General features: G+C 45.6%; 1 protein-coding gene across 2 annotated transcripts; it reads right to left on the bottom strand.

Moving 5' to 3' along the window:
- Nucleotides 1-9421: 9421 nt before the first annotated feature.
- SPATA5L1 (spermatogenesis associated 5 like 1) lies at nt 9422-54466 on the bottom strand. Of its 2 annotated transcripts, XM_030189575.1 has the most exons (9): nt 54376-54466; nt 51310-52382; nt 41495-41680; nt 39667-39825; nt 38756-38965; nt 36955-37179; nt 34387-34521; nt 13053-13178; nt 9422-10522 (listed from the first exon to the last, which is right to left on the bottom strand). In XM_030189575.1, the coding sequence occupies exons 2-9, from the start codon at nt 52378-52380 to the stop codon at nt 10319-10321; spliced, it is 2316 nt and encodes a 771-aa protein (XP_030045435.1). In that variant the 5' UTR covers nt 52381-52382; nt 54376-54466; the 3' UTR covers nt 9422-10318. The 2 variants fall into 2 exon arrangements, with proteins under 2 accessions (XP_030045435.1, XP_030045436.1); XM_030189576.1 differs by lacking the exons at nt 34387-34521; nt 36955-37179.
- Nucleotides 54467-62750: the final 8284 nt, after the last annotated feature.

Genomic DNA, 62750 nt, shown 5'->3' with positions numbered 1-62750 from the left:
TGGAGGAGGGAGGTGGCGTCCTCTTCCATTGGTGCCGCCTGGAAAATTGCTGCGCCCAGCCATGCTCAGTGCATCCTGGGATGCGCGGGGCAGGGCTTCACACCATATAAGGGAGTTTCATTTTCCAGGCGGCGCTGATGGAAGAGGAGAGAGGCCACCTCCCTTCTCCAACTGAAGGTATGGTGGGTGGGGAAGAGCCGCTAGACCTCCAGGTGGGGGGAGATTGACCTGCGGCCCACTGGGCCACCAGGGACCTCTGAAGGATGCTGGGGGTAGGGGGCTGGAGACTGCCTGAATCACCAACCTTCCCCCCCCCCCCCCGAACCTGTGTTGGGGGAGTCGGGAAGAACGGTGGTCTGCTGGACCTCCAGCCCCCTGTCACTTGGGGGAGGGGGGGGGGTTGGGTCGTGGTTCCTGCGGGGGCTGTTGCGTTGGGGGGAATGGGGGCCTGCTAGCATGCAAATGCACGCTGGACAGGTCTCACCATTCCTCCCCAATGGTCTGCAAACCCTAGCGCCAGCTCCGAGCTGGCATAGGTTTTGCCGCAGCCGGAGAGACAATCTTTGGCACGCTGGTCACTGATCAGTGGGGATGAATAAGTTTATCATGCATTTGCATGCTACTTGAGCTATGATCCCTGTTTTGCATGCATTTGCATACTAGTTGCGTTCAGAGCCTGCGAGCACATTGTTTCACACGCTCAGGGGCTCTGAGCATGGGGCAGGCGCTAGTATGGCGCTAACAGCCTCTAGCGTCTGCATTTGCTTCTGATCATTGGCCCATAACTGAGAAGCACAGATGGTGGCTGCTTGTCATAGTCTTGCACTGGCCAGTAACTGTCACTCTTAAATTATGCCAGGTCTCCTTCCCAGTGCAATTTCTACAAATGGGTTAGTTTTATGCATACCATGACAGTAATGAACCTCACTCCTGAACCAGGATATGTGGAGTATGATCTCCGTCTCAAATTTACTGTTAACACTCGCTGTAGTACTTTCATTGTGACAAAGAGAGCTTCCCTCTGGAGTTCGTAAGAAGTAATCTATATGGGTCTGTGATTGCTGCTGCTCCAGGAATGAAGCTAGATCTCACATTCAACACTGCAACATTTATTTTATTTCTGTTGAATAATGTAAGAGAGCTCTAGAATAAGAATATGATTACGCCACATGAACCCACCCCAACGTTGTCATCTTTACTGTTGATATGCTGGCTTTTAACCCTGTAGCTCAATTAGGTGAGTAGCTGATTAGCTGCTAATTACTCTGGTTACATAGTAACAGTGACGGCAGCTAAAGACGTGATATATATATTTGATCATGGTCTTTCTTTGGTGTTTCTGGGGCATAGACCATAGAAGTCTGACCTGCCCTGTCTTTAGGATCCAACTACTGGAGTTGCCCTCAAAGCCCACTCCAGCCTATCCAAATCCATCTTGTCATTTGCGAGACAGAGACCATAAAAGTCTGCCTTGCATTGTCCTCGTGTTCCAAATTACTGGAGTTTCTGTCAGAGGCCTTTCCAGCCCATCCTTGCTAGCGCCTGTTTCATTTGTGTCAGAAATGGGCCTTTTTTTTTTTTTACTAGTTACAGTATAAAGATGAACAAACAATATTCTGAACTGTCATTTATAAAGCTAAAATAGAATATACATCCTCCCATCTTCCCTCATTCCTCCCCTTTCACAAACATAATTAACTTTGTATGAACTTGGTGCTGCGGCTACTCTGTGAAATACTAGTAATAAAATAAGGCAAGTGCATTTTTATAATATACCATACCACTTCATTCCACAAAACAAAAGGAGCAAGTTCCCACATGCCATCTGTTTCTTTTGATGTAGGCACAGGAAAAGAAGATGTTAAACACTCCCTAATTTACTTAGGTTCACACAGGATGAATAGCTAAGGAGGGGAAACTTTTAATATGTTTAAAAACTGCAAAAGTGGACCAGCAGCTGTTTCCTTATAAATTAAGTATAGCCTTTTTGGGTGACCTCATGTCGTGGCTCAGAGCTGCAAAACCTTGAATACATAACAGTTGCTGCAATGTGGCCTCTGCTCTGTTGCAGTCTGTAGTTGCATCAAACAGGAAGGGGAGGTAACTATCTTTACAGACATTTAATTATTTAAGAAGGGGTAATCGATACACTTGCTAATTAATCTTTCCTGAAAAGTTATTTTAAGCAAAATATCATTTATCATGTTCTGAAAGCAGTTACTTCAACAAAAATATGCAAGAATCTTTAGATGTGCTTAAATCTTAATAAGCAATGTGAATTAGTAAATCCATTCACTACAATTTACACTACTATGGATGGAGAGGGGGAGGGAGAGAGAGGAGAGCTTAAAGCTGTAAGAAAGCAGACTAAACAGGACCAGTGGAGGGAGGAGGGGGAGAAGAGATGTATGGGACAGGGACCTTACTGTGGTCTTCTTCAGAAACAGTGTCAGAACAGGCAGATCGATTATAATGTTCCTCTGGCTCCTGGACTAGGCTCACGCATGCTAGCTTTGCCTCAGACAGTCGACTCCTTGATGAGTGAGTCCTCCTGCGCGAATGCAAATTGTGACATCATGCGTGGTGGACGGGGAAAGGACTATGCTCAGGGAGGACTCCGGCTGGAGTTCAGGAAGGACGGCATTAGTATGACTGCATGCTACACTGCAAGCAGGGAGGAGCAGCTGACTAGCAGAGCCGAGTGGACAGTAAAACAGAGATAAAAAGGTAGGTGTTCGATTTACCACGGGACTTGGAAATAACCACTGTTTGCACCCTCAGTAAAAAAATCTGGAAATTTTTAGTGTTCCTGTGGTTTTACCATGGATTACCGTGTGTACCCGCTCCCGTGTCATTCTTTAGTCCTGAATCATACTTGGAACTTGCAATGGTTTCTATCTAAACCTGGACTGTAGGAAGGATACCACCATCTTCACCTCTGGAATTTATTGCCACAGAATGTGGTAAAAGCAGTTAGCCAACCCTATTTAAAACCCCGCTAAGCTAGCTTCCTAAAAGAAAAATCCATAAGCCATTATTAAGATGGTCTTGGTCAAATTCACTGCTTTCTTTTAGGCTAAGCAGCATAAAATCTATTGTACTGTTTTGGGATCTTGCCAGGTACTTGTGAACTGGATTGGCCACTGTTGGAAACAGGATATTGGGCTTGATGGACGTTTGGACTGTCCCAGCATGGCAACACTTATATTCTTATGTTCACCTGAGCTTTGGGAGGCATATGGAAGATTCTTGGCTCCTTCAAGGGACAATGCACAAAGTCCCCGTAAAACACCAATTGCTATTTCCACCTCGGGAAAAAATTACCAAAGTGGAAAAGGCGAGTGATGCAAATGAGCTGCTCACAAAAACAGCAAGCAGCTCGACCATTCGCTAAGGTGTGCATGCACAGAACAGACAGTCACTAAGCCTGGCTTTCATACATGCATACAAGCTGTGTGTAAGAATGCAGGGTGTAGCTTTTTATTTTTATTTTTTTTGTAACTGCTGTGGAGAGATGTTGAGCAGTAATCATGTGGAGGGAAGAACATAAAAAGGATTCCCTGATTGGGGGTGTGCTTCAGGAGTAAAGATCTAAGATCTGGGCAGTTACAGCCTTCCTGACCTGCCTGTTCTGTTGTCCCCAGGAGAAAGAGAATCGCAGCTGGATTCTTTTGTGTAGTTTGGCTATGTTTGGATTTCAATTTCCAGTGAGAGCATTGAATGCATGTTGCATGTGTATTGTTTATAAAAGAGAGTACGAGGTGTTGCACACATGTCTGGAACATGGAACTCTCAGGTTGCATTCCTCTGCCCTCCCCTCCCATGCAATGCTACTGCAGGACTACCCTGCTGAGAAGCTGCCTTCAAGCTATGACGGATCCTGACTTCCCGTAAAAATTCAGTGGTAAAATGTGCATTTGTGCATCACTTGTTAACCGCTTTGCATTCAACGGAATGCACATTTAAATACTAATCAGCTCATTTGCATGTGCTTCCTGTTGGCTGCCACTGCAGATGGAAAACAGACCACAGAACCCCTTTATGCACCGTCTGCTGAATACCATGAGCATGAAACCAGCTGGAGCTGGTCAAAAACACCTCTCCGTCCTGGAGTTGCAAAGCTGGCTCCTGGATCAATCAGAGCAGACCACACAAGGTCATGTAGATAGGATGCCCTGCTCTGCAGCATCTCTGTCTGTGTTTGTAGTGGAAGACTAGTTCAGCAATGAAGCTGGATGCAATCTCATTCTCAGGAACATAGTTGTAATGGATGTGCTACTCAGTATGGCACATTCTTGTAGATCCTGGTTAGGGATATTTCTGTTATTAGATGAACTACACCTTTGAGGGGAAGATAGCATTCATCAGAGAAAGGTGTTTTAAGAGCCCATGAACTCTCAGCTAAAGAGACTGACTCTCCTCAGTTTAGCATAGCTTGGCTTAGTTTAGCTCCAGATTCTGGAAGCATGATTATATGCTATACATCGTATCATATGTAAAACACTCTGGATTAAGGGATGAGATCGTCACATGAAGTCCCTCAGGACCAATCAGGTACTGGTGTCCATGTGAAAAAGGCTGTGAGCAATGGCTGAATTGCTGATGGACAAGATACGGGCCAGGATGGACTATAGTATCAGACCAGTTTAGGGCTGTGTGCGTTCAATGTTGCTAACCGAAGACATGGGCTTTGAAAATATCTTGTACAAAGTCCCAGGCCTCATAGTCAGACAAAAGACAATAAGCCCAATCAGTGTCTTTGCACAACATGTCCTTGGCAAAGTCCAATATACAGTGCTTTAGGAATCCATGACAGGATGGTTATGATGCAGCCAGCATTTGGTTCATAGGCCTCAGGTGCTTTATTTATTTAGATTTTGCTCACACCTTTTTCAGTAGTAGCTCAAGGTGAGTTAAATTCAGGTAGACTGGATATTTCTCTGTCCCAGGAGGGCTCACAATCTAAGTTTGTACCTGAGGCAATGGAGGGTTGACTTGCCCAAGGGTAATGCAGGCCTTATCCACACAATACTGTATCACTAGAACCTTGCTAATTAATTTCTGTCCAGGTTAGGGGATTGTTCTGATGCTGCCTCTATGCTTTCTTGGCTGGAATCTGGGATGGGCTAAACTTGAAACTAGGAAGGTGATGGGCAGAAACCACTCTCTATCTTAACAGTAAAGAAGAGGTTTATATAGCAGTTCGAAGGGCAAACAAAAATTGTTCAAATGTTGCAGGCTAGTGGCATATTGAGGATGCATGAGATGTGGAGTTTTAGAAAAAATGTGCTTTGGTTATGGAATTGTGGAAGTAGGGAAGCAGAGTTCACTTCCCTTTTAAGATAATTTAACATGTTTAAGAGTAACCAGGGCTTTTCCTGTTTGTGCTTAAATGTCTTTCTGCTTGTTGGTTTCTATGGAATGGTGTGTGTGTGTTTTTTACTTGTTTCACTTTTTATTTTTCCCAGTTCTCTACCTTCAATTCCAGTCTGCTTTAACCCCAACCCCTCTCCAAGTGAAGAGGCCTAACCCAGAATCTTCTACTGCTTACCAGTTCTTTGTGTGCACTCAGTCGCCTCCTGGAATCCGAACACTGTCCCCTCTGCAAGATGTCAGGGCCGGAGGCAGCACAGTTTATTTGGCCATTTTATTGGTAAAACACAAATATCCTAAGCGAGGTAGTACAGCATTATGAAAAGCCTGCTCTGTCACTGTTGCATGTTATTGCTGTGGTTGCAGATTTCTTCCGCCTGTGCCCCAGCATTGGCAGGGAGAGAGAGATTAAATCTGCCAGTGTTTAACCATGAAGAAGTGGAACCTGTGTAAAGTGCCAGACACAAACTCTGGCCACCTTGTTGGTCAGACTGGATGGACTATGCAGGTTTCTTAGCTGCTGCCGTTTACTAAGTTATTAGAGTTAAGTGCCACATGGGCCTCATTTTACAGTCCTTAGCAAAGAAAAGATTAACTTGGGTGTTGGACAAAGCTAAAGGAAGAGTAGTTGAAATATTCATCATCTGCAAACATTTTTACTTGTCCACTTAACTCCTTTAGGGATATAAAGAGGTTAAGGAAAAAGGTTTCTGAGTTCTTGAGTTTTTAGTTTGGTTATCTGTCCTACAGCAGTGGTGTTCAACCCAGTCCTCAGGGACCACTTGGCTGGTTTTTCAGGATATCTTTGAGCTGTATTAGCATGTTTGTCCTTCTTTGTATACAAAATGTCTGCATTCAATGTCCCTTTCATTTGCTGTGTCCTGATGCCTGCTGATGGAACTGTTACCTGAGATAACAGCAGTTAGGCATTTCTGAATTAAAAAAAAAGGTTTGGACCAGTTCCTGGAGGCCTTAGGCTGCTATTGAGATAGACATGCGGAAAGCTAGTGCTGTCCTTGGGATGGGTAACAGAATCTTGCCACTATTTACGATTGTGCCAGGTACTTGTGACCTGGATTGGTCACTGTTAGAAGCAGAATACTGGGCTAGAGTGATATCAGATCATTAGTCTGCCTAGTATGGCTATTCTTATGATGATAGATAAAGAGAACAAGAGGATATCAAAATAATAAACAAACCAAAACGACCTCTTGTTAAAGAATCTGCAAGGTACTGAATGGTATTAAATTCCTGTGAAGTGCAAAGCAATATAATAATGAGAAAGGGAAAAAGCCTCTGCCCCCACACCTCCACCCAATGTATACATTTATAGGGTAACTGTGTGTCAGTTTTCTACATTGGCATAAATAAAAACCTTATCTCAGTTCTCTTTTTGCTAAAACTTCACAGGAATAACATCAGTGGATCAAAAAATATGAGTTAGAAGTGAAAAACATAACAAATCTTTAGAACCCTGTGAAGGATTCAGTGCGCATTAAATCTGTTAAGTGTATAACTTGTAATAGAGCACAGAAGAAAGGATTTTGAGCAGTGAGGGAGATGGGAAATCATATTTTGGGCCTGGAGGATCTCATGAAAGTTATATGGAGTTAGGCAAGCGTGTAAATCAGTACCAATTCACTGTGTGCTTTTGAGGGCGATTGGTTATACCAGTGCTTACTGTACATAGGTTGCTACAGCAATATACAAAGGGGTGAACATATCCAAACCAAGGTATTCCATGCTTTTCCTATGTCATTTTCCAAGGATTTTAGAATAAATTTTTCACTTGACTGTTGTGGGTAGGATGTATGGCTCCAGAATATAAGGTAACAAAAAGGTGAACGGTTAAGTGGACTATAAATGCCCAAATTAAATTAAATCTAGTTAGATCACAGCCGCAGCTGAGTTCTTGCTCTTAAAGTTATATGTTTGAGATATTTTTAATAGGAAATTTAAGTGAATTGACTCAATATCTGGTATCATTTATCTCAAAGATGGGTTTATCAGTCACAAAAGGTAAATAGATGGGAGTGTCCTTATTTAAAAATGCAGGCACTCAATGGAATATTCATAATTAAAAACAAATGACTACAGGTTTAAAAAGTATGCTTTTTTTAAAATAATTGCTTTTATTTGTTAGACTAATAAAATACATACTTTAAGAATGCAATAGCCTACTAGTGCAGTGAGCTTGAGAACTGGGTTTGATTCCCACTTATGACCTTGGGCAAGTCACTTAACCTTTCATTGCCCAGGTACAAAAACTTAAGACTGTGAGTCCACAAGGGCCTATATTTACTTTCTTCAGTTTTTGTTTTTAAATAAATGTTTTGTAGTGCACAGCCCATACTTGTCCATTTGTAGACTCATTTCTACAATTACTATGGTATGGGTTGCATTACCATATTTGTAATGATATGTCCTGATGGTAATTTTTATGCATTTTAAAACCACTGAGGTTTTGGAGTTAGGTCGCTGGGGAGGGAGTGGGTTCTTTTATGGTTTAGGTGAAAGAGCTGAGGTTGTCATGAAGGAATCATGGGAGCAATCAACCCTACAAGGGTGTACAACAAATGTCTAGGGGTTGGGGGGTCTTGGGAACCAAGGGGGTGGGGTTATATGTAACATTTACCATGAGGTATGTGTGTAATCAGTGTAGTTAAGTACCTTCTTTTGTTGTTGTGTTATAAATATCTATGATTGTTGGCTTATGTGGTTTGCAATAAAAGATAAATTAAACAAAAAAATAAAGCATCAAGACAATTCACAAGAGCAGGAAACTTTAAACTAGAACATCAAGAGCTGAATAAGTTTCCCAAAAGCAGATTCATAGTCACTTCATGTCATCACACAATATAATGTGACTAATAATTATCCAAAAATATGGAGAAAAAAAGACCTTGGTGAACAGCTCCCGCTCCTTACAGATGTATAGAGACAGGACTAACAAGCATCACTGGCCAAAAATATTCCATAGTCCAAAAAAAACTCCACATAGTACAAAATAACAGAGTGAAAACTATGGTCTGACAAAGAGAAGCAATTCATAAGGCTGCAGATAAACAATTAAACAGTCTTATCTTATTCAATCGCCAGAATTTCTCTGCAGACTTCAATCAATACCCGACAGGGAAACCCTGTTTTGCACAGCTGCATCAGGGGAAGGGCTCCTGTAGACCAGCCTCCAACTGATGGACAGAAAGGATTGTTGGATTTGCTGTTCTTATATGTTCCTGTAATCCTTTGTTCCTGGCAGCTGTATGCAGAGATTCTTCAGTATGCAAATAAAAGTTGTTTTATTATCTATATGATAACTGTCTTGAGTGTTATCTGCACAGGTCTCTCAGAAACCTAAAGAAGTGTAATAGCCTTGGAGAGGCAGTATAGACTGCAAGCAGTGAAGAGCTTACAGCGGGCTGCCTCATGACCCGGATTGGGCAGGTAGGATAGGCTGTAGCTGAGAGCTTGTAGTACAGGCTGTCTAGCTGGCAGGCCATAGAGACTGCGAATTAGTCGTGTACAGAATTCACAGTACAGGCAGCTGCCTAGGGGATTGCATCACTACTGAAATAAACCCTGATATTACGTTGCGTCTTTTATTATTATTTTTAATGTTAAAGCTCAATGCCCATTATTTATATTCGGTATTTGTATTTGGCCAAACAATAATTTTTCATTATTCCGATTTGGCCGAATAGTAAAATATGCTATTTGGAACAGCTTAATTTATTTGTTGCATTTGTATACCACATTTTCCCACCTTTTTGCATGCTCAATGTGGCTTAAATGGTACCGTAATCGGCGTTAGCCGATTTCGGTATGAACAAATTTTATTTTTTGTATTTTTTTTGTTACATTTGTACCCCGCGCTTTCCCACTCATGGCAGGCTCAATGCGGCGGGCAATGGAGGGTTAAGTGACTTGCCCAGAGTCACAAGGAGCTGCCTGTGCCGGGAATTGAAGTCAGTTCCTCAGGACCAAAGTCCACCACCCTAACCACTAAGCCACTCCTCCACTACAAATTGCGATTAAAATCAAGGTGATATTATGATAGAGTGAGATACATGTAAGGTAAAGACAATTGTGGAGAGCTTAGAGTGGGAAGAAGAATTAGGATATGTCCGTTATGATCTTTGGTTAAGTTGTGTCACAGATGTCCAGGTTTTTTAATGTTGGGTTGGTGGGGTATGCCCTTCTGAACAGTTCGGTTTTAAGTGCCTTCCGGAAATTCATGTGGTCGAGTGTGGTATTCCCGGTTTTGTTCTCCATTCCTTTCATAATAGTTCCTAACATTCTATCTACTTACTGCTGCTACATACTGAGCAGAGAAGTCCAACATAGTAATCAACAATGATACCTAGATCCTTTTCCTGGGCAAAGTTTCCTAATGTGGAGCCCTGCATCATGTGGCAGTGTATTCCTCTCTGGTCACCTGTGCCCATTTCTTTACATCTTCTGAAATGGGGAGGACCAACACTGATAAATATAAATGAGAAATAAAATAAATATACTCCTGATAACACTGTATTATCAATCCTTTCCCAATTCTTCCTGTGGCCATATTTTATTAACACTTTGCCTTAGCCAGGTCCCTCTGATATTGTCTTTTAAGTGCCCCTCTACATATAATTGTTCTTTTATAATAGTCTCTACCATTTTGCCCAGCAATGACATCAGGCTCTATATATTTCCTGGGTCACCTCTGCAACCCTTTTTAAAAATGAGTGTTACCAGGTAGCAATTAGAATTGAACATATAAAAAAATCCAAACTGCACTAGTTAAACATGATTGTTTACTTAAGGTCAGCACCGTTAGTGAGATCACAAAATGTCCTTCAGGAAGAAACACACTGCAACATCATCAGATTAATATACAAATAAATATCATTGTTCTCAGCAAGGCTTTCAATGAAACATTTTTTTTTTGTTTTCAGTGCAAATATTATATGACAAAATCTCCACTATTACTCATAACTTCTCTTTTAGCAGTTTCTGAGTAGAATTCCTGCCTTTTGAATATCCGTTCATAAGACTCCAGGTCCTGTTGATTTATGGATGGCTTCATGGTTGTCAGCAACCTGTCAAAATGCTCCTGTTGCACGGCAGTGGCCTCAAGTCCATTCTCCTGTAATGCTAATAAAGCTGCCTACAAAAAAGAAGGTCCGAGTTGTCATTTATTTGGTGGATGATGTGCATTTAGGTATGTATAAAACCTTTCAGAAATGGGTTTGAGATTATGCCAGAGCCAAGCATAGCCTAAACAAACTGCTAACTTTCATTTTCTGTCTCCCAGGTATTTTGCGTGAGTGCTTACAGTACTGTTGCAGAACTGAATCAAGTTAAGTCGTCAGGTTACTAACATACCCATAACGAACTTCTATACATTTTATTTTTATAATGTTCACTAAAACACAACTCGAAGATCTTGCCAGTAGTATAAAAAAAACAGAAAACAACATAATCAAGAAAAATTTAACCTGCAAAACATCTTTCCTTTCTTTCATCTTAGCCCACAGTGAGGAGGATCCAAGAACCTATTCTATGGGGTAGGGGGCACAACCAGCCGGGTTTTACTTCCATTGCTTTCCATTGAAAGCAATGGAAGTAAAACCCGGCTGGCTCAATCCGTCCTCCTTTTTCTGGGAGCCTATGGTAAACCCTAGGCACAACATACTAATATGATAAGCATCCCGAACTACAACTAATGAATATTCCCCTGCCTTTTACCATCCAGAAAAAAAAATTTTGATTTTCAGGGTTTGATGAATAGATAATTATGGTATTACTAACAAACATATAATTGGTATACTGTGATTGCACTACTTGACCTCAGCTTTTCACAGGCTGCCTAGGTTGGTTTTTGCAGCTTTCCAATCCAATATCACAATTGAAATATTATTGAAAACCAACATATAAGGTAAAGAGGCCTTTGCTTTTACTTACCACACTGTTGTCACTCACTAATCAGCATAGAATTTTGCTCGCCTTAGCAGATATAATTTTGATACAGTTCAGAAAATTGGGATGAAATTGGATGCAAAGAGTTATTTTTCCTTTTAGTACTGGACTAGCCTACTTTGGGTATCAAGGCTACAAACAGATCCAACATTTATCTTAACCAAGACACCACAAATAAACCACAGTTTAATAGTAATTGATCACTATAAGCAAACACACTTAAGGCCTGAGGTAATAAATGTTTTCCCCCATTGTATGTCTCTGGAGAAACTACAATTTATACTAGCGCCTATGTTACTAAGGTGCGCTATGGGGCGTTACGCATTTTTAAACACGGTAAATGGTTTACACAGGCTAAACCCCTAATGTGCCCAAGAAATTTATAGGCGTGTTGGCGCTTAACACGCCTCTTAATTTTAAGGGCACGTTAGAAATGCCAACGCTTAGTAAACATACCCCTTGGTCTATTAAAAGAGTTCTTGTTGTGAGTTATCTGGTTTGATCCATTACTGGCCATATAAACCCAGTTTTGGTTACAATATGTTCCCTGCTTCTATGTTTTGCTGAACTTATGTACTTTTTCATGGTTGAAATTTTCTTGAAAATGTATGATACATATTCAAGGAAAGATTATGTTTCTTGATCCTGTGCATTTGAAGGAATTGATTTCAGCACAAGAGAAGATGGAAGTTCAAAGGGTGGAGGAGCATTACCTGTTAGATGAAGATGAAAGGAGGCGTACTGCCCCCGATTCTATAAACGGCACCTAAAGTAAGGCACCCAGTTATAGAATAGGCTCAGTTATATGCATAATAATTAAATGGCACAAAACTAGTGAGAAGTACTAATAATTGGCATTAAGCACTAATTCGCAGTTGCGCATATAACTGACTTATGCCCTTATTCTGTAAACTGAGCACCTAACTTCTCTCAGGCGCATTTGCAAAGGGAGTGTTGATATTGATGCCCCCAACATATCAATGCCTCTCCCAACTATACAGTGTGTTCATGTGCCCACTGCTGCTTTTAACGCCTGGCATAGACATGGCATTAAGTGGTCATGCCTAGTGGACTTACACAAATCTTCTATGACAGATTTGGTGAGCAACTTTGCTGTTATAAAATACTAGCTTAGTGCCCAGCATTTTGGTACCTTTTACTGACCTATAAAGAATTGACTTCATTGTGGTTATACAGAATTTATTGTTTTGACACTATTTTTCTTTTTCTAAATTTCTCTCTCCCCCCATATTACCCATATTATCGGGAGGCGGGGCTGGTGGTTGGGAGGCGGGGATAGTGCTGGGCATACTTATACGGTCTGTGCCAGAGCCGGTGGTTGGGAGGCGGGGCAGACTTATACGGTCTGTGCCCTGAAGAGCACAGGTACAAATCAAAGTAGGGTATACACAAAAAGTAGCAAATATGAGTTATCTTGTTGGGCAGACTGGATGGACTGTGCAGGTCTTTTTCTGCCTTCATCTACTATGTTACTATATGTATATGTTACCTATTCATGGAATACGGTCAGATTTTGTATGCTTAGGGATGCCATTTTTCCTTTTCTGTTTTCTAACTGACCTATAGCCCGTGTTTTTCCACTCAGTCTGAGAATATGCCTTATTTGGTTTATTTCTGTTACATAATTGTTGGAATTACATACATACATAACATGACATGAATCAATGCCAATTTTCTTCATAGCTAATACCCCTTACCTCTTTACAGAAATTTTCCAGATCAGCTCCAGAGAAGAGATTTGTTTTAGCTGCTAATGTTTCCAAGCACACACACGAATCCATGGGAATCTTTGCAGTGAAGAGTTTCAGTATGGCGAGCCTTGCCTATGATGGAATAAAAAGACCAAAAAGTAAACTCAGGAAAAAGACAAGTATTCATTAGCTGTATACTTGCTATTGGCTATTCAAGTGGGTGTGCTATGTACTAATGCAGCCTGTCTCCTTTCCCTGGGGGAGTCATTTCAATATTAGTCACAGTCCTTCCCAACCTAAAGAGCAGGAGGTCCTTCTCAGACATAGGTCCCCTGCAGTACTTATCTGTGTGTTCTCCATGCATAGACAAACTCTTGCAGATCCCACCAAAATAGAAACAGCAACATGAACAACAAAAAGGTAAAGTGAGTTGATTCCTGGACCATAATAGTAGAGTGGGAGGGAGGGGGGGAGGGGGGCCTAGCTTTGGAAAGGGCAATAGTCCTCGCATATAGGAGGGACTTGTGTACTATTAGCTAGGAGTGTAATCCTCTGGAAGAATACATTAAGTGGACTCATCTGCAAATACTGTTGGGATATAGACAGGGCAATATTACACAAAGTAAAGCACGAGACATAATTGTTGGAGTTTAATATATACGTTTATTGTTAATCGTTAGCCATTTGACCTGTAATTGTACATGCATACGTTCACAAATATATAAGAAGAAAGGAGGGAAGGGATAGGGGAGAAAAGATTGATAAAAACTTTGATGATAGAAATTTCAGGTTAATTAGTATAAGATAGCATTATTTGTTACCAGATCTATACTGTTTGATATGGAAATGTTTAACATGTGAATTCATCAATAAAAACCGTTGAAAAAAAAAAAAAAAGGGAACATAATTTCAGTTTGACACTTAAACATGGCATCACACCCAGGTCAATTTTCTAATGAACTTGTAAACAATCAGTGGTTGCCAGTCAACCCGGAACTATTCATATTGCAAAAAGGCACAGAGGATGGGCAGGGTGAAGGTGGCAAAGAAAAATTAGCTAGGTACTAGTGACACTCAAGTCACTACATGGAACATTTTATATGTTTACATTTAACCTGCTGAATAGAAGGCCCAAATGACATTTATAAAAGTGGCAGCAGTGATCATATAAAGCGAATGCTACATACCTGTAGAAGGTATTCTCCGAGGACAGCAGGCTGATTGTTCTCACTGATGGGTGACGTCCACGGCAGCCCCTCCAATCGGAATCTTCACTAGCAAAAGCCTTTGCTAGCCCTCGCGCGCCAATGCGCGGCCGTCTTCCCGCCCGAACTGGCTCGTGCCGGCCAGTCTCATATGTAGCAAGACAAAGAGAAGGGAAGACACAACTCCAAAGGGGAGGCGGGCGGGTTGGTAAGAACAATCAGCCTGCTGTCCTCGGAGAATACCTTCTACAGGTATGTAGCATTCGCTTTCTCCGAGAACAAGCAGGCTGCTTGTTCTCACTGATGGGGTATCCCTAGCCCCCAGGCTCACTCAAAACAACAACCATGGTCAATTGGGCCTCGCAACGGCGAGGACATAACTGAGATTGACCTAAAAAATTTACCAACTAACTGAGAGTGCAGCCTGGAACAGAACAAACATGGGCCTAGGGGGGTGGAGTTGGATTCTAAACCCCAAACAGATTCTGAAGCACTGACTGCCCGAACCGACTGTCGCGTCGGGTATCCTGCTGCAGGCAGTAATGAGATGTGAATGTGTGGACAGATGACCACGTCGCAGCTTTGCAAATCTCTTCAATAGTGGCTGACTTCAAGTGGGCTACCGACGCTGCCATGGCTCTAACATTATGAGCCGTGACATGACCCTCAAGAGCCAGCCCAGCCTGCGCGTAAGTAAAGGAAATGCAATCTGCTAGCCAATTGGATATGGTGCGTTTTCCTACAGCCACTCCCCTCCTGTTGGGATCAAAAGAAACAAACAATTGGGCGGACTGTCTGTTGGGCTGTGTCCGCTCCAGATAGAAGGCCAATGCTCTCTTGCAGTCCAATGTGTGCAGCTGACGTTCAGCAGGGCAGGAATGAGGACGGGGAAAGAATGTTGGCAAGACAATTGACTGGTTCAGATGGAACTCCGACACAACCTTTGGCAAGAACTTAGGGTGAGTGTGGAGGACTACTCTGTTATGATGAAATTTGGTGTAAGGGGCCTGGGCTACCAGGGCCTGAAGCTCACTGACTCTACGAGCTGAAGTAACTGCCACCAAGAAAATGACCTTCCAGGTCAAGTACTTCAGATGGCAGGAATCCAGTGGCTCAAAAGGAGGTTTCATCAGCTGGGTGAGAACGACATTGAGATCCCATGACACTGTAGGAGGCTTGACAGGGGGCTTTGACAAAAGCAAACCTCTCATAAAGCGAACAACTAAAGGCTGTCCTGAGATCGGCTTACCTTCCACACGGTAATGGTATGCACTGATCGCTCTAAGGTGAACCCTTACAGAGTTGGTCTTGAGACCGGACTCAGACAAGTGCAGAAGGTATTCAAGCAGGGTCTGTGTAGGACAAGAGCGAGGATCTAGGGCCTTGCTGTCACACCAGACGGCAAACCTCCTCCATAAAAAGAAGTAACTCCTCTTAGTGGAATCTTTCCTGGAAGCAAGCAAGACACGGGAGACACCCTCTGGCAGACCCAAAGAGGCAAAGTCTATGCTCTCAACATCCAGGCCGTGAGAGCCAGGGACCGGAGGTTGGGATGCAGAAGCGCCCCTTCGTCCTGCGTGATGAGGGTCGGAAAACACTCCAATCTCCACGGTTCTTCGGAGGACAACTCCAGAAGAAGAGGGAACCAGATCTGACGCGGCCAAAAAGGAGCAATCAGAATCATGGTGCCTCTGTCTTGCTTGAGTTTCAAAGTCTTCCCCACCAGAGGTATGGGAGGATAAGCATACAGCAGACCCTCCCCCCAGTCCAGGAGGAAGGCATCCGATGCCAGTCTGCCGTGGGCCTGAAGCCTGGAACAGAACTGAGGGACTTTGTGGTTGGCTCGAGATGCGAAGAGATCTACCAAGGGGGTGCCCCACACCTGGAAGATCTGTCGCACTACCCGGGAATTGAGCGACCACTCGTGAGGTTGCATAATCCTGCTCAACCTGTCGGCCAGACTGTTGTTTACGCCTGCCAGATATGTGGCTTGGAGCACCATGCCGTGACGGCGAGCCCAAAGCCACATGCTGACGGCTTCCTGACACAGGGGGCGAGATCCGGTGCCCCCCTGCTTGTTGACGTAGTACATGGCAACCTGGTTGTCTGTCTGAATTTGGATAATTTGGTGGGACAGCCGATCTCTGAAAGCCTTCAGAGCGTTCCAGATCGCTCGTAACTCCAGAAGATTGATCTGCAGATCGCGTTCCTGGAGGGACCAGCTTCCTTGGGTGTGAAGCCCATCGACATGAGCTCCCCATCCCAGGAGAGACGCATCCGTGGTCAGCACTTTTTGTGGCTGAGGAATTTGGAAGGGACGTCCCAGAGTCAAATTGGAGCAAACTGTCCACCAATACAGGGATTTGAGAAAACTCGTGGACAGGTGGATCACGTCTTCTAGATCCCCAGCAGCCTGAAACCACTGGGAAGCTAGGGTCCATTGAGCAGATCTCATGTGAAGGCGGGCCATGGGAGTCACATGAACTGTGGAAGCCATGTGGCCCAGCAAACTCAACATCTGCCGAGCTGTGATCTGCTGGGACGCTCGCACCCGCGAGACGAGGGACAACAAGTTGTTGGCTCTCGCCTCTGGGAGATAGGCGCGAGCCGTCCGAGAATCCAGCAGAGCTCCTATGAATTCGAGTTTCTGCACTGGGAGAAGATGGGACTTTGGGTAATTTATCACAAACCCCAGTAGCTCCAGGAGGCGAATAGTCATCTGCATGGACTGCAGGGCTCCTGCCTCGGATGTGTTCTTCACCAGCCAATCGTCGAGGTATGGGAACACGTGGACCCCCAGTCTGCGAAGTGCCGCTGCTACTACAGCCAAGCACTTGGTGAACACTCTGGGCGCAGAGGCGAGCCCAAAGGGTAGCACACAGTACTGGAAGTGACGTGTGCCCAGCTGAAATCGCAGATACTGTCTGTGAGCTGGCAGTATCGGGATGTGCGTGTAGGCGTCCTTCAAGTCCAGAGAGCATAGCCAATCGTTTTCCTGAATCATGTGAGACCCACCCGAAGGCTCACCGCCACCAGCAGGGGAATGGACAGCCCTCACCTGCACTCCAGACGAAGCACCACCGTCCGACGACATCAGCAGACGAGGAGGTCTCGATGCCACCGACACCGACGCAGCCTTCCGATGACGCCCCGATGCAGAGGGCCGATGCCTCGATGCACTCGATGCAATCGGGGGCGAGGATGAAGGTCCAGGCGCCGACGACGTCGAGGCAGTCAATACTCCCGATGCCGATGAAGAGCCCGAGAACAAAATGTTCCACTGGGCTAACCTCGCTACCTGAGTCCGCTTTTGTAAAAGGGAACACAGACTACAGGCCTGAGGGCGGTGCCCAGCCCCCAGACACTGAAGACACGACGCGTGCCTGTCAGTGAGCGAGATTACCCGGGCGCACTGGGTGCACTTCTTGAAGCCGCTGGAAGACTTCGATGTCATGGGCGGAAAAATCGCGCCGGCGAGATCAAAACTCGAAATGGCGAAAATGGCACCACAAAAACAGAGAGAAGAAAACTTCGACCGAGGCCTAAGTAGGGCCTACCCCGACGACGAAAGAAAACTTACCGGGGCAAAACACTCGAAGTACGGGGAGGGAGAAAACCAAGAGGCCTCCTCCCGACACCCTTTTTTTTTTTTTTTGAGAACAAAGTCGAAAAACGACGCGCGAGGTCAACTTTTTGGGGCGCGAACGGCGAAACACGACCGTACCGAGCACGGACAAAAAAAGACTGGCCAGCACGAGCCGGTTCGGGTGGGAAGACGGCCGCGCATGCGCGGTGCGCATCGGCGCGCGAGGGCTAGCAAAGGCTTTTGCTAGTGAAGATTCCGATTGGAGGGGCTGCCGTGGACGTCACCCATCAGTGAGAACAAGCAGCCTGCTTGTCCTCGGAGAAACACAAATATATTATTTATTTACTTATTTAGGTTCAATGTTTTTTTTATTGTAATTCAAAAAACAAAGCAAAGATGAGAGCAATATGACAACAGCAAAATCAACAATAGTCAAATGACTGTGGAGAGTTTGGGTTCTTATAACCCTCCATCAGATTATTAACATTAACAGCAGAATACAACCAGGACCCCCCCCCCCCCCACAACCTCTACCCCCCTTTCCTCCCCCACAACCTAACAAGAAATCCCAGTCACCTGGTCAAAGTAGGTATAAATTTAAATAATTGAGAATGAGACTGTGTGCCCATGAAGGAAGCCGCTGAATATAATCCTAGAAAAATGTTTTACGTTTGGCCGTACAACAGCCATCTCGAGATTCCATTACCATCAGGGCATGAAAAGTATTCCTTCAATGCCAAAAGGCAGGTAAGTAGTCCAAAACCCAATGTTGCAATAAACATTTTGTTTTGCCAATGATACATGCTTTATAAACTAAAATCCATTGGAATTTAGTAAGTGGGCCACAATATCCCATCTTGCCAAAAAGAACCACCAGCACAGACTGGATGATGGATTTCCCCATGAACCCCTCAAGAAATGTCAACATTTTAATCCAATATCCCCTAACCAATGAACAAAATCAGAGTGCATGGGAGGATGTATTATCTTGTGTACCACATTTAAGACACTGAGAAGAGGTAACACACCCAGCATAAAATGCTCATCTCAGTGAGAAGTACGCTCTAGTCAGGATGCGGAATTGACACTCCCTTTGGAGGGCGTTATAAATCATAAATGAGATTCGCTGTATGCATTGGAGCAGACTCTGTGGGTGCTTGAGCGCCCCCAATATTGAGAAAATTCCTTGTATGTGTCCAGGACGGGGTCATTTCCAATGGGCTTAGCATCCCCAATAATTTTGAAAAGTTGGCTCCTATGGCTGTATGGATGCAAGTAAGTCAGCACGTTGTAACTGAAACTCCCAGTCCCATGTTTTATTTTGAAAGGATAGCATCATAAGTCCTCCCATGAGCAATCTTCGCAAATAGCTTATATAAGCCTGAAACTGAAGTCTGTGGCTGGTCAGATGGGTCAAAAGAAGTGTCCAAGGAAGGAGCAATGTCCCGAGAACAATTGCTTTTTCAAAAGCTTAGTAATATAATGCAAAACCCACAGATAAGCAAATATCTCAGTAGGGTGTATCCCCAGAGTTTGTTGTAAAGAAGCACAGGATTTTAGCTCACCCCCTGCAGTTAAGAGATCAGCCAACAGAGACCAGTCTCAGAGATGCCCAGTGACTAAAGACTGCATGCCCTGGAGTAAAAGCCAAATTCCTCACAAGGCAATAGATTAGAGCAATCAGGATTTCGATGTAGCCGGGATAATAAAATGCACCAGACTTCCCTCATTGGTTTCAACAAAAGGTGGTGTTTAAATGCTCATGGTAACGTTCCTAAGGATGCATGGAGAAGGTAATGGGGATGTAATGGAGCGAACAAAAAACTAGGGAGTTGGAGGACCAGGGAGTGTATTCTTCTGATTTGTGCATCCAATCATTAAGATGAGGAAATAGGCATGCAATGTTATAGTTCTGCAAGTGTGGTACACCCAAACCCCTAATTACAATTTCATCAAGTTTAGGTTTCTTCCCTTTCCAACTAAATTTTGCCAAAAGCCAATGCAATATCTGTAAGTCACACTTAGTCAGCCATATAGGGATGTGTCTAAAAACAGAGCCATGTGGAGGAATATAACTGTGCGATAGAGGCTCATTCTGCCAGAAAGAGAAAGTGGGAGGACGTTCCAAACGGTAAGTCGCTGGGAAATCTGCTTTAAAAGGATCTCAGTATTGGAATGAAAAAGAGCCTGGTAGATAGATGCCCAAATAGATACACCCTCCAGAGGCCCACTTTAAGGGAAAGTCTCCCACTCATTGCTGTTGAAGAGAGGCGGATGTAGCCAGTCCTTCTGATTTGTCCATGTTAAGTTTGAAGCCTGAGAAGACCCCCATATTCAGCGAAGCTCTACAAAAGTACAGGCAAGAACTCCATAGGATGGGAGAGGTGTACTAGGAGGTCATCGGCAAAAGCAGAGATTTTAAATTCTGAGGAGCCAAGCTTAATGCCAGTTAGCTACAGATTGGTCAGCATTTCCCTAATTAGTGGATCTAGGAGTGGGATCCAGGAGTCAGTGCAAACAGTAGTGGAGAAAGAGGGCAACCCTGTCAAGTACCTCTATAAGGTAAAATTATGTATCATACCTGATAATTTTCTTTCCATTAATCATAGCTGATCAATCCATAGACTGGTGGGTTGTGTCCATCTACCAGCAGGTGGAGATAGAGAGCAAACTTTTGCCTCCCTATATGTGGTCATGTGCTGCCGGAAACTCCTCAGTATGTCGATATCAAAGCTCCATCCGCAGGACTCAGCACTTAGAGAATTACACCCACGAAGGGACACTCTGCCCAGCTCACCACCGCCGAAACGGGGGAGGGGAATTAACCCAGCTCATCCCCACACAAGTGGGGGAGGGGAATCCGTCCAGCTCATCCCCGCGGAGCGGGGGAGGGACACCACTCCCACCGATGCGGGGGGATCTGGCTTATCCTGCAACCGCGGGAGGAGCTGACTGACCCTAACACCGCCGAAGCGGGAGGGGTACAAAGCTGCCCTACAGCCGCACGAAGCGGGAGGGAGTGCCGGCAGAATTTAAATCTCAATCCAGCCCCGTAAAACAGAGGGGAGAGGAATGCAGCAGCTCACTGTAACACAAACTCGTCCCAACTCTTGAAGAATCCAAGTGAAAAAACTTGAACACGAAGTCTTTCTGAAGTAACTGAAGACTAAACTTGAACCTGAAATGCAACCAGAATAAAAACAGTACAGATATCTGGGAGGGGCTATGGATTGATCAGCTATGATTAATGGAAAGAAAATTATCAGGTATGATACATAATTTTACCTTCCATATCATCAAGCTGATCAATCCATAGACTGGTGGGATGTACCGAAGCAGTACTCACCCAGGGCGGGACATTGAAATCCCTGACCTCAACACTGAAGCTCCAAACCGGGCCTCCGCCCGTGCAGCCACAGTCAAGCGGTAATGCTTGGAGAATGTATGAGCCGAAGCCCAAGTTGCCGCCTTGCAAATCTCTTCCAAGGAGACGGACCCGGCCTCTGCCATCGAGGCCGCCTGAGCTCTAGTGGAGTGAGCCTTCAGCTGGATAGGCGGCACCTTCCCCGCGGCCACATAAGCCACTGCAATGGCTTCCTTGACCCATCTTGCCACTGTAGGCTTAGCAGCCTGCAGACCCTTACGAGGACCTGCAAACAGGACAAACAGATGATCCGATTTCCGGAACTCATTGGTCACTTCCAAGTATCTGATGATGACTCGTCTCACATCCAGATATTTAAGAGCAGAGTACTCCTCTGGGTAGTCCTCCCTACGAAAGGAAGGGAGACAGAGCTGCTGATTCACATGGAAGCGAGAAACAATCTTGGGCAGGAAGGAAGGCACTGTGCGAATAGTCACTCCTGCCTCAGTGAACTGCAGAAAGGGCTCTCGACATGAGAGCGCCTGGAGCTCGGAAACTCTTCTGGCTGAAGTGATAGCCACCAAAAAGACTGCTTTCAATGTCAGGTCTTTCAGAGATGCCCTCGACAAGGGTTCAAAAGGCGGCTTCTGCAATGCTCTTAGCACCAGGTTGAGATTCCACGCAGGCACCACTGAGTGCAGAGGACGGCGCAGGTGATTAACTCCCTTGAGAAAGCGCACCACATCTGGCTGCGAAGCCAGGGAAGCACCCTTCAGGCGGCCCCTGAAGCAAGCCAGAGCCGCTACCTGGACTTTAAGGGAACTGAGCGACAGGCCTTTCTCCAGACCTTCTTGCAGGAACGCCAACACTGAAGAAATTGGAGCAGTGAAGGGAGAAAGTGAGCCTGCTTCACACCACGCTGCAAATATACGCCAAACCCTGGCGTAAGCAGTAGAAGTAGAGCGCTTCCTCGCTCTCAGCATAGTGGCGATGACCTTGTCTGAGAAGCCCTTCTTTCTCAGACGCTGCCGCTCAATAGCCAGGCCGTAAGACCAAAGGGGGAGGGATCCTCCATCACCACGGGACCCTGATGTAACAGGCCCTGCTCCACTGGCAGCCGCAGAGGATCGTCGACTGAGAGCCTGATCAAGTCCGCATACCAGGGACGTCTGGGCCAATCCGGACCCACCAGGATTACCCTGCCGGGATGCTTTGCCACCCGGTCTAGCACCCTGCCCAACATGGGCCAGGGCGGGAACACATAGAGAAGCTCTTGAGTCGGCCACTGTTGGAGAAGAGCATCTACTCCCAGGGATCGAGGGTCCCGTCCTCTGCTGAAAAAGCGCGGCACTTGGCAATTGGCCGATGACGCCATCAGATCTAGGCTCGGCTGGCCCCAGCGCTTCGTGATGTCCAAGAACGCCTGAGCAGATAGCTGCCACTCTCCGGGCTCCAAGGTATGGCGACTGAGAAAGTCCGCCTTGACATTCATGACTCCGGCAATGTGGGCCGCTGACAGCTGCTCCAGGTTCGCTTCTGCCCACTGGCATAGATTCATAGCCTCCTTGGCTAGAGGGGCGCTCTTGGTACCTCCCTGGCGGTTGACATAGGCCACAGCCGTGGCATTGTCCGACAGGACCCGTACCGGCTTCAACACCAGTACCGGGATGAACTCCAAAAGCGCCAACCGAATGGCTCTGAGTTCCAGGAGGTTGATAGACCACTTTGCCTCTGCAGGAGACCAGAGCCCCTGCGCTGTCCTTCTCAAGCAGTGGGCTCCCCAGCCCGAAAAAGAGGCGTCCGTCGTGACGACAATCCACTCCGGGGTCACCAGAGGCATTCCCGCAGACAACCTGTCTGTCTGCATCCACCAGCTCAGCGCCTTGCGCACTGCTGGGTCCAAGGGAAGGCGCACAGCATAATCCTCCGACATCGGAGTCCAGCGCTGCAGCAGAGATTGTTGTAGTGGTCTCATATGAGCCCTGGCCCAGGGCACTACTTCCATCGTGGCCGTCATGGAGCCCAACAGCTGCACATAGTCCCAAGCCCGAAGAGGAGAGGCTACTAGGAACTGGTCCACCTGAGCCTGAAGCTTGACAATCCGATTGTCTGGCAGGAACACTCTGCCCACTTGGGTGTCGAATCGAACTCCCAGATACTCCAGGGACTGAGTCGGGCGCAGCTGGCTTTTCTCCCAGTTGATGATCCATCCCAGGGAGCTCAAAAGAGCAACTACCCGGTCCACAGCTTTGCCGCACTCTGCATAAGAGGGGGCTCGAATCAACCAGTCGTCCAGATAAGGATGGACTTGTACTCCTTCCTTTCGCAGGAAGGCCGCGATGACCACCATTACTTTGGAAAAGGTCCGCGGAGCAGTAGCCAACCCGAACGGGAGGGCTCTGAACTGGAAGTGTCGGCCCAGGACTGCAAAACGCAGAAAGCGTTGATGAGGAGGCCAGATGGGAATATGCAAGTACGCTTCCTTGATGTCCAAGGATGCCAGGTACTCCCCTGCCTTCACTGCCACTATAACAGAGCGGAGAGTCTCCATGCGAAAGTGCCGCACTTTCAAGGCCCGATTGACCCCTTTGAGGTCGAGGATAGGCCGGACAGAACCTCCTTTCTTTGGTACCACAAAGTAAATGGAGTAACGCCCCTTGCCAAGCTGATTTTCTGGCACCGGAACGACCGCACCCAGGCGGATCAGATTGTCCAAAGTCTGCTGCACTGCCACAGCTTTGACCGGAGACTTGCAGGGAGAGAGTACAAACCCGTCTCTTAAGGGTCGGCAGAACTCTAGCTTGTAGCCGTCTCTGATGACTTCCAGCACCCAAGCGTCTGAAGTTATTGTGGTCCACTCGCCCAGAAACGAGGACAGCCGTCCTCCAATCTGCACTGGGGCGTGGACCAAGGCCCCGTCATTGGGTACGAGACCCTGGGGGAGGACCGGAGGGAGCACCTCCGGGACGGCGGTCTCTGCGAAAGGAATGCTGCTTGGGGGAGAAATTCCTCTTAAAGGAAGAGGGGGCAGAGGAACCCGACCTGCCCGGGCGGTACCGACGGGCTTCCTGAAACCGTCCTCTGGAGGTACCGGGACGAGTACTAGCCCGAGCCCTGACCTCTGGTAACTTCTTGCCCTTAGACGTGCCGAGATCGGTCACGATTTTGTCCAGCTCGACCCCAAAGAGCAGCTTGCCTTTAAAAGGCAATCTAGCCAGGCGGGATTTAGAGGCGTGGTCAGCAGACCAATGTTTCAGCCAAAGCCACCGCCGCGCAGAGATTGTCTGAGCCATGCCTTTCGCTGAGGCCCTCAAGACATCATACAGCAAGTCTGCCAAATAGGCTAAGTCCGATTCCAGGGCCGGCCAATCAGCCCTCAAGGAAAGATCCGAGGGGAAAGCCCGCTGCACCATAGTCAGGCACGCCCTGGCCACATAGGAGCCGCAAATTGAGGCCTGCAAACTTAAAGCAGCTGCCTCAAAGGACGACCTTAAGGCCGCCTCCAATCTTCTGTCTTGGGCGTCCTTTAGGGCCGTGCCATCTTCCACCAGCAACGCCGTTTTCTTAGTCACCGCAGTGATTAAAGAATCCACAGTAGGCCACAGATAGGCCTCACGTTCCCTTTCAGTCAAAGGACAGAGGCGGGACATAGCCCTAGCCACTTTAAGGCTCGCTTCCGGGACATCCCATTGAGCCGCAATTAAGGTGTGCATGGCATCATGCACGTGGAAGGTTCTAGGCGGGCGCTTCGTCCCCAGCATAATGGCAGAGCCAACAGGGGCTGAGGGAGAGACGTCCTCCGGAGAGGAAATCTTCAAAGTGTCCATGGCCTGTACCAACAGGTTGGACAAATCCTCTGAGCTAAAAAGCCGCGCTGCAGAGGGGTCATCCGCTCCACCCGAGCGGGGATCCGTCTCCTCCAAGGAATCCGCAAAGGACCGTTGGGAGACCTCAGATACGCTGCCCTCATCTACATCGGAGGAGACAAAGTCCTCCAAGGCCTGGGAATCAACCCGAGGGCGTTTACCTCTGGGAACCTCAACCTCTTTACCAGACGAGGGAGCAGGGGCAGCGTTTTGCATAAGGAAGGCCTGATGCAGCAGCAAAACAAACTCGGGGGAGAAACCCCCCAGACTGTGTACTTCCGCAGCCTGGGCAACAGCCCTAGACGCACCCTCAACCGGCGCTCGCAAGAGCGGGGGAGAGACATGCTGCGCATCCAAAATGGCGTCCGGCGCGACACTCCGCGAAGGAGCCGCGCGGGAAGAACGGCGCTTAACTTTAGCCGCTTTTGTGCCGTCGCCCAAATTAAGGGCGTTCATGGCATTAATGTCTCCAACCTCAAGGGCGGCCCAAGAAGAAGCCGTCCGAGCCGCGTGGCCGGCCAAGATGGCGGAGGCGAGGAGCGGGGGATGGGCGTTTATGGCGGGAAAAATCGCCACGCCGGAGGAAGGACCGGGACATTCATCGGCCACGAAACTGTCACCCAACAAGGGCGAATCAGGCTTTAAGACCCCCGCATCCCCTCTAGAAGCGCCCAAGCGATCCGGGGAGCGACTCTTTACGCCCTCGCCCTCCGACGCCATATGCCACATGGAGAAAAATCGGGGAACCCCCTGCCCGCTATAAAAAGGTAAAAATTACCTGCTGTCCGCTCCGAGCTGTAACGACCTGGTGTCCCAGTGAGTAGCTGCAATAAACGTTTAAATAAACGTCAAAATAAACGCCTTTAAGGACGTTCAAATTTTTTTTTTTTTTTAACGGAGCCAGCGGGAGGGGGGAGAAAAGGAGGGACCTGGCACCACCAGGTTTGCACTTGCTCAAAAGAGCCCTCAACCCCAGGCACTCAACAAAACCTAAGAATTAGGCTTGGAGGCCTAGCCAGAGCTGCTGCTGTGTGTGACCACCACCTGCTGAGATAGAGAACATACTGAGGAGTTTCCGGCAGCACATGATCACATATAGGGAGGCAAAAGTTTGCTCTCTATCTCCACCTGCTGGTAGATGGACACAACCCACCAGTCTATGGATTGATCAGCTTGATGATATGGAAATTGAGAATGATACAGGGAACGAACTGCACCTTCAAAGAAAGCTCCAATACCATATTTACGCATCACTTTGAACATAAATCCCCAACACACCCTATCAAAAGCTTTTTCAGCATCAAAGCTAATTAATATGGACTGCTCCCCTCTGGATTAAAGTGTTTCAAGGGAAGCTAAAATGTTCCGAATGTTTTTCAAAGTGTGACGCTCATGGATAAAACTGATCTGTAGTTCCACAAGAGTTGGAAGGATTTGGGCCAAGTAGTTAGACAAAACCATTGCCAGCAATTTAGCTTCAAAGCAAATCAAGGAAATAGGTCTATAAGCCCCGAAGAAATACAGATCCTTCCCAGGCTTAAGGAAAACCACTATTCACGCCAACTCTAGACTGGGGCAAACAGCGCTCTGTGATAATCTTATTAAACATGGGTCATCAAGGGGCTCACTATACTTAACAGCAGCTTATAAAACTCTGCCCTATAGTGGGCTGGGTCTGAAGCTTTACATAACACACTCCTGTGAATTGTCCAGAGCACCTCGTCCTTCGTAATAGGTCTATCCAACTTAGCAAACTGTGAGGAATTAATAATGGACAAATACTCTCCAAATAGGAGTCTGGGTCCATATCATCAGAATCGTTAAAGCTATACAGCTGCTGACAGAATTCTTTGAAGACCAAGTTAATACCTTTATCTGTATTAACTAAAGTACCAATAGAGCCCCTGAGAGTCAATATCTTAGCAGAATGAGTCTGAGGTGAGACCAGTCATGTGGCCACATTTATACAGCTGGTATTGATACTAAAGAGTTGATTTTTTGGCACTCTGGTATAATAAAACTAATTTAAAGTGGCTTGCATAGCCAACAATTAAGCCTTCAAGGTGACACCACATCTGTGATTTGTTCCCCACTTAGACTTTTAAAGATATAGCGGGTTATAAATAAAGTTTTATTATTATTATAATGCATAAGGCCAAAACAAAGACCATGTTGAGTCCATGCTCCAGCCAAGCCTTTCATTTTCATCTGATGTGCTGTCTTCAAGCAAACATTGCTGTGTTACACAAAGACTTCTTTTATTTCACTTTGTCTGGCTCATTGCAGTGGTCATTCCCACTCAGTCCCAAAAGCCACAATTTTTATCATTTAGCTACTGAAAATAAAATCCAAACTTTTAAAAACCTATACCTAATGATATTATAATTTTTTACACACAGTACTTTTGTATGAGGATCTCATTAATAAAAGTTCTGTTTCAACACTGCTTGATCATTAGTTGCAGCAAATTCCTACTTCACAACTGTTTGGTCAAAATTGTATAAATGTAGTTGGCCTTCTTCAGCTCACAGTTTAGCCCCAAGCAGTGTCAGTTTCATAATATCATAACAACACAAAAAACTTATCCAAAAATTGCATTTTCCTCAGCTCACATGTTGCTCAAAGTATTCCACTTTATTGCATAATATACATTTGTATAACAGTAGGTTGCAGCACTGGGTATTGGTTTCATGATATTTAGTAATCCTTTTGCCAGGGTTTAGTTTTGAGTGGCATTTAAATTAAAACAGTGAGCACCACCGTGTTTAAAGAAGCATTCACATTCAAAGCCAAGAATAACTAACTTGGACTCAAATGATTTTGTCCCAGCTCTGGCCAGGCGGAAAAACAGAGTCTTCTGTACAAAACGTCCTCATGTAGAAAGCTACTGAACCCTCTCTCTGGGCTGGAGTACTGCCCATTCTGTTCCTTTAAAAGCTCAATAAAAACTGTGCCCCTGTGCTTAGTCAGAACTAGTAGACTGTAATAAGGAAGTGTGAATAACAGCTGATTTATAACCACTCTTCTAGTATGTAATGCCACACTGGTTTATCTGATGGGGAAACTGAAGTAATTATGTGCCTCGCAATTTTCCTCTGAGTCCAACCACGCCGGTTCATATGTGTGGGTTTTGCTCTCTTACTAGCAGATGGAGGCAGAGAACACAAAGTGCTGATCACCCCATATAGGACAACCTTACAGCTACCAGTCTCCAGTATTTCTGTTCCCAAGCCCAGCAGCCCCTCATAACTCCTCTGGCACTACCCCCAAAACCAGGAACCTTTACAGCAGCCTCTCCAGGGAGTGAGAGACACTGAAAACACTTATATTGAAGGACCAGGCTGAGACCAATCTGAACAAGATCTGAACTTGTCTGGCTGGACTCAAGAAACTTACCAGTTTTTTTTTGTTTTTTTTTGTTACATTTGTACCCCGCACTTTCCCACTCATGGCAGGCTCAATGCGGCTTACATGGGGCAATGGAGGGTTAAGTGACTTGCCCAGAGTCACAAGGAGCTGCCGGTGCCTGAGGTGGGAATCGAACTCAGTTCCTCAGTTCCCCAGGACCAAAGTCCACCACCCTAACCACTAGGCCACTCCTCCACTTTGTTATGTAATTACTCCGTTCTTTTCATCCTATCCAGACCAGATGAGTGGGATGTACCCAAGCTCTGTTAACTGGGTGGAACCCTGCTAAACCTGCCTTTAAACCACTCACCCCCAAAGGCTGCATCCTGTCTTGCCTGAGCATCAGGACAGTAGTGCTTTGTGAAGAAATGCAAAGACAACCATGAGCCTACCTTGCAAATCTCCGCCGGCAACACCAGATGCTGTCCTAGTGGAATGAGTCCTAACCAAACTGGGCATCTGTGTGCCCACCCAAAGCAATATAGGCTTTGCCAAGAGCTTCCTTCACTCAACACGCTATTGAGGCCTTTAACATCAACCTTGCCCTTCCTCTGGCCTGAAACAGAACCAACAGTCCACATGTCAAAAATGATTCATCACCTTCAGGTAGTGTAACAAGTATCTGCTGCACATCCAGAAGTTAGAGATCCCCTCTATTCTTCTCTACTTTCCGCCTCCTGAAAGGATGGGAGGACAATTGGCTTATTAAGGTGAAATGCCTAAATCACTTTGGGAAGAGAGATGGTACCATACAAAACTGTCATCACTGAGCTTGAGAACATTAAAAAAGGATCCCAACGGGAAAGAGCCTGCTGCTCCAGAATCCACCTGACCAAACAAATGGCCACCAAAACCAGTCTTCAGCATAAAAAGCTTGAGGGAAGCCAAGCTAACAGGTGTAAAGGTTCTCTTCTTGTTAACCCTTTCCAGTCAGTGGCTCCACTTTGGGATTGTAATCTGGTCATGAAAGGCAGATACACATGCTTAATGCTACCGAAATGCGTTCTCATCTGGGTGAGCAGCCTGCTGATATTTCTGACTTTTACCAAGGTAGAGCTATGGCTGCCACCTGCATCTTCAAATAATTTAGAGTCAAACTTATCTTGAGACCGATGTTTCCCAAGTCATTCTGGGAGTACACCCCTTGCCAGTCAGGTTTTCAGGATATTCGCAACAAATACACATGACTTGATTTGCACACACTGGGGCTCATTTTCAAAGCACCATGGAACTTTGTAAGGCTAAGTGCTTTGAAAATACGCCTCACTGCCTCCATTATATGCAAATCTCTCATGCATATTCATTATGGGCATCCTGAAAGCCTGACTGGCAAGGGGGTACTCCAGGACCGACTTGGGAAACACTGCTCCTGACCACACCAAAGGAATCTCAGAACGAGATATTGTAGTTTTACACAGGAATACATTCTGCTTCAGACACTATGCCTGAAACACTTCCACACCCTGATGTAAGCTACTGAGCTTTTCTTGGCCTTCAACAGACTGGCCACTGTCCTGGGAGAGTATCCCCTGGTTTTCAGTATTGCGCTTTCAATGGCTAGGCCACAAGTGAGAATGGACCCGGACTTCCATCGCTAGTGGACCCTGACGAAGAGGCCCATTCAAGAGGCAAATGCAGGGGAACACCTGCTAGCAGTCTCACCAGGTCTACATACCAATGCTGTCTGGTCCAATCTAGTGCCACTAAGGTCACAAATGATTGTTGATTTGCAATCCTCTGGATAGTTCCGCTGATCAATGGCCATGGGGAGACCACAGAAAAATTTCTCCAGGGCCCTTGCTGGATCAGGGCACCCAAATCACTGTAATCAAAGTCCTCTAATGAAGAAAAATGCTTATTCTGGCCATGATGTTTGTGGTGAACTGCCCCAAACTGCCCTCTATCAGGGATAAGGTTTGCTCACCCAGATCAGTTGATGACAGAGAAAAATCAACTTACATGTTGTCTGTACCTGCTACATGCGGTACCAAGATTACCTACGGAAGTCTTTCTGCCCAGTCTGTGTGGTCTGGGTGTCCTCCTGTTGATTCACATAGGCAACTGCTGGTGTGCTGTCAGAAAGGATCCTGACCAGCTTGTCTCAGACCAGAAGGGCAAAAGACTCCCACCAACACCTTATCATCCACAGCTCAAGCCAGTTGATTGACCAACTGCCTTTGCCAAGCTCCAGAGACCCTAACCTAGCTAAATCCTAACAGTGGGTCCCCCCACTCTGACAAGCTCACATCTATGGTGAACAGAATCCAGTCTAGAACCTCCAGTTCCACTCCCTTCTCCAGATTCCATGCTCACAAACATTAGCCTAGGCTGGCCTGTTTCTGGTTGCAGTGGTAGTCACTTCTCTTAAGACAGAGGTGACCATTTGGACAGGAATGACCTATGGGATTTCACCCATGGAACCAGGTCTAACTTTGCTGCCATTGAGCCCCAAACCTGAAGATAGGAGCCCTATGCCTGGAATAGACTCCCTAAACCAGTACGTCAGGCTCAGTCTCTGGCTGTCTTCAAGTCTAGGCTTAAAGCCCACCTCTTTGCTACTGCTTTCACTCCTAACCATGACTCTCTTACTCAACACCCTCACTTATCACCCCTACCACTGCAATTTCCCCACCCCTAGCTGTCTGTTCGTCTGTCCAATTTAGATTGTAAGCTCTGTTGAGCAGGGACTGTCTTTTCATGTTAATTTGTACAGCGCTGCGTAGGTCTAGTAGCGCTATAGAAATGTTTAATAGTAGTAGTAGTAGTAAATTGTCAAGAGTCCAAATCTGTGACATTTTTCCCATTGCAGAATTGAAGCATGTTCCCAAGTATTTCAGGCACTGAGAGGGTACCAACTTGCTTTTGATGCAACTGATTACCCATTCCAGGTGCTGTAGAAGGTTAATCACCCAGAACGTAGCAGCCTGACTCTCCTCAAATGACTTCACTCACACCAGCCAACTGAACAGATATGGGTGCAACAGGACCCCTTCCTTCTGCAGAACTGCTGCAATCATTCACCACCATAATCTTGGAAAAAGTAGGGCATTGTGGCTAAACCAAAGGGCAGAGCTGTGAACTGAAAATGATGACCCAGCTCTGCGAAAATGGAGATTTCTCCAGGTTCCTGTCAGATTGGGATGTACAGGCAAGCCTCCATGATGTCTAGAAAAAGTAAGGAATTATTCTCTCCTAACTGCCACCCTAACTGAAGAGTCTCCACCTGAAAATGGGACACTCGGAGTGACCTGCTGACCAATTTCAGATCCAAAATGGGATGGAAGGTGCCTCCCTTCTTTGGGACCACAATGTATATACAGTAGAGGACCATCCCGATTCCTCCTTTTCTAGTGGTACAAGGGTGACGGAACCCAGTTCCAATGAACTACTCATAGTAGACAATTACTGCTTCTCTTTTCAGTCAAGAATGGAACAGACTCCAAGAAGGCATTACCTCCAAAGTGTAACTGTTCTTGATAACATCCAACACCCAATGTGGGTCCATTCCTTGAAGAAACAGGAACGCCTCTCTCCAATCTAGTCATCTAAGGACTGGACACATGTCTGTATTCTGAACCTCAGCGCAAAAGACGTTTCCCTGGAGGCTCCCAATTTGCCACCTCATTTCATCCCCAAAAGAACTGAAATCTACCAGGCAGCCTGGATCTTTGACTGCCACAACCACCTATCTGAATGAAAATGATTAAAGTCAGCACTGCTACTGCTTAGACCCTAAAGGATCCTCCAGCAGTCTCAAGGACTCGACTCACAAAGGCCTTGGCCAACTTTTCCAGCTCATTCCCAAAGAGGAGCAAACCCTTGCATGGCAGCTTGCTGAGAAATGCCTTAGAAGCTGAGTCAACTAACTAACGCCTCAGCCTCAGGAAATGCTGGACTGCCACCATGCTGGCCATGCCCTTGGATAATGCTCTATATCATTCAAGGCTTCTGCCATGAAAATTATACCACCCTCCAACTGGGCCAAGTCCTGATCAGATTCTGAACCTTCTAGTGTCGCCTCTTGATCAGCTTGGGCCTATCGAAAGCATGCTCTGGTTACATAACTACTACAAATGACTGCCTGTAAAGCCAAGCCCGTTACCTCAAAGGCTTGTTTGAGGAGCACTTCCACTTTCCAATCCTGGGCATGCTTCAGCGTAGTGCCAACCTTCATGGGAATGGTTGTCTTCTAGGTAACCATGGTGACCAGAAAATCTGTCCTTCTCAAGCAACAGACAGAGTTTGCCCACGGCCTTTGATATCTTCAGGCCACAATCAACAGATTGTCACTCAGTTGTGACCTGCTCCTGACCTCTATGAAGGGAGATTTTGGAGGGGGTGGCGTCAGACTCCTGATTCGACACTATGCCCCAGAACTTGCACAATGGGGGCTGGGAGCTCCTCCCTGTGGAAAAATCTGACCACGGAACCTGCCACCTCCTTCTCCTTTGGAAGAAATATCCCCTCCTTACACCTCTTCAGTGCCAAGCTCCAGTCTGTACCTTCACCAGAGCACTAGGACGCTTCCGACAGAGCTTTACTCTGAACTCTGCTTGAGGCATTTGACCCTCAGACTCCTGCTGGTCACAAGAGGCTTAGCCCAACTGAGGTCTTCCCCAGGCCAGAAAGAGACTGAAGGAGCAGAGAGGAAGGAGTGCTGCCTTCAGCCTCAAACCACAGGATGAATGCCTGGTGAAGTGCAGTACAAAATCTTTTGAAAAAAGGACTAGAAGATTCTTTAAGCTCCAGCCTTCTGCCTCCACAGCTCTGGGCATTGCCTCCACTCCTGAAAGAACATACTCGGAGACCTCCAGAACAAGGAGGACCTGAGGTCAGTTCTCTTTGTGCCATGTGTGGTAACAAAATGGCACCTTTCCCATGCCCTCCAAGGCACCTTTTCACCCTTACATTTTGCTGCCTGCAGAACTATGGTCTGCACTTGGAAGCTTCTTGCGCATCTCCCTCTGCCACACTTCCCCTGTGGCTCTGCACCACCTGGAATCTGCAAATCTGCACAACCACAGCACAGTACAGTACTCTGGCCCTGGCACTTGTGTGGCCTGAAGTGGCAGGCACACATCTCTGGACATGTTGTCTTCTGACATCGGGCCAGTGATTCACCACTACCAGCCTGTCTGCGATGGTCCTGGTGCTGCAGCCACTGTTATGAAGGGTGGAGGCAATCTAACACTTTTTTTTTTTCTGGATCATCCACTGCTCCAACCGCCCAGAAAATAAAAGGGAACCACTGGCTGGGGAGGAGAGAGACAGTAAGCTACCTAACAACCTAAGACAGCCCCCTAAAATAAGTTAGGAAGGCACCCTGTGGGATCCTACAATAGGAAGTTAGAGAGAGAACTCAGCCAACTGTCACGTCAGACTAGGAGAATATCTAAATTAAATTAGGCAGAAGCTCCTTAATATTCTACCCATCAGAGAGGATTCTAAGAGAATAGTCACCCTGGGGGCCCTCATACACAATCCTCGTCAGCCTAACTGGCTCTCTCACAGCTGCAAGGGTCTATCGCCTAATTACCTGCTGGAGACAGAAAATACTGGAGGATGGTATTTGCAAGAGTACAAACAAAGAACAAAAACCTCACAAAGCTTAAAAGGTCAAACAACACAGTGAGGAAGACCAAATCAAAGGAAGGAGGAGCCTGAATTCTGAAAATGTCTTTTATTGTAAACAGACACCTTCAGAGGAACAGGTGCAATAGGACTCAACATGGGCTGTACTTTCAGCGCTACCATTTGCATCAGGAGTCCTACTGCACCTATTGTCTGTTGCAATAAAGGACATTTTCAGGATTCAGTTTTCTCCTTCATATGGTTCTGGTTTCATGCTATATATACATACATACACATATACACACACACACACACACACACTCTTAGCAATGTTGTTCACCTGTTCATCTGGAGGTGGAATAAAAATCAGTTTGTCTAATCTTCCAGGACGCAGCAAGGCATCATCCAACATGTCAGGTCTATTTGTTGCAGCCACTATCAGAATATCTTTGTTACAAACTTCATGGTAGTCAAGCTAGTGGAAGTAACAACAGTATTAATCAGCACAAGAAATATAATGTTTCACATGATTTGAAGTCAGTCTACATCACAGCTAGGGACACTGTTGGAAGCTGGGCAAATCTGTATTATCTGCACCCTTCTCCTCCACTGCTAACTCTAGACTCTGTTCTTTTTACCTTGCTGCTCCATATGCCTGGGATAGGCTTCCTGAGTCGGTACGTTAAGCTCCATCGCTGGCGGTCTTCAAATCTAGGGTAAACGCCCACCTTTTTGATGCTGCTTTTAACTCCTAACCCTTACTCACTTGTTCAGCACCCGTATTTTATCATTCCCACCTTTGTCCTGTTTGTCTGTCCTAGTTAGATTGTAACTCTTTCGAGCAGGGACTGTCTCTTTATGTCCAGTGTACAGCGCTGCGTACGTCTAGTAGCGCTATAAAAATGATAAGTAGTAGTAGTAGTAGTAGTAAGCTGGGGTGTCCCTAGCTGTAATCTTTGCACGAACTGAGGAGCTGGGGAAAATATGGACAAATGACTTAAAATATGCTATATGATTGGAGTAAATAGCTTCTGAAATGGGAAATGAATTACAACTATGTGTTAGGATACATAAGAGACAGAAAAAAAGTCAATTAAGCCAAGATATTGACGGCTATCAAAATGCAAATCAAGCAAATTAAAGAGGGAGTCAGAGGGAAAGTCAGGAGAGTAGCATGAAAGGTTGCTTCGCTGACAGTAAGATTTCAATCACGTTGTTGTAGTTCTATATGACTGAAATTGAAGTTTAGAATAAAATGCGAGTACGACATTGCTAATTCCTGGAATTAGCAAAGATTTTCAAACATACATTTCCAAAGCAGTTCTTGTGATTGTTATATCAGCTACAGTAGACACCATGTGGGCACACAGGGTACAGCAGGTACTAAAGAATCTAATTTCTACTACTACTAATCATGTCTATAGCGCTACCGGACGTACGCAGCGCTTCACACTTGAACATGGAGAGACAGTCCCTGCTCGATAGAGCTTACAATCTAATTAATGTGCTACTCTTACTTTTGTCTGCACTATGGAAGAAAAGCACACACTAATAATGAAAATAAACACTTTTTAAAAGACGACAAATGGAATGATATGACCAATGAAAGTTTTCTAGTATGCACCCTACTATAATTGTGGCTTATCTAATTAGTAGATCATGACCATTTTGGCTGCTAAGTGCAAAATTTACCTGGGCCATATGGAAGTGTAAGGGGAATAGATGTAGTTGTAGTAATACAGAAGCCTTAAATCTCCAGCAACGCTACTAAAGAATCCTGGATTTTTGTTGATTTTTCAAACCTGCAGCTAGGGTAAATCTGAGATCATGATAACGCTGGATTCTCAGCAATACAGCCTCCTTTCACCCACATGCCACCAAACTCATAGTGGATTCACCAAGATGAATTCCCTCTGTGTGCCATTATTCAGTCAATGACACGACTGGCCAAATGCCTGCAGGCTTCTTGATATAATTTATCTATAAAAAGGAAGCAAGGCATCCTTATCTATGAATCAGCTGAAGGTAATGAGGATGAAAACAAAAACAGAAGCATTTTATGTGCAAGTACAATGACTGCTAAGTCATGTTCTACAGATGTGAACATCAGTTTTACTGTTCATGTTAAAATTATAATAGCCAAGACTCAACCACTAAATGTAATCATAGTACAAGGGGAAGCACCTTTTGAGAATCTCTGCTTACATGTTTCCAATAAGCTAGACAGATTTATAGTCACATTGTTGGATAAGTATTCTGTTGTTTTATCCATTATTTTTTCAGCTTGTTTAGACTAACTACTACTACTATTTAACATTTCTAAAGCGCTACCAGGGTTGTGCAGCGCTGTGCAATTAACAAAGAAGGACAGTCCCTGCTCAAAGGAGCTTACAATCTAAAGGACAAAAAGTGCAGTCAATCAAATTGGGGCAGTCTAGATTTCCTGGATAGAGGTACAATGGTTAGGTGCCGAAAGTGACATTGAAGAGGTGGGCTTTGAGCAAGGATTTGAAGATGGGTAGGGAGGGGGCTTGGCGTATGGGCTCAGGGAGTTTATTCCAAGCATAGGGTGAGGCGAGGCAGAAAGGGTGGAGTCTGGAGTTGGCGGTGGTGGAGAAGGGTACTGTCATAAAATATATTACCTGCTATGGTTACATCTATTATTCCACTCTCAGCTGTTGTAAGTTCAACACCAGCAGTGCACACAGTCAAGACATTTGCCTCTGGTGGTTTGATTTGGTTTCTAAAACATATTTTGAGCACCAACCTTTAGTACTGACTTCATTATCCACTGGTGGCTCAGCCTCAGTTTCACAACATGGGTACAAACAGTGCTGTCCAGTTTTGTGATGTCAGATCAGGCACACTGATGTACTACCTGTGTTTTCACATCTACTCTTCGAAATACCTTTTTAGCATCATTCTGTTCCTGGTCTTCTTCACACGCAGGGAGTTTATGTCCTCGTCTCTCTGTGCTCTTGAGTCCCACCCCATCCAGTTCATTCAGAAGGACAGACAACACTCTCTCCTGCAAACCATAGCCTGATCTGCCTCTTGACCGAGACCCCAAGATAGAATCAATCTCATCCAGAAACAAAATGGCCGGGCTGCTGGCTCGGGCTTGTCGAAAAACCTTGCCAGGGTATTGGGGAAGAAAAGGGTAACATATGTAAGTTTCATACTACCTGCTGTAAACTACAGACATATCCACAGGTGGGCCCGGATGGACCTGGCTCCTCAAGCCCTGCCAGCTGAAGACATCTAGTTAAATTTACTATCCCGCTCAACAGAATGTCCATCTGGGTGGCTTACAATCTAAAGGTGTGGGGGTGGGGGAGGGGAACAACAGAGACAGACCAGCAACAGTAGGATAGGTAGGAACTACAATATTGATAGGAAAGAAAAAGGGAGGAAAGAACAAAAGGGAGGGGGATACATTTTACCAGATGTCTATGGCCTCATCAGAAGCATTAGGAAAAGGCATCCCGAAAAAGAAATGCTTTACGTTCTGATTTGAAGAGTGGTAAAGAAGTAATTTGTCTAAGATGAGGAGGCAAAGAATTCCATAGCTTGGGACCTTGGAAGGAGAACATGGTGTGCCCACTATGCTCATGGAAAAATTCTCTGTGGGTAAGGGTCGTAAGAAGATTAAGTTGTGCAGATCGGACTGTGCGTGTTTGAGGATACGGAAGAAGGTATCGGGAGAGGTAGGGAGGTTTTAGAAACATAGAAACATGACGGCAGATAAAGTCCATAGGACCCATCCAGTCTGCCCATCCTCTGTAACCCCTAATTTTTCCTGTTCCTAAGCGATCCCACATGCTTATCCCATGCCTTTTTAAAAACATAAGGAGAAGGATCTTTCAAGTGATGTGATAGGGGATAGGCAACCAGTGGAGTCTGCTGCAGCTGCCCCATCTCCTGATCAGAAAAGAGAGGCAGTGACAGCACTTTCATCCGCAGGCACTGGCATATGCAAGAAATGAGCATACCTGTAGTGCCAGCATCTGTGGCTAAAAGTGCTACTGCTGACTGCTGTGCTTTTCTGACGGGGGGAGGGGCCATGGACTCTAGCTGTCTTTAGCTGGCAGGGCTTTGGGATCCCCACCAGCTAAGGTATTTTTAAGTTTGGCAGGGAAGCAAAAATGGATATCCGCCACCTCTATTACTCACTCAAAATTTCCTTCCTTTCTACAATGTCATATCATAATAAATTACTGATTCTTTGAATTCACAAAACTTCAAAAATTCCATGCACAATTAGCAGTGTAAAAGAAGAAAGTAATACGCTTAAGTTCACAACAAACAGAAATTTCATAATCAGGCACTTGAAATGGTGTAAAGTAAATTGTAAAGCTTCTGATACGACTTGCTTTTAATAGATACCCTTATTATCAAGGTTTTTGGTCATAAAACTGTACTTCACTTGTTAAAAGTAAAATCTAATGGAGGGTTGGGGGTTGGAATGGGGGGGGGGAGGTAGAAGAGGATGGATATCATACCATGTGCTAGTCGAGTAAGAGAATTGTTACATAGTATCACTGATAAAACCATTTATTGTAAGAAGCTATTTGTAACTTGACAAAAAATGTTAATAAACAAGATTTGAGGAAAAAAAAAAAAAGTAAAATCTAATACGGGGAATTCAAAATTACCAAAGCTTAATGTAAATAAATCAATACTGGGTAATGTTTTGAAACAGAACAAACCTGTGCCAAAATCTTTTCTGAATCTCCAACGTATGGGGAAAAGATATCAGCACCACTCAGCGAGAGAAAGGCACAGTGGCAGCTGGTGGCTGAAGCCTTCACCAGGGTGGTTTTGGCACATCCTGGTGGCCCATAAAGGAGAATTCCCCTTGGAGGAGTCAGTCCCATTCTAACATAAGCCTCTGGGTACTTCATAGGCCACTCGATACTCTGTAAACACAAAACACAAGCGTGAACTGTCCTCAATGTTCATCTTGTGACATCTTCCTTGGAGAACAAAGATCCCCAGAAAAAGACTACTGCACGTGGTTTGAAGGTCTTGTTCCATTTCCAGTGCACAAAGGTATTTGCCTCATGCTGGTGCTCAGTCATATAAAGGTCCCTTTACTGCAACCATGTGCTTACTGCAAACTTAAAAGGGTTTACCATGAGAAGCACTCAGGCGTCCTGCGGTAAGTTCCTAATCTGCATGCGCAAAACTGTGGTCTAAAAAATATGTTTAATTATTTTTGTGTAGGGGTGTGTCATAGGGGAGGACATAGAGTGGGCAATTCTGTGCTAATTATTTTTTTTTTTTATGGCTGAGCATTAATGGCAACATTAGCACATGGCTGTTTTCCAGCTGTGGTAAAAATGGCCTTAGCATGTGGAAAAAACAAAACGCATATGGGCACCCTAAGGCCATTTTCTACTGCAGCTTCATATTCATTCACTAAGGGGTCCTTTTACAAAGGTGCGCTAGTGTTTTTAATGTGCGCTAAAAATAAATGTGCTCTAAGCGCTAGAGATGTCCATATATTTCTATGGGCTTCTTTAGTGTTTAGAGCGCACTAAAAACAGTACTGCGCCTTTGTAAAAGACCCCCCTAAACATGGTATTTATCCTCCTCCCCTTTAAAAATTTTTTGTTACCTGTTGTAATTGTAATTTAACATCGTCAAGTCCGCAAATTTCTCTCCAGCTAACTGGTTTCACATCTGTCAATCCAATAGAGCTTCGGAAGGAGGATGGGCAAATCTTTTTAAATGCCTCATGGAAGTCCACCATGCTAATCGATTTATCAACGGTTCCCTGAAAATTACACACAAAATGTAAACACAGAAAGAGGAGTCCAGTCAGGATCTGAACACTGGCATTTGGCTACAGCATTTTGGAATGAAAAAATTCTGAAACTGTCTGAGGTGGTTAGTGGAAGACTCATGCAGTATTTTAATACAGAAATCAGCCAGCAGTCAGAACACTGTATTTACTTTTGGATTTGGTTTTCTTTCTTTCTTTGTTACATTTGTATCCCACATTTTCCCACCTATTTGCAGGCTCAATGTGGCTTACATATTACCGTTAATGGCGTTACAAATACATGGTGTGAATAATACAAAGTGATAATGTGGTGGAACGAGGTACATGTATGGTAGGTTGGATTGGGGGGGGTCTTAGAGAGGGAGAGGGGAGTAAGAGTCAGGTAATGTTCATTAAGGTCTTTGGTTTCATTGTGATGTAGGTGTCCAGGTATTTTATGTTGGGATGGTGGGGTATGTTCTTCTGAACAGGTCTGTCTTTAGTGCTTCCTTGAAGTCTAGATGGTCGAGCGTAGGTTTTACTGCTTTTGGCACTGCGTTACATAGTTGTGCGCTTAGATAGGAAAAGCTGGTTGCATACCAGACATGTTTAAAATTTCTGAAAGCTTTTCCTTCTTGGACATTCCTACCACTTTACATCTCTAAAGCTCCAGGTGCTCTATCCAGGATGCTCCCAGGTTATATTATTCCATTAAGCATGCCTTTTTCTGGGACATCATGCATCTGCCTGTCCCATCTGATTCTTACCCAGCTGATAAATTTCCGCAGTCCTCTAAGCTGCTTATCAACCACTTCTCATTAATACCCCTCAATACTGGCAGGCAACCTGTCCAGGTTAAGTAGTTGGCTGGCTGCCTGCTCCAAGTATCATGCAATAAGCAGTCTTCTCAAACATTGGCTAATATCATCCTGAGTGTGTCTCATAGAGACCATCCGTCCTGCTGTACCTTAGGACTCTGTAGCAACCACCACAGTGTTTTGGGTGAATCACACTTGTGATTTGGTGCAAACAAAGCTGGGGCATACCTACTACCTCACTGCAGCACAAATCCAAATGCCTATGGCAATATTTTACATTCTGCATGTTAATTTAGTGGTTCTATATACTCATACTAGGTGGATCTGATTAAGGACTAGATATAGAGGAATTAGAAAAAGCACAGAAAAGGGTAACTGGGATGGGGACATCTTCCCTATGAATAAAGACTAAAGAGGCTAGGGCTCTTCAGCTTGGAGAAGAGATGGCTAAGGGGAGATATGATAGAGGTCTATAAAATACTGAGTGGAGAGAAATGGGTAGATGAGAATTGCCCATTTACTCTTTCCAAAATACAAAGACTAGGGGGCATGCAATGAAGCTACTAAGTAGTAAATTTAAAACAAACTGAAGAAAATATTTCTTCATACAATATATAATTAAACTATGGAATTCGTTGCCAGAGAATCTGGTAAAAGTGGTTAGCTTAGCAAGGTTTAAAAAAAAAAAAAAAGGTTAGGACACGTTCCTGAAAAAAAAGTCTATAAACCATTATTAAAACGTACTTGGGAAAATCCACTGCTGCTAAATTAACTCTGCTAACCCAGATCTCAAAGTCACCTACAAGCCTCACCATAAAATAGAAACACAGTCACCATCATTCTACTCTCCTCTGCTTTCTCACCAGACAACTGTGCAGCATGGCCTGCATTGCAGCTTCCCTGCAAAGTGCTGTAAGGTCAGCTCCAACGTAGCCTGTTGTCATTTCTGCCAGCTTACACAGCTCCAGGTCCGTGCTGATAGGCATGTGGGACATCAGCATTTCCAGAATAGCTCCTCTCTGTTTCAGTGTTGGTGTTCCAATAACAACCTAAAACATATACAATGTACTCATTTAGTTACGAGTACTAGGGTTGATTCAGCAAAGCTAACTTGCTTGACCAATTGGTGCATCCTTTTTCAGGGTAGTTATCGCTCTGAGCGATAGAATAGCCTTTGGGGCAGAGGGGATGGGGGAGATTTTTCATGGCACAAAACAGATATTGAGGAAGGATAAAACAAGGAGGAAGATAAAGTAAAAACAAACAAACAGTCTTTAAATAAACTTCTATTAAAAGACTGAGCCAAGATTCAATACAGTGACACCTTGTGGTTTGAGCCAAGAAATTGATTTTTCTGTGTTCTTGAAATGATCTATGTATGCTCTTATGATGTTTTACATGTAATATTTTTAGGTTTAAATAATGTTTTTCAGATTGTTCTAAGTACGTTACTGAAGGTTTTGAAGTGTTTTATGCAATTTAATGCAATGGCTTACCATTTTTTTTAAATTGCAGTTTTTATGGGTATATTTTTTTTTTTACTTTTATGGGTTGAGGGAACCCATATTTGATTATTCATTTTCGTTTTTAGTTGTTTTAGTATACTCTGGAGTTGTTTTTAAGGTGTTCAAGTATTTTTTTTAGATTTATAACACTTTGTGACTTTTTCCGTGGTTGGAACAGATTGATGACATCATTGGTATTCATCATTAAGGTAAAATTATGTATAATCATACCTGATAATTTCTTTCCATTATCATAGCTGATCAATCCATAGACCTGGTGGGTTGTGTCCATCTACCAGCAGGTGGAGATAGAGAGCAACTTTTGGCCTCCCTATATGTGGTCATGTGCTGCCGGAAACTCCCTCAGTATGTCGATATCAAAGCTCCATCCGCAGGACCTCAGCACTTAGAGAATTACACCCACGAAGGGACACTCTGCCCAGCTCACCACCGCCGAAACGGGGGAGGGGAATTAACCCAGCTCATCCCCACACAAGTGGGGGAGGGGAATCCGTCCAGCTCATCCCCGCGGAGCGGGGGAGGGACACCACACCCGCCGATGCGGGGGGATCTGGCTTATCCTGCAACCGCAACCGCGGGAGGAGCTGACTGACCCTAACACCGCCGAAGCGGGAGGGGTACAAAGCTGCCCTACAGCCGCACGAAGCGGGAGGGAGTGCCGGCAGAATTATGTCTCAATCCAGCCCCGTAAACGGAGGGGAGAGGAATGCAGCAGCTCACTGTAACACAAAGTCGTCTCCACTCTTGAAGAAGCCAAGTGAAAGAAGAACTTGAACACGAAGTCCTCCTGAAGTAACTGAAGGCTAAACTTGAACCTAAAATTCAACCAGAATATAAACAGTACAGATATCTGGGAGGGGCTATGGATTGATCAGCTATGATTAATGGAAAGAAAATTATCAGGTATGATTATACATAATTTTACCTTCCATATCATCAAGCTGATCAATCCATAGACTGGTGGGGATGTACCGAAGCAGTACTCACCCAGGGCGGGACATAGAATCCCTGACCTCAACACTGAAGCTCCAACCGGGCCTCCGCCCGTGCAGCCACAGTCAAACGGTAATGCTTGGAGAATGTATGAGCCGAAGCCCACGTTGCCGCCTTGCATATCTCTTCCAAGGAGACGGATCCGGCCTCTGCCATCGAGGCCGCCTGAGCTCTCGTGGAGTGAGCCTTCAGCTGGATAGGCGGCACCTTCCCCGCCGGCCACATAAGCCGCTGCAATGGCTTCCTGGACCCATCTTGCCACTGTAGGCTTAGCAGCCTGCAGACCCTTACGAGGACCTGCAAACAGGACAAACAGATGATCCGATTTCCGGAAATCATTGGTCACTTCCAAGTAACTGATGATGACTCGTCTCACATCCAGATATTCAAGAGCGGAGTACTCCTCTGGGTAGTCCTCCCTACGAAAGGAAGGGAGACAGAGCTGCTGATTCACATGGAAGCGAGAACCAATCTTGGGCAGGAAGGAAGGCACTGTGCGAATAGTCACTCCTGCCTCAGTGCACTGCAGAAAAGGCTCTCGACATGAGAGCGCCTGGAGCTCGGAAACTCTTCTGGCTGAAGTGATAGCCACCAAAGAGACTGCTTCAACGTCAGGTCTTTCAGAGATGCCCTCGACAAGGGTTCCAAAGGCGGCTTCTGCAATGCTCTTAGCACCAGGTTGAGATTCCACGCAGGCACCACTGAGTGCAGAGGAGGGCGCAGGTGATTAACTCCCTTGAGAAAGCGCACCACATCTGGCTGCGAAGCCAGGGAAGCACCCTTCAGGCGGCCCCTGAAGCAAGCCAGAGCCGCTACCTGGACTTTAAGGGAACTGAGCGACAGGCCTTCTTGCAGGAACGCCAACACTGAAGAAATTGGAGCAGTGAAGGGAGAAAGTGAGCCTGCTTCACACCATGCTGCAAAGATACGCCAAACCCTGGCGTAAGCAGTAGAAGTAGAGCGCTTCCTCGCTCTCAGCATAGTGGCGATGACCTTGTCTGAGAAGCCCTTCTTCCTCAGACGCTGCCGCTCATTAGCCAGGCCGTAAGACCAAAGGGAGAGGGATCCTCCATCATCACGGGACCCTGATGTAACAGGCCCTGCTCCACTGACAGCCGCAGAGGATCGTCGACTGAGAGCCTGAACAAGTCCGCATACCAGGGACGTCTGGGCCAATCCGGACCCACCAGGATTACCCTGCCGGGATGCTTTGCCACCCGGTCTAGCACCCTGCCCAACATGAGCCAGGGCGGGAACACATAGAGGAGCTCTTGTGTCGGCCACTGTTGGAGAAGAGCATCTACTCCCAGGGATCGAGGGTCCCGTCCTCTGCTGAAAAGCGCGGCACTTGGCCATTGGCCGATGACGCCATCAGATCTAGGCTCGGCTGGCCCCAGCGCTTCGTGATGTCCAAGAACGCCTGAGCAGATAGTTGCCACTCTCCGGGCTCCAAGGTATGGCGACTGAGAAAGTCCGCCTTGACATTCATGACTCCGGCAATGTGGGCCGCTGAAAGCTGCTCCAGGTTCGCTTCCGCCCACTGGCAAAGACTCATAGCCTCCTTGGCTAGAGGGGCGCTCTGGTACCTCCCTGGCGGTTGATATAGGCCACAGCTGTGGCATTGTCCGACAGGACCCGTACAGGCTTCAACACCAGTACCGGGATGAACTCCAATAACACCAAGCGAATGGCTCTGAGTTCCAGGAGGTTGATAGACCACTTGCCTCTGCAGGAGACTAGAGCCCCTGCGCTGTCCTTCCCAAGCAGTGGGCTCCCCAGCCCATCAAAGAGGCGTCTGTCGTGACGACAATCCACTCCGGGGTCACCAGAGGCAATCCTGCAGACAACTTGTCTGTCTGCGTCCACCAGCTCAGCGCCTTGCGCACTGCTGGGTCCACGGGAAGGCGCACAGCATAATCCTCCGACATCGGAGTCCAGCGCAGCAGCAGAGATAGCTGTAGTGGTCTCATATGAGCCCTGGCCCAGGGCACTACTTCCATCGTGGCCGTCATAGAGCCCAACAGCTGCACGTAGTCCCAAGCCCGAATAGGAGAGGCTACTAGGAACTAGTCCACCTGAGCCTGAAGCTTGACAATCCGATTGTCTGGCAGGAACACTCTGCCCACTTGGGTGTCGAATCGAACTCCCAGATACACCAGGGACTGAGTCGGGCGCAGCTGGCTCTTCTTCCAGTTGATGATCCATCCCAGGGAGCTCAAAAGAGCAACTACCCGGTCCATAGCTTTGCCGCACTCTGCATAAGAGGGGCTCGGATCAACCAGTCGTCCAGATAAGGATGGACTTGTACTCCTTCCTTTAGCAGGAAGGCCGCTATGACCCCCATTACTTTGGAAAAGGTCCGCGGAGCAGTAGCCAACCCGAAAGGGAGGGCTCTGAACTGGAAGTGTCGTCTCAGGACTGTAAAACGCAGAAAGCGTTGGAGAGGAGGCCAGATGGGAATATGCAGGTACGCTTCCTTGATGTCCAAGGAAGCCAAGAACTCTCCTGCCTTCACTGCCGCTATAACAGAGCGGAGAGTCTCCATGCGAAAGTGCCTCACTTTCCAGGCCCGATTGACCCCTTTGAGGTCGAGGATAGGCCGACAGAACCTCCTTTCTTTGGAACCACAAAGTAAATGGAGTAACGTCCCTTGCCAATCTGATTTTTGGCACCGGAACGACCGCACCCAGGCGGATCAGGTTGTCCAAGGTCTGCTGCACTACCACAGCTTGACCGGAGACTTGCAGGGAGAGAGTACAAACCCGTCTCTTAAGGGTTGGCAGAACTCTAGCTTGTAGCCGTCTCTGATGACTTCCAGCACCCACGCGTCTGAAGTTATAGTGATCCACTCGCCCAGAAACGAGGACAGCCGTCCTCCAATCTGCACTGGGGCGTGGACCAAGGCCCCGTCATTGGTTCGAGACCCTGGGGAGGACCGGAGGGAGCACCTCCGGGACGGCGGTCTCTGCGAAAGGAATGCTGCTTGGGGGAGAAATTCCTCTTGAAGGAAGAGGGGGCAGAGGAACCCGACTTGCCCGGGCGGTATGGAGGTATCGGGACGAGTACTAACCCGAGCCCTGACCTCTGGTAATTTCTTGCCCTTAGACGTGCCGAGATCGGTCACGATTTTGTCCAGCTCGACCCCAAAGAGCAGCTTGCCTTTAAAAGGCAATCTAGCCAGGCGGGAGTTAGAGGCGTGGTCAGCAGACCAATGCTTCAGCCAAAGCCACCGCCGCGCAGAGACTGTCTGAGCCATGCCTTTAGCTGAGGCTCTCCAGACATCATACAGCAAGTCTGCCAAATAGGCTAAGCCCGATTCCAGGGCCGGCCAATCAGCCCTCAAGGAATGATCCGAGGGGGAAGCCCGCTGCACCATAGTCCGGCACGCCCTGGCCACATAGGAGCCGCAAACTGAGGCCTGCAAACTTAAAGCAGCTGCCTCCAAGGACGACCTTAAGGCCGCCTCCAATCTTCTGTCTTGGGCGTCCTTTAGGGCCGTGCCACCTTCCACCGGCAACGCCGTTTTCTTAGTCACCGCAGTGATTAAAGAATCCACGGTAGGCCACAGATAGGCCTCACGTTCGCTCACAGCCAAAGGATAGAGGCGGGACATAGCCCTAGCCACTTTAAGGCTCGTTTCCGGGACATCCCATTGAGCCGCAATTAAGGTGTGCATGGCATCATGCACGTGGAAGGTTCTAGGCGGGCGCTTCGTCCCCAGCATAATGGCAGAGCCAACAGGGGCTGAGGGAGAGACGTCCTCCGGAGAGGAAATCTTCAAAGTGTCCATGGCCTGTAACAACAGGTTGGGCAAATCCTCTGGGCTAAAAAGCCGCGCTGCAGAGGGGGGATCCGCTCCATCCGAGCGGGGATCTATCTCCTCCAAGGAATCCGCAAAGGATCGTTGGGAGACCTCAGACACGCTGCCCTCATCTACATCGGAGGAGACAAAAGTCCTCCAAGGCCTGGAAATCAACCCGAGGGCGTTTACCTCTGGGAACCTCAACCTCTTTATCAGAAGAGGGAGCAGGGGCAGCGTTTTGCATGAGGAAAGCCTGATGCAGCAGCAAAACAAACTCGGGGGAGAAACCCCCCAGACTGTGCACTTCCGCAGCCTGGGCAACAGCCCTAGACGCACTCTCAACCGGCGCTCGCAATAGCGGGGGAGAGACATGCTACGCATCCAAAATGGCGTCCGGCGCGAAACTCCGTGAAGGAGCCGCGCGGGAAGAACGGCGCTTAACTTTAGCCGCTTTTGTGCCGTCGCCCAAATTAAGGGCGTTCATGGCATTAATGTCTCCAACCTCAAGGGCGGCCCCGAAGAAGCCGTCCGAGCCGCGTGGCCGGCCAAGATGGCGGAGGCGAGGAGCGGGGGATGGGCGTTTATGGCGGGAAAAAACCGCCACGCCGGAGGAACGACCGGCACATTCATCGGTCACTAAACTATCACCCATCAAGGGCGAATCAGGTTGTAAAACCCCCGCATCCCCTCTAGAAGCGCTCCAGCGATCCGGGGAGCGACCCTTTGCGCCCTCGCCCTCCGACGCCATTGCCACGAGGAGAAGAATCGGGGAACCCCCTGCCCGCTATAAAAAGGTAAAATTACCTGCTTGCCGCTCCGAGCTGTAACGAACTGGTGTCCCAGTGAGTAGCTGCAATGAACGTTTAAAGAAACGTCGAATTAAACGCCTTTAAAGACGTTTAAAAATATATATATTTTTTTTTTTAAACGGAGCCAGCGGGAGGGGGGAGAAAAGGAGGGACCTGGCACCACCAGGTTTGCACTTGCTCAAAAGAGCCCTCAACCCCAGGCCTCAACAAAACCTAAGGATTAGGCTTGGAGGCCTAGCCAGAGCTGCTGCTGTGTGTGACCACCACCTGCTGAGATAGAGAACATACTGAGGAGTTTCCGGCAGCACATGACCACATATAGGGAGGCAAAAGTTTGCTCTCTATCTCCACCTGCTGGTAGATGGACACAACCCACCAGTCTATGGATTGATCAGCTTGATGATATGGAATAAAGGATTGCATTTTTCTCATTCCTGAAGGCCCAGTGTTTACTTTTTCTGTTTGTTTGGTTGCTTTTGTATGCTGCTTTCCCTCTGTTTTGTGACTGTATACATCATTGGAATGCTTAACATCATCTTCAATGCGTTCCACCACTATTTTTACATTTTTAAGGACTTTTATGATGATATCTTTTAGCGATTTTGATGGCTATGGATTCTAGAACATCTCAAGTTGTTTTTAAAAGTATTTTTAGCCTGGTAATTTTAGCGTTCTAATTCAATGTCATCAGAGCTTATTTTCAAAAAGGGTCTTTTTTATGTTATTAGCACTGTCTATTAACTGCTTTTTACAAAGTTTTTGTTGCTTATCTTTAATTTGACTTTTTAATGTTTTTAGCGGCATTTAACTGTTTTTTTTTTTACAGTAATTATGCATGCATGACATCCTTAGACATATAAGCTAGGGTGTCATAGCAAGTTTGTCTTAACTCTTACCAAACGCCTCCAGGTACATGAGGATGTAAGTAGACCATTTTGGAGACTTCTTATTCCATTTTTTTAGATGTTCTTTTTGAAGTTATGTGTTTTTAAACATGGGGACATTTCCTTTTTTTTACTAGATAGTGCCTATTTCATTTTGTTTTCTGGATCAGACTAGGTGAAGTTGCTGTTTTATACCAGCTGAGTAAGCCTCTCCGATTCCCTTCCCCCATTCCTTTTAGTTGGTATTTTACTGTGATAAGTATGTTTTAGAAAGCTGTTTTTATGTTACTAATCATTTCTAAAGCGCTACTAGATGTACGCATCGCTGTACACTTGAACATGATGAGACAGTCCCTGCTTGACAGAGCTTACAATCTAATTAGGACAAACAGGACAAACAATAGATAAGGGAATAGTAAGGTAAGGATGATAAAATAAGGGTTCTGAACAGGTGACTAAGGGTTAGGAGTTAAAAGCTGCATCAAAAAGGTGGGCTTTTAGCTTAGATTTGAAGATGGCCAGAGATGGAGCTTGACCTACCGGCTCAGGAAGTCTATTCCAGGCATATGGTGCAGCAAGATAAATGGAACGGAGTCTGGAGTTAGCAGAGAAGGGTGCAGATAAGAGAGATTTACCCAGTGAATGGAGTTCCCGGGGGGGGGGGGGGGGGGGGGGGGGGGGGGGGGGGGGAGGAATGTAGGGAGAGATGAGAGTGGAGAGGTACTGAGGAGCTGCAGAGTGAATGCACTTATAGGTCAATAAGAGGAGTTTGAACTGTATGCGGAAACGGATAGGAAGCCAGTGAAGTGACTTGAGGAGAGGGCTAATATGAGCATAACCACACTGGCGGAATATTAGTCATGCAGCAGAATTTTGAACAGATTGAGGAGAGAGATGGCTAAGTGGGAGACCTGTGAGAAGCAAGTTGCAATAGTCTAAGCGAGGTGATAAGAGTGTGGATGAGGGTTCTGGTAGTGCTCAGAAAGGAAAGGGCGAATTTTGGTGATATTATAGAGAAAGAAACGACAGGTTTTAGCAGTCTGCTGAATATGTGCAGAGAAGGAGAGGGAGGAGTCAAAGATAACCCCAAGGTTACGAGCTGATGAGACAGGAAGGATGAGAGTGTTATCCACAGAAACAGAGAATGGGGGAGGAGGAGAGGTTGGTTTAGGGGGAAAGATAAGAAGCTCAGTCATGTTTAGTTTCAGATGGCGCTGAGACATCCAGGCAGCAATGTCAGACAGGCAGGCTGATACTTTGGCCTGGATTCCTGCTGAGATTTCTGGTGTGGAGAGGTACATTTGGGAGTCATCAGCGTAAAGATGATACTGAAAACCATGGGATGAGATCAGAGTACCAAGGGAAGAAGTATAGATGGAGAAAAGAAGAGGTCCCAGGACAGATTCCTGAGGTACACCAACTGACAGTGGGATAGAAGTAGAGGAGGATCCACTAGAGTATACACTAAAGGTACGCTGGGAGAGATAAGAAGAAAACCAGGAAAGAACAGAGCCCTGAAAACCAAGTGAGGACAGCGTATCAAGGAGTAGGCTGTGATCAACAGTGTCAAAAGCAGCAGATAGACTGAGAAGGATGAGGATAGAATAGAGACCTTTGGATCTGGCTAGGAACAGATCATTGGAGACTTTAGCAAGCGCTGTTTCAGTTGAATGAAGGGGGTGAATGCCAGATTGAAGTGGATTAAGAATAGCTTGAGATGAAAGAAAGTCAAGGCAATGGCGGTGAACAGCACGTTCAAGTATCTTGGATAGGAAAGGGAGGGAGATGGGGCGATAGTTGGAAGGACAGGTAGGGTCCAATGAAGGTTTTTTAAGGAGTGGTGTGACTACGGCATGTTTGAAGGCATCAGGAACAGTCGCAGTGGACAGTGAAAGATTGAGGATATGACAGATAAAAGGAATGACAGTAGGAGAGCTTTATTTATTTGTCCTTTTATACAGGAGTAAAGCTTTGTATGGTTGGTTTAAGATTGAGTTCATCCATGTTTTATCTACCTTTTCAATTACATATGTAAGATGTTCTTTTGTTTGTAAATGTATGAATTCTTGTATATTTGTTTTTAGTTTTTCTGCCCCTGACCAGCCAATATTCCTAGTGAAACATGGCCATGTTAGGCACAGATGATCAATAACCTGGGAGCTTTTTGCTGAATAAGAGACTGTTTTTTTACAAGATCTGTCTCCTTGTTTTATCCTTTCACATTGGATTTGGTGGATTGCCTGCCTTGTTGTTTTTGACTCCAAAACAGATAATTACATGTCTCTTGTAGGAGATACCTCTTACTGTAAAGGAGTGTTTCCTCTAGCAAGTATGGGATAACACTTGCTGTCCCCCTCATCTACTTTTCCTATTACTAAATGCAAAAAAGATGAAACTTACACAATAAAAATGTATCTTTCACAAGATTTAACTTACTTTGACAAACTTTTTCATGGTTCAAGTATGTTTATCCAGGAGGCAGAATTCTCTCAATACCATGTCCAACCCTAACACCCCCCCCCCCCAAAAAAAAAAAAAAAAAACTATTTTCCTCAATAAAAACCCATGCCTCTCTTACAGAGCACGGAGGATGGAGAGCCTTCTGTCCCCAGGTGATAGCTATTGAATTAAGACAAGTGAAACATCAATCATAGTAACTTTTACCTCTCTGTCAAATCTACCTGGTCTCCTCAGCGCAGGATCTAGTGCGTCAGGTCTGTTTGTTGCAGCCATAATAATTATCTCTTTTTCACTGCCCATTCCATCCATGAGGGTCAGCAGTTGGGCAACAACTCGATTCTCGGGGGCACTGCTGGAGTTTCCCCGTCTAGGGCAAAGTGAGTCAATTTCATCAATAAAAACAAGAGTGGGCCCCGAGATGGCTGCTTCTCTGGCTTGCTGAAAAATGTGGCGCAAATTTTCCTCACTTTCTCCAGGCCTTGAACCATGTATGGAGGGACCATTAATGCCAAGCAAATATGCTCCCACTTCCCGTGCCACAGCTTTCACAAGAAGGGTCTTGCCCACACCTGGTGGCCCAATCAACAGCACACCTCTAGGACAGGAAAGGCCCAGTTTTTTCAAGGTTTTGGGATAACGGAAGGGCAAATCAATGATCTCTTTCAATGAGGTGCGCAAATCATCCATGCCAGCAACAGACAGTGCTGGCTCTTGAGAAACATGCTTGTACTGCTTCAAAGTGACTACATCCTTAATCTGTATTTGCGTTTTTGCAGTTACAATGCCAGCCTCTCTTGTTAAAGGATCCATGTCAAGGATTTCTAGCAGCACAACTGGTGTCTCCACGTTTGTGAGAGAGACCATATGGAAAGGGGATATATAAACATCTCTGAGCAGTTCTTTCACTGTCTCTTGCAAAACAGATCTGCAGTAGCCTCTTTTGACATCTGCAGTTTTCACTACTATTTTCACTCTGATTTTTTGTAATTTGTTGTAGGCCACAGGATTTAGATGGCTGGAGCTCAGGCTTACATTTTTCAGTTTGCTTCCAATCAGACCAGAACTGGCACATTTCAAATCAAACTGGATGAAACCATCACATAAATCTTTTCTGGGCCAGGCAGTACATAAACAGTCACCACCATCCAATGTAATCCGAAGAGGAGAACCAATTTTGATTCTTAATGAAGAGAGAACTGAAGGTCCCAGCCGACATCTTTGTGTTCCAATGTCTTCTGGGTCCACTGGGAGCATTTTTCCAACTGTTTCATCCATAGCTGTCAGCACATAGAAAGCGGCATTACATTCAGTATTGAATATAACTAATTGCAGGTGAAATGCACATTTTCTAGAAAACAAAATCACGCTGAAGGCAATTTTCAAAAAGATCTAACCACCTAAGGAGTCAGTCACTACATCATGGGTTTGAAAATTGCCTGGTTTCCTAAATACCCAAAACAAGGCTCAACCACCAAGGTGGAGAAACAAGTACATAAGTACATAAGTAGTGCCATACTGGGAAAGACCAAAGGTCCATCTAGCCCAGCATCCTGTCACCGACAGTGGCCAATCCAGGTCAAGGGCACCTGGCACGCTCCCCAAACGTAAAAACATTCCAGACAAGTTATACCTAAAAATGCGGAATTTTTCCAAGTCCATTTAATAGCGGTCTATGGACTTGTCTGCTACAAGAAGAACAAAATAGGAGCAAGGGAGTAGCAAGACCAACAGGACTTCTTCCAAAGAACCAAGGGAGACAGGAAAAAAAGGGGTTCCTTACTGAAGTAGACTCGACACTGCACCGTGTTTCGGCAATAGTGCCTGCCTCAGGAGGCTGTTTGTTGTTATGGTTCAATGTCAAATGAATAATCAAGTCTTTAAAAAGACAGGTGATACACCGGTAAAACGTAGGACACAATGAAAAATACCTGCTGTAACCTAAGAACTTTGACTGCTTAGATGAGCCGTAAGTGGCAAAGTGAAGCACTCAAAGTTCTTAGGTTACAACACGTATTTTTCATTGTTTCCTACGTTTTACCGAGTGCATCATCAGTCTTACAAGCTTCTATCCATTTCAAAGACTTACGCTTGGTTATTCATTTGACATCGAATCATAACAACAAACAGCCTCCTGAGGCAGGCACTATTGCCGAAACACAGTGCCGTGTCGAGTCTACTTCAATAAAGAACCTCTTTTTACATCATTTTCCTGTCTCTCTTGGTTCTTGGAAGAAATCCTGTTGGTCTTGCTACTCCCTCGCTCCTATTTCCTAAATACCCTGCCATTAGCATCTACACTTAACTACTCTGAGAATACAGGGTTGCTAAGATGCAGACTTGGGTCTTTGGGGAGAGAAAGGGGATAAAGCACAGGTGTGTATTAAGGGTCTAATATTAAAGGAGGTTTATATATAGCACTCAAAATTGTGTGCAGCAATTTAATGCTTTACCCAAATTAGTAAAAACAACTCAGAACTATCTACGTTTCAGAAAATTATTGAAGTCCACCCTGTTCAAAAAGGCTTATTCTCCAGGCACAACACAATAAGATTTACTAATGGTTTAAAATAATTCATGGACACTAATACCGTATATTTTATTTACTGTCTTGTGTTAAACTGATAATATGTTTATAATCTTACTGTTATACTGTATTATTGTACTTTTGTACTGTAGCCCTACTACAGTTTTGTGTAAGCCACATTGCGCCTACAACAGTGGGAAAATGTGGGGTATAAATGTATTAAATAAATAATTGACAAACAAGCCAACTGCACTGTTTAACTAGTGGGCTATAAATGTTCAAATCTACATGTCCCACATGACCCTACCTGCAAAAAGTGGGGAGCAAAAACATGAGTAGTTTGGTAGATGCATAATTTACAAGGGAAGCTAGTGGGGTGGCTTGCCTTTGAAAATTCACTATAACTTGTACCTTTATAACAGCACCTGCATATATATTGCCGCATGGCAGCCTAAGCAACGCTGCCCCTACTAATCAGCATTTAAAGGAGCAATTCAAGATAACAAATATGTTTTAACTGTGTCAAAATGGACTCCAAAACATTGGGGAGCCAAATAAACAATTTTACAGCTGATAGGTGGCAGCTGCAGGATACCAAGTCACAAGCATTGGGCGTGACAACACGCGTTCGACTGTTCTCACGCGCATTCGGGAATTGGCCTCCCCTCCGCATGATCTGCCATCTATCTCACCCTCTCCTCCTTGTCCGCGATACTGGACCTCTTCCCCCCCGATCAAACTCATACCTGAGGTCGCCCACTAACAGTCCCCCAGTTTTCCTTCTCCGGTGTCCCGTCCCTTCATACACTTTTACACACACAACTTCTCACTCGACTACATCCGGCTCTGGCCGGGAAACAGGAAGTTGCGTCAGAGGAGAACGCCGCCGCCGTAGCCGCAGCAGCCGCAGCAGCAGCAGCAGCAGCATTTTCATAGTAGAAAAAGATACAAGCTCAAGCTCCTTCTATCCATTGCGATAAAGTACGTTTTGTGACTAGTTGAGGAGGCAGATGCCGTTCCCGTAGAGAAAGAACTAACTCTTCGACAAGATATATCACAAGGATCAACACATTTAACACCAAAGTCTTTGATTTATCCAGAAGTGTTCTATACTAACTATCTTTGCTTCAGTACTATTATTTTACCCAAAACTCCTTGTAACCAAATGTATTTTCTCTTCTATTTCCCATATCCTCGATGAATTGTAAGCCACATTGAGCCTGCAAAAAGGTGGGATAATGTGGGATACAAATGCAATAAATAAATAAAAATAAATATATAAATACTGAGAGGGGAGGCTTGGGGCTATGTTACCAGAGTTCAATAAATAGTAAGTGCTCGCGCACAATCTTAAAGTATGCAGTCGATGTGGTTATCATCAGTATGAGCACGAGGACAGAATACTGGAAGTAGTATGGATTGATTTAAGTAAAATGTTTACTCTTCCCACAAATATTAGGACTAGGGGGCATGCAATGAAGCTACAAAGTAGTAAAATTAAAACGAATCGGAGAAACGTTTTCTTCACTCAACGTGCAATTCAACTCTAGACTTCGTTGCCAGAGAATGTTGTAGAAGCAGTTAGCAGGATTTAAAAAAGGTTTGGATGCCTTCCTAAAGGAAATGTTCGTAGACCATTATTAAAATGACTTGGGTAAAATCCGCTGTTTATTTCTGGGCTAAGCAGCATAAAACGTATTGAACTTTTTTGGGATCTTGCCAGGTATTTACTACTACTACTTAACATTTCTAGAGCGCTACTAGGGTTACGCAGTGCTGTACAAATTAAAGAAAGACGGGCCCTGCTCAAAGGAGCTTACAATCTAAAGAACGAAATGTCAAGTTGGGGCAGTCTAGATTTCCTGGGTAGAGGTGTAGTGGTTAGGTGCCGAAGGCGACATTGAAGAGGTGGGCTTTAAGCAGTGATTTGAAGATGGGCAGGGAGGGGGCGTGGCATATGGGCTCGGGGAGTTTGTTCCACGCGTGGGGTGAGGCGAGGCAGAAAGGGCGGAGCCTGGAGTTGGCGGTGGTGGAGAAGGGTACTGAAAGGAGGGATTTGTCTTGAGAGCGGAGGTTATGGGTAGGAACGTAAGGGGAGATGAGGGTTGAGAGGTAAGGAGGGGCTGGACCTGGATTGGCCACGGTTGGAAACAGGATGCTGAGCTTGATGGACCTTTGGTCTGTCCCAGTGCGGCACTACTTATGTATTTATGCACCTTTATGGCAGGGTGTAAAGAGCAGTTGTTGACACTTTTTTCAAGTTAGGTTCTGTTTTTATTGTGTCTTGTCTTATATTTATTTCTGGGGTTTTTTCCTGTGTAATGGAGTACATCTACTGCACTCATTTGCCCCCCCCCCCACCTCCCGTTTCTCTCATTTGTATGCAATTTACTTTGAGCATCGATTGCTATTTCTTGTTTGGTAAGTTCAACCGTGGCTATTAATGATGACTTTTCAGCATTGGCTCCTGTGTAAGATCTAGCCCTCAAACCATTATATGTATTTTGGGAATACCTTTTTCTATTTTGATGCTTTTTTATTTTTATTTTTCCATTAATAATTTTTAAACTACAATAATGTTGAGGTTCCCATATAATATTTTTGTATTTCTGCTGAGACCTCTAGTGGAGGGACTGAGAAGCAATATACAGGTGTTACAAGAGCCATGGGGTAGTCCATTTGTTCACCCCTAGGCAAGCAGTCCATTGGTTTAACACTAGGCAAGTAGTGTGAAAGCTGCCTGATGAAAGTGCCTTTTACCAGCTCCGCCTCCAACTAATTTATATTGCTGCATCCATGGCTGATAGAGGGTTGCAAGCAGCATGTGACCACATAGTAACATAGTAGATGATGAAGATAAAGGCCTGTATAGATTGGTGTTGGGGGGAGTACTATGGGGGAGGAAAAGGGAATCGAAGTTAGGGATGAAATGGGAATGGAGGGAGGGGTATTAGCTAGTGAGCTTCTGTATTAGATCTGGAGGGGGACCTCTGTCATATATTGTTTGAATTTGAACGTTACACTAATGGTTAAGTGTTGTTAAACTATTTAAATCTTTCAATAAAATTTAAAGTAAAAAAAAATAAAGACCTGTATAGTCGATCCAGTTTGCCCAACAAGATAAACTCATAGCATAAGGTATGATGCGATACTACATACACTTGATCTTGATTTTTCCTTGCCATTTTCTGGGCACAGACCGTAGAAGTCTGCCTGGTACTGGCCTTGTTCTCCAAAGCCCCACTCCAGCCCGTCGAAATCTGTCCAGCCGTGATCAGGGCACAGACCGTAGAAGTCTGCCCAGCATTGGCTTTGCTTCTCAATTACTGGAATTGCCATCTAAGCACCACTGAGTTTGTTTGGTTCTATTCTCATTCCACACAGGATTCCTTTGTGCAGTGGCGTAGCGGGAGTGGCTGCCACCCGGGGCAGATCGCCGCTGCACCCCCCCGGGTGCAGACCAACACGACACCCCCCCCCACCGGCATCGACACCCCCCTCCCCCCGGCATAGCGCCACCCCGACACGGTCCCCACCTGCCTACGAGCTCCATCCATCTGCAGCGCTGCTGTAAAGAAGAAATCGCTTCGTCGACCCTTCCCTCACTCACTGTCTCCCGCCCTCTGACGTAACTTCCTATTTCCTCAAGGGCGGGAGACAGTAAGTGAGGGAAGGGCCGACGAAGCAATTTCTTCTTTACAGCAGCGCTGCAGATGAATGGAGCTCGTAGGCAGGTGGGGACCGTGTCGGGGGGGGGGAGGCGCTGCGCCGGGGGGGGGGTGTGGACGGATGCACCCCCCCACCCGTTGACACCCGGGGCGGACCGCCCCCACCGCCCCGCCCTTGCTACGCCACTGCCTTTGTGTTTAAGTATCGAAAACTGCAGTGGATACCAGTACTCCAAGAGGCCAAATTTATCTCAGATTTACAAGGCCCTCAAACAAACTGTACACCACCTTGAGTGAATTCCTTCAAAAAAGGCGGTAAATAAATCATAATAAATAAATAAAGTGGACCAGAGAACCTAAAGAATAAGGTAGCCCTTTACACACCTTTAAGACTAAGGTTTTCTCAAAAAGCATCCCAAACTGTACCCCATTAAAGAAAAATCGGGTGATGTTTTGCCTGCCTGTCAGTCTACTCAGGAGTAGCCCCCACACTCTGGAATTCACTCCCAGAGAGCTTTGCCTAACTCAAGACTACCTCTACTTCAGGAAGCAGGTAAAAGCCTGACTCTTTTCTCAAGCCTTTAATAGCTGTTGCCACTGAGTATCTGCTCATTCCACATCTGGGCTAGCTTGTTTCACACACAGTAATTAAGATCAGTTCCACATACCTTTATTTTAACTTCAGTCTAGTCATCCATTTGTTTATCCCATTACCTTTGTCTATCAATGGGGCTCATTTTTGAAAGAGAAAAACTTTTAAAAAGTAGCATAAACCGGCAAATGGACGTTTTTCTCGCCAAAACGTCCAAATTGGTATTTTCAAAACCTGTTTTCCAAATGTTTTTCCATGCTGTTCATCTGCAGTTCATCCAAATCTCAAGAGGGTGTGTTGGGGGCAGGGCTGCTAAGAGGAGGGTGGGGGGGGGGGGGTGGGGGAGATTCTTCAGGCCTGGCCTCCCAGGGGGGCCCAGCACCGGGGGGGGGGGGTCTATCTCTCCTGCTTCTGTGTGTCAGACCTGAATGATTGTGTTAATGCGATTACCTAGGTCCTCTACACACCAGCAGGAGAGTGACAGACCAAGGGAGGAGCAGATGCAGGAAGGCATAGGGGTGGAAGGTGTGGCAGCCGTGCCTGGCTCTCTCTCAGCGGCCCTGGTTGGGGGGCATTAAGGATGGGATTTGGGAGTTCGTAAGACTTGGACATTTTCCAGCTATAATGGCACAAAATGAAAATGTCCAGGACTAAGACGTTTGAGCTAGACCTGTTTTAATAACGACTAAGCCACAAAAAATGCCTTAAATGACGAGACATTTTTTTTGCCAAGACTTACTACTACTACTTAACATTTCTAGAGCACTACTAGGGTTACGCAGCGCTGTACAGATTAACAAAAAAGGACAGTCCCTGCTCCAAGGAGCTTACAATCTAATGGGTGAAATGTCAAGTAGGGGCAGTCCAGATTTTCTGAATAGAATGGTGGTTAGGTGCCGAAGGCGACATTGAAGAGGTGGGCTTTGAGCAAGGCTTTGAAGATGGGCAGGGACGTTTTTCAGCCATAATGGAACAAAACAAAAATGTCCAGGACTAAAACAAAGATGTTTTGAGCAAGACCTGTTTTTAGAATGAATAAGTCACAAAAAAAGTGACCTGATGACCACTGGAGGAATAAAGGAATGACTCCCCTCCTCAAAGATGTAAAAGAAATAGTACATACCAGCCTCTATGACAGCCTCAGATGTTATAGCCAGTCCTATTAGAGCAGCAATCAGCTTCCAAGAGTAGCCTGGTGGTCACTGCAGTGCACTACTCATATCCCACTCTTAACACTTGTGGTGAAAAGTGTGAGCCCTCCAAACCCACCAAAAATCTACTGTATCCATATATAGGTGACACCTGCAGACATAAGGGCTAGTGTAGTGGTGTACAGTTGAGTACAGTAGGTTTTTGGTGGGTTTTGTAGGGCTCACTATACGATATAATGGAGCAGCGATGAGATGTGCCCCTAGGACCCTGATGGCAAACCTATGACACGCGTGTCAGTACTGACACGCGTAGCCGTTTTCGGTGACACGCGGCAGCATGTGGCCTCATACAGAGAAGCAGCGGCATTCCTTGCTGACACCCGGGGCGGATCACGCGACCTTCCCCCCCCCCCCGGTGAAATCACCCCCCCCCCGGTGCATGTTTACCCGCTGGGGGGGTGCCATGTGCGCTTCTATTGGCTCCCTCCGAGTCCTCCGCTCGTTCCCTCCCTGTTGCTCCCTCTGCCCCGCCTCCTGCATGGCCGTTAGGGGATCTTTGACCTCACTTCCGGCCGGCGGAGCAGAGAGCAGCGGAATGCCGTGGGGAACGCATCTCTGTGATCGCCATTACCAGCAACCACATAACCACAGCAACCATCATCCAATCTACTGTTCTGGGGTGTCGTGGATTTCTAATTGACCATCATTACTGAGATAGGTGAGGGGGAGGCTGGGAGAGGTGAGGGCATGTGCTATGGGTGCCGTTTCCCGCCATTAGAAATAGCGGCAGCCATCTTAATTTACATAAGGTGGTCAGTTAGGCTAGTTAACCCCTAATTGCCTGCAGGGCTAACAGGCTATCTATAATTCTATCTTCTGTCACTGCCCCGCTGATGGAGAACCCAAAAAATAAAAAACCAAGGTTAAGTAAAGGAAGTGGTAGTAGCAGTAGCCGACCCTTTCAAGAGACATGGACCGAGATGTATGGCATTATAGAAAAAAATGGCAGATCATTTTGCGTTCTATGTACTGAAACGGTAGTAAGCAGAACGTGGAATATAAATAGACATTTTGAAATTAATCATTCCCAGCTCTTGAAAAAAAGTGAGGATGAAAGGAAGGAATACATTTCCAGGCAGCTACACTTTTATAAGAGCCAATCTAAATCCATCCTTAAATTTGTAAAAGGTTCTACAAATTTAACATCTGCAAGTTTGAGCATTGCTCACTCCATAGCTCAGCATGGAAAAGCACTCAGTGAGGGAGAATTTATTAAAGAAACTCTCCTAAGATGTGCACCAGTTCTATTTCACGATATGCAGAATAAAGATGCAATTATTAAGAGAATATCTGAGTTACCACTCAGTAGAAATATCAACTGAAGATTTAGCCAATGAAATTCAGCAACAAAAAAGTCACTAATAGGCAGATTAGTTAAAGAATTCCCCCTCCCCCTCACTTATCTTAGTTCACGGCACCCCACACAAGTTAAATAATATCAAGACCAACAAAAGAAACCGACTGACAGATGAACAAAGAAGTCACTAAGCAGGTAAGTTAAATAATTAGTTTTTGGTTTATTAAATACAGTTATATATTACAATTATACATTTTTGTTATTTAAACTATAAATATCGCGAAATTATGTTTTTTTTTCTCGAAGTGACACACCACCCGAGTTATGCTCGGTTTTTTGGCGAATTTTGACACACCAAGCTCAAAAGGTTGCCCATCACTGACCTAGGAGCTTTTATGTGGAGTTCCCTGAAGTGTCCTCTAGGGTGCCCCACTGCTCTGTTGGGATGTCTGTGTGGACAGTCTGCTAAGAATGCTGGCTCCTTTTACATCCCGATGGCTTGATTTTGTACATTTCTCACTACCTCCACTGCATGCAAATCTCTTTCATGAATAAACATTTGATTTCAAGTATACATCTCTCCAATCTTTGGCACCCATGGTCAACCTCCCACTTTTATTGTCTTTGGTTTGATTCCATATGGTAACCCTAATTCCAGGGCCAGGTTTGGGAACTACTGGCTTATAAGCATGTATGAAAGGCTTGTGTAGCAGTGGAACACTGTGGAGGTACGTCCATAGCACACGCTGTTCTGGGCATGCGCATAGCTTCAACGCTTATCTAAAAGCAGCAATTTTTTTAATGAGGACTTTTGTGCATTGGCATGTGAATTATTTAACTCAAACTACTTATGTTGTATCCACCCATTACATGATTCCATGGGTTGGATGGAGATCAGCACATCTGCTAAACTTTCTTACACTCATAAGCGTGGCAGTGTCAAAGTAAGAGGCATTTTCATATATCTAAAAAAAAATTAATATACTGAATGTTTTTATTGTATGAGAAATATATTCAGTCATTCTCACAGGCAAAAAGCCTTTGATAGCATCCTGAACTTTTGGATAATAAATGTAACCGTCTGTGGGAACAGGTGACTAAAGTCTCAGATCCAAAATGTTGAGAGTAGCTAATTTTTCATGTCAATAAGCAGTATGAAAAAGTTACATAAGTACATAAGTATTGTCATACTGGGAAAGACCAAAGGTCCATCAAGCCCAGCATCCTGTTTCCAACAGTGGCCAATCCAGGTCACAAATACCTGGCAAGATCCTAAAAAAGTACAAAACATCTTATACTGCTTATCCCAGAAATAGTGGATTTTCCCCAAGTCCACTTAATAATTGAATTGATTTGCTACTATAACCCCTGTTGGTTCTGGGCATTCGTCCTATGGTCCATGGACTCAAAATTCTCTTAAACGACTGATTTGGTTTTATTAAGTGTAACCCTCTCATTTTCACCTTTAAAAATGTTGACCAGACTTTGGCACGTACCTATTCCATAAGCTAACCTTGGTTACCCAAAACTACACACACACCGCTATGACCTCAAAATTTTTAATACTAATTCTATTCAGGACACCATATTCCATGAGATTGGATATGAAGATTTTAATACATGGTTAAACTGGCTACACTACACTGCTTCTTCCCTTAAAATTTCTAACTGCTACATGTATACAAGACCCCGTCCTACACCTCAATTATTTTCCTTTCTTTTTAATTTCAAACAACATTACATACTTGCTTGTGTATGCTATTGTCTTTTACCTCTGAACGCCCTATTTCAACTTTATGCAAGTCTATTTACTCTTTGTATCTACCTCTAATTTTTAATTTTTTGTTTCCTCCTTCTTTTGGTGTGTGTTTTAATCTGACTTTTTCTATATGCTTGCGACACTAAACTACCCAGACATATTCTCGCTTTCTATTGAATGTTACCTATTGTTCTGATACTTTTGACCCTTCTGACCACCCAATGCTTAATTTCTGTAGCCTCTCTATCCCACGTTCTGATATATGGTGGTACTGTGGGACCAAGACTCTATATCCCATTTTGCCATTCCAATGGTCTGGTATATGTGCTCTTGTACAACTAGTTATACCCATTGTAATTGTCTGTCCTCACCAGGAATCTCGTGTTCAAAGACACGTTCCTAACTCTCCTGATGACACTATCTATCTATCTAGATGCTAAAGGAGTTCCAAGAGGGCTACTTGATCAATTTAAAGCCAGAAATCATTGTTGCACTTACATTCCCAATAATACTGACACTGATGGTTGTGTTATGAAGGCATTACAAGGCTTTTCTGCTTTAGCCAAAGAATTGACTACCAATTCAGGTGTTGAT

The sequence above is a fragment of the Microcaecilia unicolor genome, chromosome 1, assembly GCF_901765095.1.
Source record: "Microcaecilia unicolor chromosome 1, aMicUni1.1, whole genome shotgun sequence".
In the NCBI taxonomy this organism is placed as follows: Eukaryota; Metazoa; Chordata; class Amphibia; order Gymnophiona; family Siphonopidae; genus Microcaecilia; species Microcaecilia unicolor.
The sequence above is the reverse complement of the archived record's forward strand: the minus strand, read 5'-3'. Positions and strand labels throughout refer to the sequence as shown.

Bases quoted from the DNA above. Each gene is read 5' to 3' on its own strand.
- SPATA5L1 (XM_030189575.1), bottom strand. From the start codon at position 52,380: ATGGATGAAACAGTTGGAAAAATGCTCCCAGTGGACCCAGAAGACATT. The intron at 39,826-41,494 runs GTGAGAAAGCAG...TGTAATTTTCAG, and splicing joins CCATGCTGCACAGTTGTCTG to GGAACCGTTGATAAATCGAT. The intron at 34,522-36,954 runs GTATTTCGAAGA...TACTTCCACTAG, and splicing joins AACAGAATGATGCTAAAAAG to CTTGACTACCATGAAGTTTG.